Source organism: Chanos chanos, chromosome 9, assembly GCF_902362185.1.
Source record: "Chanos chanos chromosome 9, fChaCha1.1, whole genome shotgun sequence".
Taxonomy (NCBI): domain Eukaryota; kingdom Metazoa; phylum Chordata; class Actinopteri; order Gonorynchiformes; family Chanidae; genus Chanos; species Chanos chanos.
This window is the reverse complement of record NC_044503.1, coordinates 39,537,949-39,610,037: the sequence shown is the minus strand read 5'-3', so window position 1 is coordinate 39,610,037 and position 72,089 is coordinate 39,537,949. Positions and strand designations below refer to the sequence as shown.

General features: G+C 41.6%; 1 protein-coding gene across 1 annotated transcript; it reads right to left on the bottom strand.

The window, feature by feature from the left end:
• Positions 1-13,640: 13,640 nt before the first annotated feature.
• LOC115821781 (uncharacterized) lies at positions 13,641-57,543 on the bottom strand. The gene is made up of 8 exons (XM_030785572.1): positions 57,460-57,543; positions 56,181-56,799; positions 55,945-56,039; positions 21,639-21,899; positions 21,104-21,258; positions 15,255-15,718; positions 14,056-14,264; positions 13,641-13,868 (listed from the first exon to the last, which is right to left on the bottom strand). The coding sequence occupies exons 1-8, from the start codon at positions 57,541-57,543 to the stop codon at positions 13,641-13,643; spliced, it is 2,115 nt and encodes a 704-aa protein (XP_030641432.1).
• Positions 57,544-72,089: the final 14,546 nt, after the last annotated feature.

Sequence of the window (72,089 nt, the reverse complement as noted above, 5' to 3'; positions counted from 1 at the left end):
AATATTTGTGCACTTTGTATCTAAAAGTAATTACAGTTATTTTATGTTTTACACTTGTCACTTGCACCTGTATATATCCACCATAATTAACCTCCTTCCCTCACTTACTGATTTGTATTAATCTCAATGTTGAAATATGTTTTGTATTTAGCTTGAGATAAGAGTTTTAAAGTATTCGTTTTTTGGGGGGGGGGGGGGGGTTTGTTTTTTTCATTAAAGACAGTACTTTGACTCTGACCTTTCTGTTTTCCAGATTTCAAATAATCTGTGTAAGTGTCATTAGTGAAATTTCAGTTAGATCTTCTATGTTTAATCATGTTCTTTTCTTGGCACATTCAGTAGTTCACATCCTGTTTGTGTTTGGTTTATCACCAACAATTGAGCAGAGCATGTTGTATATTGTGTAAATATTCAGTAAAGCATAATCTTGCATTGCTCATTTTTTCACCAACTTAGTTTCCCTGCTTTCCCTTAAGCATTGCATTGCCCTTGCTAAAGTCCTGGAGATTTTAAAAGTGAAAAATTAAAAATTGAAAATGTATTTGCTGAAAGCTTTTCTTATAAAATAAGCCACAACCCATTCACATATTGTAGGTCAGAAACATTTGATTTACAAAGGATTCCACACATTATTCTTTTGAGTGTGCTCAATCTACTTAATAAATGTATTCATTTTGGCAATCATATGTGTTTACACATTTGAATTGTGTTTCTTCATATTCTGTAGGATTTGCACAATAGCTTATGCTACATTAAAGTAGATGTAAACATTATACTATTTTCAATATAATTAAAAGGCATAACCAACCGTTTGGCAGTTGATGTGAGGTGCTCTGCTGAGGAGAGTTGCTGCTACTCTGCTTTGATCTCTTTGAGATTCAGAGCGCTTAATATAGTTTCCCCAAAGCCTTTTCCCCTCCCAGAAAGGGATGGAACATTATGTTGGGAGGAGTTTAGTTCATAGGCAGTTGTATATGTTTCAGTCACAGTATTTCAAACTTGTTATTAGAGCAGTTCCTCTTTGCAGATATTATTGGTAGGATCAGATGTGGGGAGGAGAGAGTGAGTGAGAGGGAGGAGGACAGACCAAATAAGAAGATCCCTTCACTGAGGAACTAGTGAGGGACTGTAAAGTCTGGCGACAGCAGTAAGAACACACTATTAGTCTGAACACAGCACTCCATTAAATCCTCTGTGACTGTGAACAAGTTCACAGGTTTACAAGATCCTTCCCCGGTAGACATTTTTCTTCTTTTGTGGAAACAAATCATGATTAAATTATACTCCTCTCGGTAAGTCTTATGATTTCAACCTTTCATTACACTTCAACATACCTCACATTTATCGGCAGCATTAGAGCACAACTATATAATCTGTAGGTCTGTTATGCTGAGAACCACCCTCATATTTTTCTATTTGTGTTTGACATTGAAAGTCTGTCTGAGGGATCTTTTAGTGATATCTTGACAGTGCTTTCGCAAAACTGAACATCACTTGGACCAAATCTCTACCAAGCATGTTTGTTCTCAAACAGACCGTTTTTTAGACTTGAAGAAAGGTTAAAATCTCCATTACTGTTCAAGAGATAAGAGGATCATGGTCTTTCTTCTTTTCTCTTATTCTTCTCTTTCTAACCGACAGTCAGCAGGATGTGACCAGGGCCATTGTCCTGTCTCTGAGAGATGGAATGTCTTCTTTCAACAGCCTTTGTGATTCCCTCTTCCATGAGGATCTCACCTCTGGTTACGAACAGAACAGAGAGCTGATTGTCAAAGTGGAGCAGGACATGGAGAAGGCAGAGAAGGAGGCAGAGGGAGGGCTGATAAAACTGGATGAGGACACAGAGAATCTCACAGTACAACAATACAAGTTTGACAAAGGGTGAGAGGAAAAGAAACTCTCTTTAGACAACCTGAAACCTAAGCTAGATGCAGAGAGACAGTCCCTGAAAAATTCTGAGGATGCACTGGAACAGGCCAAAAAATGTCAACAAAACGATGAAGATACACTGAACAGTCAGCGAAGCAGACAAAGTACTGCACACACTGTGAGAGATGTTGGCATAGGACTGTCTTTCATACCCTTTATTGGATGGATGGTTGGTAATACATCTTTCTCATGGGGTTAATTCACTGTATGATTCCTGTTTACCTGTAAATAAGTAACAGGAGTCAGTGTCCACATGATTATGAAAATCTGATATTAAAGTGAATGCCCATATCGATTCTGTAATTCTGAAACTTAGGAACAAATCTCTCACTAATCAGCAAGGGTATGTAAGGTGTCAAAGGAAGCAAAAGTTCAAAAGCAAATGTTTAAAAGCAATTTATAACCATATACCAGTCAGATTGTCAGCTGGAATTATCCATTATTTAACTCGACGTCTTTCAACCTGACATTACCTGTGTTTGCTTTCTGCTCCTAATGGAGCAGATCAATGTTTTATTCCACTTGCCATGTAGTGTTTATCTCTTTTAGCCTGAGACCCCGTCCCTCGTGCCTATGCAAACTTGGGAAGTAAAACTCCGTCCCTTCTTCCCAGTCTGTAACCGATATCGAAGGGGTAGGTTGAAAAGTTTAATCACCTGTTAATTTATTCAATCTTATATTCAAAGATCATATCTAATTTATTTTATCTATTATTAATAATATTTTATGTACTCCCGCTTATCCGGGACCGGGTCGTGGTGGCAGCAGGCTGAGGAGGGAAGCCCAGGCATCCCTTTCCCCGGCTACGTCCCCCAGCTCCTCCTGGGGGATCCCAAGGCGTTCCCAGGCCAGCCGAGATATACATTTCTCCCAACGTGTCCTGGGTCTTCCCCGGGGTCTCCTCCCAGTTGGTCCAGAACACCTCCATAGGGAGACGCCCAGGAGGCATCCTGACTAGGTGCCCGAACCACCTCAACTGGCTCCTTTCAGCGGCTCTACTCCAAGCTCCTCCCGGGTGTCAGAGCTCCTCACCCTATCCCTAAGGGTGCGCCCAGCCACCCTGCGGAGGAAGCTCATTTCCGCCGCTTGTATCCGCGATCTCATTCTTTCGGTCTCTATCCAGAGCTCGTGACCATAGGTGAAGGTTGGAACAAAGATCGACTGGTAAATTGAGAGCCTTGCCTTCTGACTCAGCTCCTTCTTCACCACGACGGTCCGGTACAACGACCGCATGACTGCCGCTGCCGCCCCGATCCGCCTGTCGATCTCCCGCTCCATTTTACCCTCACTCGTGAACAAGACCCCGAGATACTTGAACTCCTCCACCTGAGGCAGGAACTCAGTCCCAACTCGGAGGGGGCAAGCCACCTTTTTCCGGCATAGGACCATGGCCTCGGACTTGGAGGTGCTGATCCTCATCCCGACCGCTTCACACTCGGCTGCAAACCACCCCAATGCGTGCTGGAGGTCACAGTTTGATGAGGCCAACAGAACCACATCATCTGCAAAAAGCAGAGACGCAATCCTGAGGCCACCGTACTGGACACCCTCCTCACCCCGACTGTGCCTTGAGATCCTGTCTATGAAAATTAAGAACAAGATCAGAGACAAGGTACAGCCCTGGCGGAGTCCAACACTCACTGGGAATGAGCTTGACTTTGTGCCAAGAATACGGACACAGCTCTCACTACGGTTATACAGGGACCGAATGGCTCGCAGCAGCGAACCTGGCACCCCATACTCCCGCAGTACCCCCCACAGGACACCCCGGGGGACACGATCGTAAGCCTTCTCCAGGTCCACAAAACGCATGTAGACTGGATTGGCAAATTCCCATGATCCCTCCAGTATCCATGCAAGGGTGAACAGCTGGTCCGCTGTTCCACGGCCAGGACGGAATCCACATTGTTCCTCCTGGATCCGAGGTTTGACAATCGGCCGCAGTCTCCTTTCCAGTACCCTGGAGTAGGCTTTCCCAGGGAGGCTGAGTAGTGTGATACCCCGATAATTGGACCACACTCTCCGGTTCCCTTTTTTTTAAAAATGGGGACCACCACCCCCGTCTGCCACTCCACAGGTACTGTCCCTGACTCCCACGCAACATTGAAGTGGCATGTCAGCCATGACAGCCCAACAACATCCAAAGCCTTCAGCATTAGAGGGCGGATCTCATCCACTCCTGGCGCCTTGCCACTGCGGAGTTTTCTAACTGCCTCAGTGACCTCTGCCAGAGAGATGGGTGACGACCCTCCTGAATCTTCTGGCCCTGCCTCCTCTATGGAGGGCGTGTCAGTTGGGTTTAGGAGCTCCTCAAAGTGTTCCTTCCACCGTCCAACCACATCCTCAGTTGAGGTCAGGACCTCCCCATCCCTGCTGAGAACAGCCTGGACAAGGCCCTGCCTGCCCTTCCTGAGTCGCCTGACGGTTTGCCAGAACCTCTTTGAGGCCAACTGAAAGTCCTTTTCCATGGCCTCCCCAAACTCCTCCCATACCCGAGTTTTTGCTTCCATGACAGCCGTCGCTGCAGCCCTTTTGGCATGCCGGTACCTCTCAGCCAATTCCGGAGTCCTCTGTGCTAGCCAAGCCCGGAAGGCCTCCTTCTTCAGCCTGACGGCTTCCCTCACCGGTGGCGTCCACCACCGGGTCCTTGGGTTGCCGCCACGACAGGCACCAACAACTGTCTGGCCACAGCTCAAAGCTGCCGCTTCAACAATGGAGGCTCTGAACAGGGTCCATTCAGACTCCATGTCCCAAGCCTCCCTCGGGATCAGGGAGAAGCTCCTCCGGAGGTGTAAGTTGAAGATCTTCCGTACAGGGTCCTCAGCCAGCCGTTCCCAGTTCACCCTCACTATGCGCTTGGGTTTACCAGGTCTGTCCGGCAGCCTCCCCCGCCATCTGATCCAACTCACCACCAGGTGGTGATCAGTTGACAGCTCTGCCCCTCTCTTTACCCGAGTGTCCAGCACATACGGCAGCAGGTCTAATGAGACCTACAAAGTCGATCATCGACCGTTGGCCTAAGGAGCTCTGGTACCAGGTACACTTATGAGCTGCCTTATGCTTGAACATAGTGTTCGTTATGGACAATCCATGACTCGCACAGAAGTCCAATAACAAAGCACCATTCGGGTTCAGATCGGGTAGGCCGTTCCTCAAAATCACTCCCCTCCATGTCTCTCCATCATTGCCAACGTGAGCATTGAAGTCTCCCAGTAGAACTACCGAGTCCCCAGATGGTGTCTTGACTAGGACACTTTCCAGTGTCTCTAGGAAGGCTGGGTACTCTGAGCTGCCGTTTGGTCAGAGATTTCCCCCCTGCAACCCGAAGGCACAGTGAGGCGACCCTTTCGCTCACCGGGACAAACTCCAACACAGCGACGCTCAGTCGGGGGCTAACAAGTAACCCCACACCTGCCCGTCGCCTCTCACCCCAGGCAACTCCAGAGAAGGACAGAGTCCAGCCCCCATCCAGGAGTTTGGTTCCAGAGCCAAGGCTGTGCGTAGAAGTGAGCCCAACTATATCTAGTTGGTATCGCTCCACCTCCCGCACAAGTTCCGGCTCCCTCCGCCCCAGAGAGGTGACATTCCATGTACCAAAAGCCAGTTTCTGTACCGTAAGTCCAGTCCCCTGGGGCCCTCGTCCCATCCTGCCACCCGTGTAGCATCGCACCTGGCCCCTATTTCTCCCCTTGCAGGTTTTGGGCCCAGGAGAGGGCGGCCCCACATGGCTCATTCGGGCTGAGCCTGGCCAGACCCCGTGGCAGGTCCAGCCACCAGGCGCTCGACTACGAGCTCCCCTCCCAGGCCTGGCTCCAGGAGGGGGCCCCTGTCTCCCTATTCCGGGCGAGGTGCCTGTTTCTATGTGGGAGCTGATCATAAGGGCTTTCAGAATTGCTTTTTGTCTGGCCCCTCACCTGAGACCTCTCTGCCTTGGGTGACCCTACCAGGAGCTAGATGCCCCAGGCAGCACAGCTCCCAGGATCACAGGGACTCACAAACCCCTCCACCACGATAAGGTTGCGATTCCAGAAGGAGTCAGGTGCAAACAATACAACAATAATGAACTAAACAGGGACCAAAACTAAGACTGAGGACCCCACGTGGACAAAAAAGAACTACATTCCCAAAAAACGTGACAGGGAGAAAGATTTCCTCGCGACAGCGACAAAGTTAAAAAAATTACAGAGAGGGTAGGCCTAAATGAATTCATCACACTGGATTACCAGCCCCTCGCTGTGACATCGAATACAGAGGTCCATTCAAATTTGCAAAATGAGGATAACATTCCAGGTGAACTGGTTTTCTTTAAACTTTTAAATTTGAATGTTATTAGGCCAGCATACAACATTAATCCTCTAGGCTACTAATAACAACCAAAGTATCATTTCAAAATTTAAGTACCTAACGCTTCAGCTGTATGTGATGTATGTGAATTAGCCTAAACTAATGACTAAAGAGCAATACAATCGCTTAGCTAACCCTAAGGACTGATAACGATAGCAGACAGCAAAGAGACTTTCAGAAAAAGTATCAGTGTAACTGACAATTAGACAAGTTAGCCATCTGAATTGGTGTAAGAGGATTAAATAAAATCTGGGACAACTCCCATTTGGACACACATCTCCCTTAGTCCAGCATGAGCTATGCGTGTTAAGGCAACTGCCATTCTCCATACACTGCATGCTATTCTGGAAATTATGCTCATGTAGATCCACACCAAGGAGCTCTATTAGGAGAGAAGAGGTGAAAACACACACACACATACATAACTACACACGCCCACACACACACATAATACGTTGTGTACATGATTCCGGCCACCGGCGGCGTTTCCAAAGTTTGGAGGGAAAAAATGAGTTCTATCATTTACCCAAGATTGGCTTTGGCTGAGCAGTGCTGTAAGTTATGTGCTGTGAAAGATATCTGTGCAGGGTTAAGTCATCACACTTCAAACAGAATAATCCTTCCATTGTTTCACAACAGGGTTATGAACTTCAGTGACAGAATGACTCGCTCTGCAGTCGCACAACCTCACTTCTCAGGTTACAGTAGAATAATTACAATGCAGATGATCCTGTATTTGCCCTCGTATCACCTCTAGATAATGAACAGTCATACTGGAATGACAGGTTCAGCAGGTTTACAGTTTTGGAGCACTTTGCTTGTCTCGTATCTTATTCTGTTGTGGACATCTTTCTGTTGTCTTTCAGTTAGGCTCACATTGTGTCCCTCATTCAGTGTCACCATCTGGTACTGGACCTGTGAATTCCTACAGGTACAGGGCTGGATTAACATGGTCAGGGGCCCCTAGGCTACAAGCTGCTGTGGGCCCCCAACCCCCCCCAACACCCCCGTTCCCGGTCCCCCGTCTGCCCGTCCCTCGTCCGCCCACCTTAGGGTACATCTATTTCATCTAGCTAGATAGATAGATAGATAGATAGCCCTAGATAGATAGATAGGCCTAGATAGATAGATAGATAGATAGATAGATAGATAGATAGATAGATAGATATTTTTTGTTTTGTTTTTTGTTGTTTTTGTGTGTTTTTTTGTTGTTTTTATTTTATTTTATTTTTTTTATATTATTATTTTTTTTTTTTCAAACTATTTTAAACTATTAAACTCTGGTCTTTTGGGCCAGTGAAACAGAACAGCTAAAACTCAAGGAATTGACAACTTATCACAACTAATGCAAAATCAGTGTCGTCGTCTCTGTTTGTGTGTGTGCTTGTGTTTGGGTAACTAGTTGCTGGGGCATCCAGGAATAGGACGGGGTGGTCAGAAAGGGATGGTCCCTCGCCCTCATCAGAGCTAGCCTCAGCTGCTAAAGATGAGCATGGCTCCAGTGCATCCACGCTAGCTAGCGTGGATGCACTGGAGCCATGCTCACTTGACGACTGGCATTCACTCGGTTTAAAAAATCCGGTCAGTTTCGGCATATTGCTCAAGAGAGCTTGGCCTCGTTGGGCTTTTTGCCGCTGCGCTTTGCGCTTTTGGGCACCGCTTTCGTATTTTCTTTCGCTCATAAGTACTGTCGCTGTTCAACTACAGACTGACACAGTACGTGACACCTAACGTTTATATATGAAAGGCGGATTCCCCATAACCAATCAGTGTCCGGTTATTTAAATATTCATTTTGCGTCAATGAATAATACGTTTTTGTTTCTTTTGACCAATTGGGGGCCCCCTGTGCGGCGGGGGCGTGATTTTGAGCTAATGAATATGATATATATTTTTTTCTTTTGACCAATCGGGGGCCCCCTCCGAGGCGCGGGGGCGTGGGGGCCCCTAGGCTTAAGCCATATGAAGCCTGTGCGGTGATCCGGGCGTGTACAGGTAGTGAGTTAGATTCTCTTCCACAGTGTTCTACTGAATGTTATTCACACCTTGATTAACAAATGTATTAAACTTTTGCTGTCCTCAGCTTCTTTCATTTACCATAGGCCAGTTATACATATTTATTCTCTGCATAAAGGAGCACAGTTTTAGCCTCTGAGAATGAAGTAAATGGAGTCTCTGTAAATCTAGAACCAAGAAGTTGAGGAAAACAATCAGGAAGTGATCAGACTTTAGAAGTCAGGCTGTACTTCTTGCTCTAGCATGCAGTGAAATGTTGAGTCTGAATCTCCATGTGTAATAACACACTATCATATATAAAACTATCCTAAAATTCTACATGACAAACAACAAAATTAAAGTCTGGATTTGTGAATGTAATAATAACATGATGTGAATATTTGACGATGTGATATATTGATAAGAACACAAAGATTACATATTTACAATTTATATATTTGCTGAATTTACAGATTTTGCCTGTCAATTCAACTCTTTTGTGTTTTTTTTTAACAGGCCACGACAGTGCAGGGAGTCAAATCAAGCACTGTGATGTCCCTGTTTATTTTTGTGTTCACAATATTTTTAGCATACCATTATTATTATTATTATTATTAATAATAATAATAATAATAATAATAATAATAATAATAATAAACAAGAACAAAAACAACAACAACAAAAAAACTTGAAAGAAAACAAACATTGCTTGAGCTTGCAAATGCTTGAATACTAGCATATGTTGGAAAAGTTCAATTAAAGTTATACATTTTATATTTACATGATTACATGCATGTGCTAGACTACATACCGTGAATATGTTACACTTTTGTTATGATGCATGATTTAATTTTGCCATGAAAATAGGTTTCACTAAACAAGACACATTTGAGGTGAAATTTAAAAGCAAATAAGACTCCGTGATCACACAAACTGACTGACTCAGTGCCCCACATATATTTGTTTTAGGTCAAAGTTAACACATCTGAATCAACTGATCAAAAGTGTGATAATGAACTTGGCAGCTGACCAAGGTGCGTCACTGCAGGGATGATAGAAAACAGGTACTACAGCTTCAAGTATGAACGACAGGGCTGACAGGAAGACATCATTCAGGGCCACTGGTCTAAGGCTGAGTTTCTACTTTTCGCAGGATTTACTAAGAAGTTTGTTTGTTCCTCTAACTTCTTTCTTCACACACCAAAATGCGCGTACAACACATACGCATCCCCGTAGGTACATACCAACATATTCATTCACATATACATTCCATTCATAGAACTCAACGGTGACTCACGCGCAAACTGACATAAACTGGAGGGTTGAACAGAGTGCACTTGCTCTAGTCTCAGATGTGAGTCTGAGGTGCTTGTTATCTATGGCTGACATGGTCAAAGGCCTTGTGTAGCATGGGTATATCTTTGTATGAGAAACTGTGTTCTTTAGGCAGTAATATCAAGACCCAGACACAGTGACATCTTGTGTGGAAGGAGCAGCTCTTCTCCTCTTCTCTTCTTCTTCGTTCATACCATCATTGAGCCTCAATAAATGAAGAGCACTACCAAAATCCCACCAAAACCACCAATATTGTACCTACAGGAGAATAAGAGTGAAGGGTCTGGTAAAATGTCTGCAGGAGAAAGGGCCTCAGAGAATGCTCGCTTCCGTATTTAGCAGAGCAGAGCACATTTGGACAAGACAAGAGAGATGTATGAGAAGTGTGTGGAGAACATGGAGAAGAATCAGAAGGAGCTGACTGACATTTTGACAACCATGAGAAACTGTGAAGTCAAGGAGATCGACTTCAACACCACCATACAAATGCTGGTCAAAGGTATGGATGCCATGGGTAAAGTGAAGGTGCAGTGGGAGAAGATGGTACGTTTCTTTCAGATGGTGTCCAACATTGTGAAGGTCAGCTTGAGCAAAACTCTCAAGAATTCAGTTACTGCAGGTGATAAGGCACAGACACTGTCTTACAATGCCAAACTCTTCTCAAAAGACCAGCTCTACAACCAGGCCTTCCAGGCATCCAACATAGCCAGTCTTGTTCATATGATCTCAGAGACCTACACTGACGTGTCCAACAAGTACCTGATGGACAGAGTCAGTAGTCTGGGCAAACTCATGGCCATGGATAAGAGTAAGCCAGAGTTTGAACAAGAGCATCTACAGCTACGGAATGGGTGTGATGAGGCTCAGAGAGGTATTCTACACCTGGTCATCAAGAACAAAGAGGCCTTTGAGAGAAGCACTAATGCAAGAATGGGGAAGATTGAAGAGGAATTGCTAGCCGTTCTACCAGCTGCAGCACCTGAAGAAACCAAGGCCATTAAAGAAGCGGCCCAAGCCGGATTTACTGAGGAAGAGGAGGATGCCTATATCTGAGGTAAAGGTAACATCCATACAAACCAGTGCACACCTGCCCTGTCTTTATACTGGAAATCACATGTGAATGCATATCAATCTCTACTGACCCAAATGTGGTTTTAAACATAAATCTGTTTTACACATTTTTCCTGCTTATGGTCCATGGGCAGTGAGCTCATGACTGCTCACTGATTAATTTTTCATATTAAATTTCTAATATTAAATCAATCAGTGACCATTATCTGTAGTTGCTGCATGAATGTTTTGGGGTTTTTTTAATCCTCTCTGTGTTGTCCGTTATTACATAGCCACTCATTGGAATCCTTAGAAGTCTGCAAGCTACAGAACCTCAGCAGACAAAAAGGAATCAACGAGCCTGTCCAATATAAATGAAGCTAAGAAGATATTTGCAGTGACCTTGAATTTTTGACAAAGTCAGCTGAAGTGCACATTTTCATTTTTAATTATAAAAAGAGCGATGTTTGTATTGAGAGTAAAATCTATAGTTGTTACAGTTGTCTTCCATACTGTTTCCTGTATGAGCAGGTTTATCTCTTAGGAATTACTTTTTACATTTATTTATTAGGAAATCAGTTTTAACTAAGCTTTACCTGCGTGTTCAGAATTGGTGGACTATTTGGTGGAGTTTTTTATTCATTTAAATGCAAGCTTCCTTTCATCTTTGTTTTCTCATAGATATGAATTTTTGAGCGACTTAGTTGGTCCATCTCAAGTAAACCCTTAGACTATTACCACATTTTTACAGGTTTTTTTTTTCTTTCTGTTCCATCACATGCATCCAAAGTGGAGAGGAATTAATTAATTGAAACTTTTGCTCATTTTCATGTTTTTTTTTCCATTTGCTGGTGTTTAAGTCTTTAAAATCTCCCCCTCTTTCTATGCAGTTTAAGACATGACGTTGTAACTGCTCAGTCTTTCAAAATAAATGTCAAATTGCAAATTAAATATAAATGGTAAAATACATTACATTACATTGCATTTATTTAGCAAATGCTTTTTTCCAAAGTGGGGAAACAATTCAAGCTACACCTACAGTTACCTGAAACTTCCACACCTTTCTATGTTTCTTAATGAGAAAAGATGAATTGGACCTCTCCCTTCTTGTTTGCTGTCGTCATGGTTATTGATGTTTGCTCACACACATCAAGATTCAGTTTCTCTTGGACAATGTCCAACATCACAAGCATCAGACTCAGAAAAACTCTCCACACTTTTGTCTTAATGTTGGAGAGGGCATGTAAACTGTCTCGTAATTTGACTCTCCAACCAAATCCTCCAAGCGTCTAATATAAGCAGTGTAGTTTAGATGATCTCAGGAGTTCTGCTCTGTTTGTCAGTGACTCATTTTACTTGCTATCACTTACACTTCCTCCTCAAGATGAATTTATCAGCAAGCAAAAATAGGGTGGACTTTAACTGAGAAGCTTTACTGATGATAGAGTGAATGTCAGTTGTGATTAAAGTGCCAGGATGTTGTTTTATGTCGCCATCTGCTCGCCACATGCTCTACCTGCAGTGCCACTCCATATGGATCATAATGGGTATCAAGGCTTACTCTTGGGACTGTTGTTAGGCCCTGGTTCATGTTTAAATTCTGCATGCATAATTCAGTCAGTGAAAAGAAAGAAAGAAAGAAAGAAAGAAAGAAAGAAGGAAAGAAAGAAAGAAAATAAGAAAATGAGAAAACAAACAAAACAAACAAAAAAGGGAGACAAAAAACAAAAATATTTTTGTATTGAGGATGTGAATGTTGGCTAGTAGAAGTCACTACAGAGCATAACAGGGGTTGAATCCCACTTGGGCGAAATCCAGTTAGCGCCACTGGTCACTTGTGTGGTGTATCCTTCATCCCAAAAATGATTCCATATTGAAATTCAACAGAGAGAACTACCCATCCACCAAAGACACAGGTGTGGTTATTCATGTGAATGTATGTGGCTACATTCCACTGGAAGTGTCATTTTATACTGTTAAACATGCACACACTGTAGGAAAACATCACCAGCTATCAGAGTCAAATCACCTTCTAGAACATCCCAAAAAGCTACAATAAAAAGGCTTGTAAGAAAATTGTGATATTAAGAAGAGAGTGTGCATTATAACCACTATTAACCACTAGAGGAAACCAAAGCACTACAAACTGCACTCATTGGCCAGTTTAAGAGGGATTCACATCATAGATCCAACTGCCTGACCAGTGAAGGTATGTAAGAGCAAAAATGAATTAACTGGATAATAACAAAAACACCAGCTTCATTTCCTATCTGTTTCAAAATCTCTCTCTCTCTCTCTCTCTCTCTCTCTCTCTCATTGACTGGGAGCCACCCTTTTTTTCTTATCATTTCTACAGCTGAACTGGGTTTGATAGATACATGATAGCGATTTTTTTCCCCCCAAGATCAACATGTGATTGCAGAACACAACCCATCATCAACTCAGATGAGGATTCAAAGTCAAAACACGTTTGATGTAGCAATATTTAACAGTTATTTAACAGTTATTTAACAGAGAGAGAAACGGGACGGCCTTCACTGTTGGTGTGGAGAAAGGTCAAAAGAAATGTCAAGTTCAAAAATAGTTTTAAATTTTTACATCTGTTGTATCTGTTGGAGAGTTATACCTTTTATTGCATTTTTAATTTTCTTTTAAAATAACAGGTCAACAATCCAAACGCCAAATAAGAGACACAAAACTTTTATTCACTTTTTCATTTGCCTCTGCTTTGCATTATCATCAGTTGGTGGAGAAGCTGTTGATCAATACATAACTGTTACTCAAACACTGATGGTTTTGTCACTGAAAAGCACAACTGATCAAAGCGATTAACTGATGAACTGATCAAAGCGATTAACTGATTAACTGATCAAAGCGATTAGCTGATCAAAACGATTAACTGATCAAAGCGATTAACTGATGAACTGATGAACTGATCAAAGCGATGAACTGATGAGCTGATTAAGTGATGAACTGGTCTAAAGAGGTTTACTGGGTGATGGCTGAAGCAGGAGGCTCCTCAGTGCCAGTCCCCTCAATGGCAGGTGGGGAGGGATGTATCAACTTCAGCTTCTCCTTCACAGCATCATACTGTTTCTCCCACTCCTCTTTAGGGAGAGAGGAAGGATTGATCTCCAGGAACCTGTAGGCATCTTTGGCCTGGACGCTGAATACGCCATTGGCTTTCGCACATGCGGCACCGAATTTTGTCCAAACCTGTAATTTAAAGGGATGCACAGCATAGTTTGTAAGCAGTTGACTGTGCAGGTGACAAGGATAGCCTATTTGAGTGCTGTTATTACTGACAATCACTGTGATATTACAGCATCCATTTAAATTTAAGCATTAATGTTTGTCATATCAGTCAGGATTGTTCAAACTCTGTCACACTTTGCAACTTTACCTTTGCGGCTGTGGTGATTGATTCCAAAAATACATCCTTTAAGATGTCTAGGTCGTCAATCATGTCTTCCCCAACAAAGGTCTTGTCCCTCAGGTAATCCAGCATTACACCAATTTTCACCCAGAATTTTTGTAGCTGGACCAGAATCTGCTGGATTCTGGAGAGGCAAATCTGAACCTCATTCAGGTGCTCTGGGGATGGAATTGAACCTGGGAAGATAGTGAAAATGATTAATTAAAAAAAAAAAAGCTTAAAAATGACAGATTTGAAAAGAATTGTTCAGTTTCCTCAAACGGGAAAATTCATTTGAATCTGACTGAATAAGGAATGAAGATTTTAGTCGTATTGTTTTCTGTTTGAATGTGATACATCAAGGTGAGTACATCACAGTAATTCTTAAATCTTATTTTTTCATCCCATTACTCAAATATATGGTTCGGCCCAAATACGGGTTAAACAGTCTTTTTTTTTTTTTTTCTTTAAGGTACTTAAGATCCATCTTAATACAAGTGAGCACACACACACACTGTGAGCTAGGAGCAGTTGGTACCGCAGGCGCTAGGGGACCAGCTCCAGGTCTTTCTGCCATTGCCTTGGTCAGTGTCACTGACAGGAGTACTAATCCTTGCATGTCTTTGTGGTTAGAGGAGACTGAAGCACCCAGAGGAAACCTGCGCGAACATGAGGAGAATGTGCAAACTCCACACAGAAAGGACCTGATACGACCGGGTTTTGGACCCAGGGCCTTCTTGCAATGAAGCAACACTACTAATCACTGAGCCACCACAAAGTCCAAAGGATAACCTGTTTTTGTCCAGAATGGGGTGGGATTTGAATCCTGGTCTCTGGATCCAAGGTGAAAGGCTCTACTGATTGAACTGAAATCTACTGCTTTAGTTCAAGTAACATTTGAATTGTGTGTTTGTCTGTGTGTCTGTGTGTGTGTGGTGTGCTGCCCACTGCCCCTGCTTTGTGTTTGTGTGTGTGTTTACTACCAGTGTGTAAGGACGGGTTAAATGCAGAGGTTAAATTCACTGCTTGCTGTTCACAGTGTGTGTGTGTGTGTGTGTGTGTGTGTGTACGCGTGATCATGGAGATTCTATTCTATTCTATTCTATTCTGTTCTATTCTATGTTTCACCAACTAGTTGATAAAATTTGACTCTGAGATGTTTGAGAACAGGCCAAACTGATTCTTACCCAACTCCATTTTGGCTTTTGCTTCTTTCATCTGCCAGCTGAACACCTCATTCTGTAAGGTGTACTCCCTCTGTTTCAGTGCAGTTTTCTCTGAAACGAGTAAATTGATCTTGTTCTGCAGAGCCTGGATTCTGGCTTTATCCCCTGGGTTTTTGGCTGCCTGGACGATGGAGGAGATTATGGCTCCAAGAAAAGGCACCATGGCACTCAGGATGCCAAGCCCAGTGCTCCTTTTAGAAATGGCTCTGACAAGCTCCTCAAGCTCACTGTTTTTGTCGTTAATTTCTTTCTCTTTATCTGCCAGCTCTGCAGTAACCTGTTGCAGGTCTTTCTTGTGCTTTTCCACAATGGTTTCAGCTTCATTAGCTTCCTGGTTTCGAGATTTAATCTTTCTGTCAGTTTCAGTCTTCTCTGTGATAACATCACTGGTGGTTGTGGCAACATCTTTGTTGAGTGAATCATATCTAAATAAGAAAAGATCAGAAGAAGAATCAGTTATTTATTTTCAACGTGTTATCTCCCTATTTTTCTGTTTTGGCCCTGTTCTCTGTATGTCTATTCTTTAAACCAAAATAATCACAGAATAGAGTGCAAAAGAGAGAGGGTTCAGGAGGTTCTATAACTGTAACCAATAGTCCAGCAGGTAAGAAAATACAACTATAATGTATCAATGTGCCTTAGCAGTAAGTTTTTGAATATCACAAAGATATAGGTTTCAAAAGCTGTTTGAAATCTCAGAGACAGATTTTGTACAGAGTCATTCTAATAATTTAAACAAACTTCTGAGACATCATAAAGAGAGCACATTGCTAATGTTAGCAGTTAAAGCCCGTGCTAACCACTGAGTCACTGGGCTACATGGTGCCTCAGTGGTTAGCACTGTTGCCTCATGGCAAAAAGGCCCTGGGTTCTGTAGGTACAATAGCAATCCTAATACAGGGGCACCAAAAGTTGTAGGTCTCATATAAATCAGTCTCATATAAATTAGTCTCATAAAGTTATTAACCATTAATTTTGGTGTCTAATACTTTATAATTAAACCACTGTAAAGGAGAGCGGCCCCTTTAACTGAGGGCGGCCCCTTCCCTGTCCATGTAAAAGCCATACGGACGATCAGCCAATCAGAGCGCAGTGTACAAGAGCAAGATGAAAGAAGAGAAAACAAGTTAGGACTGGACACAAATGGCGATAGTGAGAAGCCATTACGTTTTTCCTTGTAGTTAGCGAGTAGTTACAGCTTTCCCTGTGCGCGTTCATGACTGTAAAGTAAGTAAATTTGTTTACGAAGTTCTCTGGGCCGTGTGCTGTAAGCTTGTGTTGTTGTTACCCATGTTACTTCTCACTTACTACCGAGTACAGCGGGGATAGCCCCCCGAAGTTGTTTTCAGTTAGCGGTATTGTATAGATGTCGTTATCCTTAGAGTAATATTTTCAGACATCCACCATAATTAGTAATGTTGAGAAATCAATATTACGCGTAGAGACGATTAATACGCATAAACTCTACTCTGCGTGAATGTAAATATGTCCCAGTTTGTAGTTTGCAAGCTTACGCTGTGTTGCCGTACTGTGTCCCGTCTTGTATAGAAGTATGTCAGTTATGCTATGTCTGATTGCACGATTGTACATATCATAACCCTGACACTCATGAACAAGCAGATTAATGAAGGCAGCTGGAGTACTCTGATGGCAGAGGTCGTCACTCACTGAATATTGCAGCAAAAACAGACAAGACAACAGTATATTCCAAAGATACTACTTATTATTATCATGATCAACACTACTTGGCAAACTAATACTGAATCGGTACAATCAATAATCAGCATCAAGTACAATGATCAAGGCACAAATGGTAATTTGATGATAATGAGGCCCCCTCCTGGAATCGCAACCTCATCGTGGTGGAGGGGTTTGTGAGTCCCTGTGATCCTGGGAGCTGTTCTGCCTGGAGCATTAAGCTCCTGGTAGGGTCACCCAAGGCAGAGAGGTCCCAGGTGAGGGGCCAGACAAAAAGCGATTCAGAAGAGCCCTTATGAACAGCACATACGAAGAAACAGGCACCTCGCCCGGAATAGGGAGACCGGGGCCACCTCCTGGAGCCAGGCCTGGGAGGGGAGCTCGTCGGCGAGCGCCTGGTGGCTGGACCTGCCACGGGGTCCGGCCGGGCTCAGCCCGAACGAGCAACGTGGGGCTGCCCTCTCGTGGGCCCACCACCTGCGAGGGGAGAAATAGGGGCCGGGTGCGATGCCACACGGGTGGCAGGATGGGGCGAGGGCCCCAGCGGACTGGACTTACGGTGCAGAAACTGGCTTTTGGTACGTGGAATGTCACCTCTCTGGGGGGGAAGGAGCCGGAACTTGTGCGGGAGGTGGAGCGATACCAACTAGATATAGTTGGGCTCACTTCTACGCACAGTCTTGGCTCTGGAACCAAACTCCTGGATGGGGGCTGGACTCTGTCCTTCTCTGGAGTTGCCTGGGGCGAGAGGCGGCGGGCAGGTGTGGGGTTACTTGTTAGCCCCCGACTGAGCGCCGCCGTGGTGGAGTTTGTCCCGGTGAACGAAAGGGTTGCCTCACTGCGCCTTCGGGTTGCAGGGGGGAAATCTCTGACTGTCGTGACGGCGTACGCGCCGAACGGCAGCTCAGAGTACCCAGCCTTCCTAGATACACTGGAAAGTGTCCTAGTGAAGACACCATCTGGGGACTCTGTAGTTCTACTGGGAGACTTCAATGCTCACGTTGGCAATGATGGAGAGACTTGGAGGGGAGTGATTGGGAGGAACGGCCTACCTGATCTGAACCCGAGTGGTGCTTTGTTATTGGACTTCTGTGCGAGTCATGGATTGTCCATAACAAACACCATGTTCGAGCATAAGGTAGCTCATAAGTGTACCTGGTACCAGAGCTCCTTAGGCCAACGGTCGATGATCGACTTTGTAGTTGTCTCATCAGACCTGCGGCCGTATGTGCTGGACACTCGGGTGAAGAGAGGGGCAGAGCTGTCAACTGATCACCACCTGGTGGTGAGTTGGATCAGATGGCGGGGGAGGCTGCCAGACAGACCTGGTAAACCCAAGCGCATAGTGAGGGTGAACTGGGAACGGCTGGCTGAGGACCCTGTGCGGAAGATCTTCAACTCACACCTCCGGCGGAGCTTCTCCCTGATCCCGAGGGAGGCTGGGGACATGGAGTCTGAATGGACCCTGTTCAGAGCCTCCATTGTTGAAGCGGCAGCATTGAGCTGTGGCCAGACGGTCGTTGGTGCCTGTCGTGGCGGCAACCCAAGGACCCGGTGGTGGACGCCACCGGTGAGGGAAGCCGTCAGGCTGAAGAAGGAGGCCTTCCGGGCTTGGCTAGCACGGGGGACTCCGGAATTGGCTGAGGGGTACCGGCATGCCAAAAGGGCAGCAGCAACGGCTGTCATGGAAGCAAAAACTCGGGTATGGGAGGAGTTTGGGGAGGCCATGGAAAAGGACTTTCGGTTGGCCTCAAAGAGGTTCTGGCAAACCGTCAGGCGACTCAGGAAGGGCAGGCAGGGCCTCGTCCAGGCTGTTCTCAGCAGGGACGGGGAGGTCCTGACCTCAACTGAGGATGTGGTCGGACGGTGGAAGGAACACTTTGAGGAGCTCCTAAATCCGACTGACACGCCCTCCATAGAGGAGGCAGGGCCAGAAGAATCAGGAGGGTCGTCACCCATCTCTCTGGCAGAGGTCACTGAGGCAGTTAGAAAACTCCACAGTGGCAAGGCGCCAGGGGTGGATGATATCCGCCCTGAAATGCTGAAGGCTTTGGATGTTGTTGGGCTGTCATGGCTGACACGCCTCTTCAACGTCGCGTGGGAGTCAGGGACAGTGCCTGTGGAGTGGCAGACGGGGGTGGTGGTCCCCATTTTTAAAAAAGGGGACCGGAGAGTGTGCTCCAACTATCGGGGTATCACACTACTCAGCCTCCCTGGGAAAGCCTACTCTAGGGTATTGGAAAGGAGACTGCGGCCGATTGTCGAACCTCGGATACAGGAGGAACAATGTGGATTCCGTCCTGGCCGTGGAACAACGGACCAGCTGTTCACCCTCGCACGGATACTGGAGGGATCATGGGAATTTGCCAATCCAGTCTACATGTGTTTTGTGGACCTGGAGAAGGCTTACGATCGTGTCCCCCGGGGTGTCCTGTGGGGGGTACTGCGGGAGTATGGGGTGCCGGGTTCGCTGCTGCGAGCCATTCGGTCCCTGTACAGCCGCAGTGAGAGCTGTGTCCGTATTCTCGGCACAAAGTCAAGCTCATTCCCGGTGAGTGTTGGACTCCGCCAGGGCTGTACCTTGTCTCCGATCTTGTTCTTAATTTTCATGGACAGGATCTCAAGGCGCAGTCGGGGTGAGGAGGGTGTCCAGTACGGTGGCCTTAGGATTGCATCTCTGCTTTTTGCAGATGATGTGGTTCTGTTGGCCTCATCAAACTGTGACCTCCAGCACACATTGGGGCGGTTTGCAGCCGAGTGTGAAGCGGTCGGGATGAGGATCAGCACCTCCAAGTCCGAGGCCATGGTCCTATGCCGGAAAAAGGTGGCTTGCCCCCTCCGAGTTGGGACTGAGTTCCTGCCTCAGGTGGAGGAGTTCAAGTATCTTGGGGTCTTGTTCACGAGTGAGGGTAAAATTGAGCGGGAGATCGACAGACGGATCGGGGCGGCGGCGGCAGTCATGCGGTCGTTGTACCGGACCGTCGTGGTGAAGAAGGAGCTGAGTCAGAAAGCAAGGCTCTCAATTTACCAGTCGATCTTTGTTCCAACCCTCACCTATGGTCACGAACTCTGGGTAGTGACCGAAAGAATGAGATCGCGGATACAAGCGGCGGAAATGAGCTTCCTCCGCAGGGTGGCTGGGCGCACCCTTAGGGATAGGGTGAGGAGCTCGGACACCCGGGAGGAGCTTGGAGTAGAGCCGCTGCTCCTCCGCATTGAAAGGAGTCAGTTGAGGTGGTTCGGGCATCTCGTCAGGATGCCTCCTGGGCGCCTCCCTATGGAGGTGTTCCGGGCGCGACCAACTGGGAGGAGACCCCGGGGAAGACCCAGGACACGTTGGGAGAAATATATATCTCGGCTGGCCTGGGAACGCCTTGGGATCCCCCAGGAGGAGCTGGTGGATGTAGCCGGGGAAAGGGATGTCTGGGCGACCCTCCTCAGCCTGCTGCCACCGCGACCCGGTCCCGGATAAGCGGGAGAAAATGGATGGATGGATGGATGGATGATAATGAGGCTATGTACAAGTATTCAGTGTAAGACTGAATGAGTGTAAGGGCAAAAATGTGTGTGTGTGTGTGTGTGTGTGTGAGAGAGAGAGAGAGAGAGAGGGAGAGAGAGAGAGAGAGAGAGTGTTCGTGGGTGTGTGTGCAGCTGCGCACTGAAAAGAGAAGGAGGAGTGAAGGAAAGAGGCTGTGTGCAGGTGCACATACAAGAGGTATGTGTGGAATGTCTGTGTCTGTACAAGGCACCACAGAGAGTGGGGGTGAGCAACAAGAGGCATGTGCATGTGCGAGGGAGAGAAACAAAGGTTACCATAATTTCTTAAAATATTAAAGGTGAATTATTTGAGTTATGCCAGTGTAAAAATGACAGTTCACTGAAGTCAGTTTGTGTTTATCGTTCAGTATAAATTTTGTGTGGAGCTTGCATGTTCTCCTCCAAAGACATGCATGCTAGGATTAGTACTCCTGTCAGTGACCTTGACCAAGGAACTGGCAAAAGGACCTGGAGCTGGTCCCTGGCAATGGTGGCTACCCACTGCTCATAATGTGTGCGTGTGCATGGACATTTGCTGTGTCTGTATTCTATGTAAAGAGAAAAAAAAGTCTTACCTCTCCTTAATCTGTTCAACTTCAGTGATGATCTTGGTAATCCAAGCTTTTGCCTTCTCCAGGTACTTCACAGCGAGTGAGGGCTTGTTCTTTTCCACTGCTGCTTTCAGCATAGGGAACAGAGACTTCACCAAGTTCTCACTGGTACCAACACACTGTATGAATGCGGAAAAGACAAAAAGGACCTTAGCTTAAATATTGTGTCATCAGACTTAATGCAGAACATGGACAAACAACCAAAACGATTTCTTGGATTGCTTGTCAAAAGTTTTGTTTTCTTATATCTTTACCAGAAAGGAGAAATGCTATATGGATGCATATTACTGCTCTCTCTTGCAGGCAACATTAAAATAATTTTCTATTAGAAAAAAAAAATAACAAAAAAGACACACATCCATATTTACACTGTCACATATTTTCTAAGGATTACTGACTAAACACACACACACACACACACACACACACACACACACACACACAGAGTGATCTGTGTATAAAATTGTGTGGAGACCTGACAAGCCTGTGGGGTTGTTACCTTGAACAGGAGAGCCTCTGAGGAGCCAAAGAGGAGCTGAGTCTCCAGGGCCCTGCTCCGGAGCAGCCTCTCCAGGTTGGGAAAGCCGGCCAGACACAGATAGGACACATGGTAAAGTAGAGCCGTCCTCTCTGCTGCTGGCAACAGCTCCTGTATGAACTCTGGACTCCAGGCTGAGCCACTAAGTACCACTTCTGTTAAGAATGGGGTAAAGAAAAAAAAAAAGAAAAGCCCAAGAAAACTACATTTCTTTTCACAGAACTGGTGTGGAGGAATGTTTGGAAAATGTGAAGAAATGCAATTTTACCCTGGCTGTCAGCCATGATTTCAGTGCAGGGTAGTTTCCTGACAGATGCCACAGATGACAGTTTCTCCAGAGGAGACTAAAGCAATGAAGTATGTTACAGATTACATTAGTTCATTAGGCCACAGACAGTGATAAAAAAATGTGGAGAGAGAGAGAGAGAGAGAGAGAGATTGAATGACACTTAAGGCGCTTTCAGACCGAACAGTTCTAGGGTCTCATTTGATAGGAACTACCCCCTGGGGAACTTCCCCTAGAACTACATATGTTCTAGGGCTTTTTTTCTGTTTGCATTCGCACCGCCATTAGGAATGCTTAAGCCAGCCGACGGTATAGCAACATCACGCTAAGAGCTGTTGTTGACGGCTTACCAGGATAGCTGCACATTTACAAATGTAATGATTTTTAAGACCTTTTAAATACCTCCAAAAGGAAAAGAAATACCATTACTGTGGCAAAAGAAATCGACAAACTAGACTACAGTATACACAGTTAATGAGTTTTGTCGAATTTGAATGACAGAAATATTGAGTGCACATTAGATAAAATATGACTGCCTTCTCATTAACAAAAATAAAACTGTATGGCGATAGACCCAGTCCAATGGAAAAAAATGTCCCCCTGCATTTACCACCGCAGTAGCAGTGAACGCCTCGATGGGCATAGTACTTTTCGGGTGCTTGCTCGCAGCGTCGTGCCCCCCCCCCCCCCCCCCACCCCCCCCCCCCACCACAGCCCTCAAATCGTAAGCTGGATAAACACATTCTTATTTTAGGTTAAAATGCGGATCACAGCCACACAAGCGAACACACAAGCACCTACTGAAGCGGAGTGCATGCTACCTCTTCAACGCACATATATACATTGGACGTTGCAGAAATGGTCATTGTTGGGGGATATAAAATAACGGGGAAATAAAACATAAATGTCTCCCCTCCTACAATTCCAGACATTTTTAGACATGAATATAAAAAAAACTAAATGTAAGATGTTCTAAGACTTTATATTTTACACGGATCTTTAAAAATGGCGGTTGCAATCATCTATACCCGCGTCTGGACCAATGGCTGTAGACCTACGCCACAAGGTTCCTACTGCGCTGCGAAAGTACCTACCTTGAAGTAGGAGCTAAAAAAGCCTCTCAAAACGGTGTTCTAAGAACTATGATCGTTCTAAATTCCTGCAGTGCAAACATGCGAAAAAGGGGGTATTTTCTCCAACAGTTCTAATAACTAGGCAAAGTTCCTCCAGAGCGAAAAGTGCCTTTAGTAGTTGGTAAGATGAGACTGGGTCCTCTCAGGGGTGTTGTGAGTGCTGTGCTCCTTGAAGTATTAATACTATCACAAGTGCCACGCCTTAGACTTCTGAGAAAATCCATCTTTGCATTCCTTACAGTGATGTCATGAACAACATAAAAAAACAGGTTCTTAGTCAAGGCAGATGTACCATTATGCTGTAGCTACAATTGCAATCCTAACACAGGGACACCAAAAGATATAGGTGTGATAGGATTAATAAATCAGTCTCATAAAATCAGTCTCATATAATTTATTAACCATTAATTTGGATGTTCAATATTTTGTTAATTAAACAACTAAGATTAATGGGATACGCTAGCTGTAACACTGTGCTACAGTCTTAGAGAGTATTGCAGTACTAATATACTACAATTACACTACTAAACCCATAACACTCATGAACAACCAGGTTGATGAAGGTAATTGGGAGTGCTTTGATGGCAGAGGTTGGCATTCAGTGAATACTGTGGCAGAAACAGACAGGACAACAGTTTATTTCAAAGATACTATTTATTAACACAATCAACACTACTTGGCAAACTAATACTGATATGGTACAATCAATAATCAGCATCAGATAGAATGATCAAAGCATAAATGGTAATATAATGGCAGTGGTGGAGGAAGTACTCAAACACTGTACTTAAGTAAAAGTACAAATAAAAGACAAAAATATACTCTAGTAAAAGTACCACATTAACCTTTTTACTTGAGTAAAAGTAAGTAAGTAAGTAAGTACCTGCTTTTAAATATACTTAAAGTATTAAAAGTAAAAGTACTTGCTGAATGTATTCCCTAATGCAATGGTCTACAATATCATTAAGTGTGCCTACTGTATGTATATTTTGTTTAATACATCAGTAGTATGGGCTGTGCCATTTTAATTAACAATGCTGCAGATGATGCTACTGATAACACATTCCACCACTGTATAATGGTGATGAGGCTTTGTACAAGTATTCAGTGTAGGACTGAATGAGTGTTAGAGCAGAGATGCGTGCGCGTGCGTGTGACAGAGAGAGCGTGCGTGTATGTGGGCGTGTGCCCACAGAAAAGAGAAGGAGGAGCGAGGGAGAGAGGCTAGAGGTATGTGTGGCATGAGGATGTAGTGTGCGAGGCACCAACGAGAGTGGGGATGGGCAACAAGAAGCGCGTGTGTGTGAGAGAACAAAGAATCTCTAACTTCAGAGCTAGTCTCAAGCAAGTAGGCACTAAACTCAGCAACTCTACACAACCCTTAACTCACACTGTAATCCCGATGTTGGAGGTGTGCAATCAGAAAAAGGGAGTTAGAGAGAGAAAGAATGCCTGCCAGATCTATCCTTCATATCCTTCACTGCAGTGCGATTTCCAGGTCCAGGGGGAAATTCTTTTCCTTGACGCTTGAAGATCTTCATGGTTCGGTCGCTCGTCCGATGATCTTGAAGCGTTCTTCATTTAATTCGTCGACCTTTTAAGAAATAAAAAGGGATCCAGTCGCATTTTCTTTCGTTGAACACTGTGCGTTACAGTGTAATTAGCCGGTTGAAGTTAAAGTCACAGCTGCGTGAGAGAAAGTACATTAAAACTTTGGCCGTACAAATATCTTGCTTTGTTGCATCCCTGTTCTTTCCTTCGGCAGAGAAACAGTGTCTCTTTGTCCAGATAGGATCACTCACCCGAGAGATCCAATGCCAGGGCGTAACGGTGTATCTTTAGGCAAGCAGGAACACCCGCTACAGACACCTGCTGCTAGAGCGAACGCGTGAATTGGAGAGCTGGAGAGAGAAAGAAATTGGATTTTTACACGGTTTTACGGTGAAAATTGCGTCATCGCTGTATCCAGTATGTGGCTCCATTGCTGTATCCAATACCATTACACTGAAAGCTGAGAAGATGGGTACAGATTACCCATGGGGTCAAGCAGGGAATTATGGGTAGTATGGTCTACGGGCTTTGCAACCCCTACACAGGTAACAGACTTATAAATGAATTCTTTGGAAATTGTGAATCTTGCCATACTTAAAAAATCATGTCAGCACAAGAGTGTCCCATCAAAACAAGGAAATGTCACACGATTCTTTTTCTTATATTTGGTCGCTTCGCAAGAGGAAACTGGGCTCAGGGCCAAGTCTTAGTTCATGTGAATGCTGCACATTGGTTATCTGCCCAAATTCTTCGAAGCTTTCTGGCACGCAAAGGCCCAGCAGGAATATGATACTGTAACCGCCTTCTTCCCTGGCGCCAGAAGGTACTCACGAGTCACACTCCTATTGATATAATAAAACTGAATCCTGGGTATCTTACCGTTGATGGTGAATTGGCTGGATCTCCTGTTTACCACTAAAATTAGGACCTGTGGGTCTAGGATTAGAAAAGGTGAGGACTGCAGATACTAATGGGCGATAACAAAAGGAAAACCTAAGTAAGATGAGAATAAACTAAATAGCGTGGTGCCTCCACTTAAGAAATAAGTGGGGGGCGGGGCCCAACACCAGGCCAGAAGGGATTGCCAGCGCGCCACAGCTGAGTACCTGAGTCAGGAGAGTGTAGAATAGAGAGAGACGAAACACAGGGAGGGAAACAAGATGCACGCAACAAACGAACCCACAGTGCACCACACGTAACAATGACCAGCTTTTTTTCACTTTTTTTGTGTGTGTTGTCCTCTGCTACAGATCAGCTCAGTCAAAACCTGTGACAAGACTGACAATGAATTTCTCACCACCCTGTCAACATCACCATCTCAAGAGATCCATCACATGTAAGATACTTCTCAAACTGGACACTGTGAGGAAATCGACATTTGTACTAACTTCTAACATCTTCATGAATATCTAGTTTCTTGCATTGAGTTCCTGTCTAAAAAAAAAAAAATATATATATATATATATATATATATATATATATTGTTTGTTGTCTCTGAGAATTAGCTACTCTCAGAGGACTCCAAATTTACCTTACATTAATCACCATAGCTGGCTGATCAGTTTAACTGTCAAACTTTTCTTGTACATTATTGGATATCATTTGGATTTATTAACATGATGACATTAAGGTTAGAGGTTTATGTGTAGCTGCATGCAGAAGTTTATCAGGCTTTGATGAGTGAAGACATTTAGCGCTAATGAGAATCAAGACTGATATACTCTTTTAACAAGTGGAATGACATTAAAGCTTGGTTTATATTTAGACATTTAGATTTATTCTCAACTTTCAAATGCTGACTCGATTGTTTAGTTAAAGAGAGAGATTGTTGAGGAGTTGCTATGCTGATACATCAGTTTTGTTGAGTGAAGACCAGAGACCGTGATACCATTTACTCAGTGGCTTTTACCAACTAAATGCCACAGAGTCAAAGGCAGTTAACTCTCTGGAGTCTGAGACCTGTCAGCCACTTCTGAAGTAGTTTTACATGCCTTCACAGTTTTATAGATTTCACCTATCCAAAAAACATTGATCCCAAAGTGCCACATATGCTCATATTCAGCACAAATTCAGCATTAGTAATCTGAGAGCAGTAAGACTTTCATTAATCTATTTTTTGTTTAAGAAACAGCATTAGGAAACATACACTAATGGAACCTGTGTTAATGATGCAAACTCACCAATAGATGGCTGTGTTGCAAATCAAAACTGGATATTTTGTCTCAAAATGTTAATGGGGGGGGGGGGGGGGGGGGCTGGAAAAAATGTATGTGTTGACAGTGACTGTTGTATCTGACAAAAAATAAATAAACACATTACATATGAACTTGGTTCTCTATGATAATTTTTATAACATGCCAGACAAATGATTTACCATATCAGAACATCATCATGTTTGACCTTCATGTGTTTTTTTTTGTTCATTTTATTCAAATTTTTCTGTCACATATTAACCCACTTCTGTATACTCCACCCCTACCTACTGCCTGGATGGTTCAGATGTTCCAGTGTATTACTTATCTTTCTATGATGTTCATGTCATGGCCCTCCTTTATCAATACTATAAATCTATGCTGATGCTTATACTGTCCTGTGTGCGTTGACTTTGTATGATGTAGATCTCCTTCCCTCTATGATGGGTATGACTTAGCACATATTTTGTGCTACTTAATATCAGACTTACAAGACTCAGTGAATCATCCAAGACTCATTGAATCATCACCATGAGGGAAGAGAAAAAGTAAACAAAGCATGACTGCTCCTTGCCCCAGTGCTCATGAAGTGCTCACCTTGTGTTTTGTTAATTCTATATTACCGTTGGAGTTTTAACATAGCAGGACAGGTGAAGTCAAGTGCATGATGTAGATTTCCTTATGTCTTTGATGGGTACTACTTAGCACTTGACTGCGATACCTGTTGCTGGTGGTACTCAATCCTTTATATTATGGGGGCTTCTGACCCACTTCTCGTTCACTCTCTTATTTTCCTTCAGTATTCTTGCATTTGTACCTGGTCTAATACGGAACTTACTGGTAGTTCTTATGAAACAGACAACTCCTTAATGGCTGTATGTTTGGTTTGCTTTCTGCCTCTTTTAGAAATTGTTATGGATTAAAGCATCTGCTGAATGACTTAATGTAAATGTAAATCAGTTCCATGTTGGAGAGAGAAACACTTAAAACTGCTGAAAGATGAGAATGTATTTGTTTACACTGTTGGGTGTATGGGTGCACTCTTTGAGGCAGCTTTAAGGACAGCCAGGTAACCTACATGTTATGAGCGAATCAGACAAAGAGGGTTATGAAGAACTAGGATATTTTTCAAATACTGGTGAGCATTTAAAACTTTGAATGGGAGCTGCAGTCATTTACAATCAAGGCTTTGAACCGGTTCAAGGAACGAAAATGAGAGCCAGAAACAATCAATATTTCGCTAGGAACAAAAACGAAACCAGAAACATTATATTTTTTAATGTTCTGGAACAGAAACATTTATTTGCAACAATGGTCATCAGTTAAAAATGTTCTTTTGGTTCTATGCTTCTTTCACTTATTAAAACAAATGAAATATTTTTTTTATGCTTGCAGTAACTTTGGTGCAGAGTTTACCTCCTGTCTTCCTCTGAATGTTGCTCAGGTCTACGGACAGAAATTTAGCGGTGGCACGCCGTAATATAGTGTGAAAGTGAAATGTGGTGCAGTCTCCCCATTTGCATCCAGATGAGGGAAATATAATGTTATGCACCTTATGAAATGCTGGTCTTAGACATCAACTTATTCAGCATTTAATAGATAGGCTACCATGTAAAGAGAACTAATGTTGGAAATAGCTAGTCAGCTCCAGTGAGGCTAAGCATAATGTGCCCTTCATAGTCTATTAGCAAGCTTGTTAACTGTGGCGTTACAATGACAGTTTCTCAATTTTGCCATTTAAGCATTTGTGATTGAAAATCGCAAAACAATCAAATGACCGGGAGCCACAATGGATTTCGGCCTAAGGACAGATTGGACTACAGAGCTCCTTGTTAGTGATGCAGTGCGTTTTTGTGATGTTTTGTGACAGTAGCAGTAGAGACAATAGAGTAAAATATCTACCAATAGACATTTTTATCCGAAAGATACATATTGTCATGTCACACAGCACTACATGGAACGTTATTAACTGGTATTTCATTTGGCTCCAACCGGTTCGTGAACGATAATTTTAAGGTGGAACTCAAAACCGGGAACGTAATGATTCTGAACCGATTGAAAAAAAATTCTGGTTTGAAGCCCTGTTTACAATCAATGCAGATTTGATCAGGAAGCCAACAGAACCAGACAGATTTGGGCTATTGTGTTCAAATTTTCTAGTGATAACACTGTCTGCACTGTGACAACACATTTTAAGCTAGCCAAAACCTCTTTAGGCGACACTGAGGAATAGGTAATACAGTTGGACAAATCACTTGGCTTAAGAATTGGTTTCTTGCTCAGGGGTCTGATAACAACCACTTTCAGAGATGTAAGTATATGCCCACTGACTTCATATTATTTTTATTTTATTTTATCTATATTTTATTTCTATTTTATTTTATCTATTTGTGTGCTTCCTTGTTTGTTTGTTTGTTTGTTTGTTTTTTCAAATGTATCATATTACCAGTGATTTGCTGAAAACAGGGATCAGTTGTGAATTTATTGACTGTTCTTGTGGTGTTGTCTTTGGACTGAGATATCATGTACTTTTTCTTTTTTACATTTTATCATAATGTTATTAGTCATGCACATTGGTCACACTAGTCAGCGCTGATGCCTTTTGAGATTATTGTTCCACTAAGTGCAGAGGAAATGTTTATTCTACAACAAATAAAAACTGGCTTGAAATAATCAAATCCTCAACACTTTGGCTTCAAATATCTTAACAGTTGATCAAACTTCTTAACTCATCATGCTTGGCCCAATGAAAGTCAGTGAACGGTAATCAGTCTGAGTTCTTCAGCAGCACTCTATTCACTTCCCAACCTAGAGAGGAGTGTGTTTGTTCTTATGCATGTGCTGTATCCCCTTGACGGTTCCTATTTATAAATATGCACAGTGGTTTTAAACACTCTGGGTAAGTCTGACTCACAATGTTTTTACTACATCTGAAATTAATAAAAAAATTGCATTTGAAAATGTTTAATTAGATACACGAGGTTAATATGTGAGCCCAGTACCTCTCACTGCTCTGTTTGTAGTGTAACCCTCAAACGCTCTCACACACACACACACACACACACACACACACACATTTTGATTGTGAAATATCCTGAAAATTTTGGACAGATCTAGAGTCTCACTTTATACTCTTTGTACTCCTTTAATCTTAGAGATCTTATCTGTTACTATTATAATCCAGATGATGGTGCTCTTGAATATCTGATTCATTGCATTATCCTATATGCAAAGGGTTTTTTGTTTGTTTGTTTTTTTCTTTTATAGTTGTCTTTTAATAATTTTTAAATTACCTTTTATGTTCCTCATACACATTTGCATCATTTAAATTTGATTTATATGTGCTGCTATTGTTTAGCTGAATGTTTGCATATTATCCTTTGTTAATACTAAAAATTAATTTTAAAAAACCTCATATAAAAGTTATATTCTGTATTAAAATACTGCATAACAGATGTGCAATAAGTAAAAAGACAATATAATGTATTTGCATTTATTTATTTATCTTTACTGTTCTAGTTTCTGCTAATTCTGTTTTTAACTTGTTGCTAAAAATTTTGGAGTAAATGGTTCACTGAGAATTATCCCGCAAGTCATTCTCGACTGATTTTCGCTGTGTGCTCTGCCTCTCTGAATATTTTGTTCTTTTCAGTAGGATACACTGTTTTCTGAAAGAGTCAAAATGTCACATAATGTTACATCGACCATCCATATATAAAATGTTAGCATCATAACAAACCTCTGTCTTTATATATTATTCGCAACTATTCTTTATAGAAATATTTTTCAGTGAGCATAAAATATAAATAATGGAGAAAAAATATCTTGTGGCTCCCATGCCCTAAAATACCCAAAAAGAAGAAGTGTGAACGATGCGTGTTAAGGCAACTGCCATTCTCCAGACTCTGCATGCTATTCTGGAAATTATGCTCATGTAGATCCACACCAAGGACCTCTATTAGGAGAGAAGAGGTGAAAACACACACACACACACATATACATAAATACACAGGCACCCACACACACACACACACACAATATGTTGTGTACATGATTCTGGCCACCAGCAGCGTTTCCAAAGTTTGGGGGAAAAAAATGAGTTCTATCATTTACCCAAGATTGGCTTTGGCTGAGCAGTGCTGTAAGTTATATGCTGTGAAAGATATTTGTGCAGGGTTAAGTCATCACACATCAAACAGAATGATCCTTCCATTGTTTCACAACAGGGTTATGAACTTCAGTGACAGAATGACTCGCTCTTTCTGTTCTCTTTCAGTTAGGTTGACATTTTGTCCCTCATTCAGTGTCAATATCTGGTACTGGAACTGTGAATTCCTACAGGTAGTGAGTTAGATTCTCTTTCACGGTGTTTTACTGAATGTTACACACACCTTGATTAGCAAATGTATTAAACTTTTGCTGTGCTTAGCTTCTTTGATTGACTGCAACCAACCTATACATATTTATTCTCTGTAAAAAGGAGCACAGTTTTAGATTAGATTAGATTAGATTAGATTAGATTAGATTAGATTCAACTTTATTGTCATTGTGCAGAGTACAAGTACAAAGCCAATGACATGCAGTAGCATCTAACCAGAAGTGCAAAGCACAGTATTATTTACAGATAAGTGCAGATATAGTGAGTACTGCAGTAAGTGATGCTATATCTTACAGTATGTACAGCATTATAGACAGTGGTGAGCAATATATACAGATATGTATATGTATATATATTAATTATGTTATACACAGAGGTGAAGCTGACAGAGTAGACAGAGGAGTGTATATGTATGGGTTGAATATACATAATAGACAAAATATTTACAGTATGTTTATGTACAGTTTAAATAGGGTACTCTGAACAGCATGAGAGGTAAAGCCAGTGCAAAAGAGCAGAAAAACAGTGCATATAATTACAGAGACAGTGTATATAAGTACAGAGACAGTGCATATAAGTACAGAGACAGTGCAGTGGAGTGTGAATAAAAGCTTGGTGCTGTGGTGTGGAGTTCAGCAGGGTCACAGCCTCATGAAAGAAGCTCTTCCTGAGCTGGCTGGTGCGGGAGCGGAGGCTCTTGTAACGCCTGCCAGATGGGAGGAGGGTTAAGAGTCCGTGGTGAGGGTGGGATGTGTGTATGTGTGTGTGTGTGGTAAAGAACCGTGGTTAGGGTGGGATGCATCCTTGATGATGCTTTTCGTTGGCCCAGGCAGCGTTTAGTGTAAATGTTCTCAGTGGTGGGCAGTTGGGTGCTGGTGATCCGTTGGGCAGTGTTAAGGACTCACTGGAGGGCTTTACGGTCTGCTGCGGAGCCGTTGCCATACCACACTGAGATGGAGTTGGTGAGTATGCTCTCAATGGTGCAGCGGTAAAAGCCCACCAGTATCCTGGAACACAGATGAGCTTTCTTAAGGCTCCGCAGGAAGTAAAACCGCTGTTGTGCCTTTTTGATGAGGATGGAGGAGTTCAGGGACCAGGTGGGCCTCTCAGAATCAAGTAAATAGACTCTCTGTAAACCTAGAACCAAGAAGTCGAGGAGAACAATCAGGAAGTGATCAGACTTTAGAAGTCAGGCTGTACTTCTTGCTCTAGCATGCAGTGAAATGTTGAGTCTGAATCTCCATGTGTAATAACACACTATCATATATAAAACTATCCTAAATTTCTACACGACAAACAACAAAATTATGAAATCTGGATTTGTGAATGTAATAATAACATGATGTGAATATTTGACTATGTGATACATTGATAAGAACACAAAGATTACATATTTACAGATTATACATTTGCTGAATTTACAGATTTTGCCTGTAAATTCAACTCTTTTGTGTTTTTTAACAGGCAACGGCTGTGCAGGGATTGAAATCAAGCACTGTGATTTCCCTGTTTATTTTTGTGTTCATAATCTTTTTAGCTTATTATCTATCTATTTATTTATTTATTTATTTATTTAATCTCAGAGGTAGGGGAATGATATAATCTCTTTGAAGATTTTGTGTGACAAAAAAAAAAAAAAAAACCAAGAACAAAACCCACAAAACAAAACAAAACAAACATTGCTTGTGACTTGCAAATGCTTGAATACTAGCTTATGTTGGAAAAGTTCAATTAAAGTTATATATGTTTTATGTACATGATTATATGTGTATGCTATACCACATACCGTGAATACACTATTCTTTTGTGATGATGCAGGGTTTAATTTTGTCATGAAAATAGGTTTCACTAAACAAGATGCCACAGCGAGACATTTGAGGTGAAATTTAAAAGCAAATAAGACTCTGTGATCACACAAACTGACTGACTCAGTGCCCCAGGAGGTTGTTTGTTCCTCTAACTTCTCTCTTTACTTGATGGCATACCAAAATGCACGTACAACTCCTACACATCCCCCTAGGTACATATCAACGCATTCATTCCCATATACATTCCATTCACGGAACTAAACGGTGACTCACGCGCAAATTGACATTAACTGGAGGGTTGAACAGAGTGCACTTGCTCTAGTCTAGGGTGTGAGTCTGAGGTGCTTGTTATCTATGGCAGACATGGTCAAAGGCCTTGTGTAGCATGGGTATATATTTGAATGAGAAATTGAATTCTTTAGGCAGTAACATCAAGACCCAGACACAGTGATATCTTGTGTGGAAGGAGCAGCTCTTCTCCTCTTCTCTTCTTCTTTGTTTATACCATCACTGAGCCTCAATAAACGAAGAGCACTAGCAAAATCCATCCCTCTGCCTTTTTATTATTTTGACCAACAAATGGAAATGCCCAACACCTGTGACCCCCAGGCCTTCAAATACACAAAATGAAGTGTGAACTATACCTGTGTGAAATGTGAACTATACCTGTGTGAAGTGTGAACTATACCTGTGTGAAGTGTGAACTATACCTGTGTGAAGTGTGAACTATACCTGTGTTAAGGCAACCGCCACATTCTGATCTTAATTCCACAGAGAACATTCTACTCGACCCCCCACATCCTCACACTCTTAATGCCTGAGAGGCGTAATGATTAATACTGATTAAAGTTCATGCAAGCAAAACACTCATCAAACCTCTACACATATAATGTGTCATCAGGCTATTAGGCATCTACACCCTCAAAGTGAGGAGGTCGAACAGATTCTTTCTGCGTAGCATGCAAATGGGAGAGTAAGTGTCACATTCAGAAGGTATTGAAGGCCTTCTAGCATTCCTGTAGTTTGGCTGCCGTTGTAAAGTTTGGCTTCGCGGGTTCTGCACTCGCATGGTTCAAGTCCTATCTGTCTGACCGCTCCTACCAGGTCTCTTGGAGGGAATCGGTCTCCTCCACCCGCACTCTACACACAGGTGTCCCACAAGGGTCAGTACTTGGTCCACTCCTCTTCTCCCTCTACACCAGATCACTTGGCCAGGTTATCTCCACCCATGGCCTCTCTTACCACTGCTACGCTGATGACACACAGCTGTTCTTCTCCTTCCCCCCCTCTGACTCCCAGGTTCAACCTCGCATCGCAGCCTGCCTAGCTGACATTGCCTCCTGGATGTCTGCTAACCATCTCAAACTTAACCCGGAGAAAACAGAGCTCCTGTTTTTTCCTGCTAAGAACTCCCCAGCGATCGACAATACAATCACCATCGAGGGATCTGCAGTGTTTCCCACCTCAGCAGCCAAAAACTTTGGCGTCACCCTCGACAACCAGCTGACATACTCCGGGCACATCGCAGCAGTCACACGATCCTGCAGATTCGCCCTATACAACATCAGGAGAATCCGCCCTTTCCTCACGCAACAGGCAACCCAGCTCCTAGTCCAAGCGCTTGTCATCTCCCGCCTGGACTACTGCAACGTTCTACTGGCTGGCTTGCCGGCCTGCGCCATCAGGCCGCTCCAGCTCGTGCAGAACGCTGCTGCACGCCTGGTATTCAACCTCCCTAAGCACTCTCATGTCACTCCGCTGCTTACTGCACTCCACTGGCTTCCGGTAGCAGCCCGCATCCAGTTCAAGACACTGGTGCTGGCCTACCAGGCCACAAGAGGCTCTGCCCCATCATACCTTCAGTCTCTTATAACGCCTTACACCCCAACTAGGACCCTCCGCTCCACGTCCTCCGGACAACTGACGGTCCCCTCACTCCGGGAACCCGGCAGCCGCTCCTCCCGACCACGCCTCTTCTCTGCCATTGCCCCGAGGTGGTGGAACGACCTCCCCCATGCAGTCAAGACTGCGGAGTCTCTTACCATCTTCCGCAGGAAACTGAAAACCCACCTCTTTAGAACACACCTGTCCCCCAATGCCTAACCTCCCTTCCCCCAATGCCTAACCTCCCTTCCCTAGAGAAAAAAAAAAAAAAAAAACCTTTGTCTTGTATTTCTGTTTGTAAAAGTATTCCAGGGGCGCAATGCGAAAGGGCAATTTGACGCTCAGTCTTATTATGATCTCTGTTGAAGGTATTAGAAATCCGACTGATGCACCAATTGTAAGTCGCTTTGGAAAAAAGCGTCTGCCAAATAACTAAATTGTAAATTGTAAAGTAGTGACAGTCTTAATATCACAACACACAAATCTCCAAGTGAGATGAAGGAACAAGGAACAGCACTGCTCCCAAAATCAGCATCAGGACCTACCGACCACAGGCTGAACCACAGGCCACAGTGCCCCCAGCAAATTACTAGGCCAACCACTGTTATCTATCACAGGTTGGAGCTGAAAACCTATATCAGTGATATCATGCATGGTTTTTACTGGGGTACTGTACTTAAGTAGAATTTTCAGGTATACGCATTTTACTGAGTATTTATTTTTCTGACAATTTTTTGCTTTTACCCCCTACATTTTAATACAAATATCTGTACTTTATATTTTTGACGCCTCTGTTGGTCTCTCTGTTTCCTCTGACATTCTCTCGCCCAGTGACCTGTCTTCCCGCTTGCTTCGATGTGCAGCTAGTATCTGACAGACAGGGGTTTCATTTGTAAATCCTCTTTATTTTCAGGAGCTTGTCTCATGTCTTGATTCCTCTGTCCCTGGGATGTTGTAATTGTGAGGAAAACCTTTCAGTCCAATTCACTGGCAAGAGGACATACTACAGACGCCTGTTCCACTTTCATCTTTGACTTCTTGCAGGCAAATTCCTGCACACACTCAACCGTCACATTCTTGCATACAAGAGGAGGTATGACTTACCTGTTGTAACCACTCCCTTAACGTATATTCTGCCTAATCAAGTTTTAACCTGCAATTCAAAGTGTCATTTTAGGTTGAACGGTGGAAAATAACAAGAATGTGATGGTTGAGGGGTATTACTGACCTGTTGTCACTCACTCACTCCCACACACATGAGGGTAAAGTATTGTTCATGTGTGCGTGTGTGTGGGAGTGAGAGAGGTTGTGTGTGTGTGTGCATGTTCAATACGCAATTACAAACTCCTGAGCTTACAGACAGTCCAAACTTGATTAGAATTTAATAGAATTGATTGCTTAACATGCTCAAACATTATGTTTCACGGAGAGCAACTCAACGGAGTCAAAATTAGGTAAACTAAGGATGTTAGGAGAAAATGTAGTATTATAGATTAGAGCTACACCCCCTCCTTTCTTTGCTGCCCTAGCAACACAGGAAAAGGAATAGTTAGGGGGTAAAGCTTCATTTAAAGGAAGAAAAATGTCTGGCTTTAACCATGTTTCACACAAACCCATCATGTCAAGGCTAAGATCATTGATCAGGTTGCTAACAAGCAACGCCTTAGGTGAAAGTGATCTGATATTGATAAAACCTAACTTCGGCTTAACCGGGCTTATAGTAATCATATCCGGGGAGGGAGTCAGTTGAATTGGAACTAAATTGCTATGAAATATGGTCTATTTGACGCTAGACTGAAATGAGTGGACTAAGAACACAGAGGCCCTTTACAAGAAGGGCCAGAGTCGGCTCTACTTCCTGAGGAGACTACGATCCTTCAGTGTCTGCAATAGGATGCCTCAGATATTCTATCAGTCAGTGGTATCCAGTGCCATTTTCTATGCAATGGTGTGCTGGGGGTGTGGACTGAAAGCTGGGGATGCTAACAGACTAAGCAAGCTTGTTGGGAAAGCCAGCTCTGTCATAGGAGGTGGAGCTAAACTAGACTTACTGGGGGTGATGGCAGAGAGGAGGATGCTTAAGAGACTGGTGAGCATCCTGAACAACTACACACATCCCCTTCATGACGAGCTTGTTAAACTGAGAAGCACCTTCAGCGGCAGGCTGATCTTCCCCAGATGCTCCACTGAGAGATACAGAAGGTCGTTTCTGCCGACAGCCATCAAATCGTACAACTCCTCCCCTCTCTGCCGCAGCAAAGGGTTAGACTGACGCCTGATGCCCTATGCTGCTCCTTCTTCAGCGTAATGATTGCACTATGGACAACTGCATAATGGACAATAACTATTTCTATATATCTCACTCCTTTTCACAGGTATCTGGTTTAGAACAACAACATATTCTATTGAACATGTGACAACAATGCTCTCTATTGCACATTACACACCGCACAATAGTGATAATCTTACTACTACTGCTCTATATTGTGGCATATTCCTTATATTCATTATATACTATGTATATAACTCCTGCACTATGGCAATAATTTTCTATCTACCTCAGTATTCTCACCTTACGGCTACTTGTTATGTTACCAAGTACTGCACTATGTACAGAAACAACCTTTATTTTAGCTTTGTTTTAATTTTATTCTTATTGCCTATTTATCTCATTATATTCTACTATTTTATTCTATGTTGTGTTTGGTGTGCGCTGACTGTGTTGTTGCAACACTTACCGGTCCCCAGTAAGATAGCATAATCTGAAAAAGTGCCTGATGGGAACCAAAATGCTGGTCCTCACTAGGAGAACAACATTTTACTAAACTATATTGTTGTTACCGATGAAACAAAAAGTGTTGAAACATTTCTTTGGTTCAGGTTAAGGTTAGGGTTAGGGTTAGCGTTAGGGGTACGTTAGTATTCTTTAGTTACAGAATAATGGGAGTCAGTGGGAAGTCCCCACTATGATATGACTACAAACTTGTGTGCGTGTGAGTGTGTGCATGTGTGAAGTGAGGACCAATGAAAAGTGTTACTGTTAATGAGGACAAGGTGACGTATTGGACATTTCATCTCACAGCAGAAGAGAAGATCCCACACCACTGCACCCCAATTACACTCAAGACTCGCGCTAGGGTAGCACATATTCGCACATGTTCTGAACTTTTGTTTTCTTTAAAAAACAAATAAAAAGGAAAAAAGAAACAAACATGCGGACAAAAAAAAAAAAAATAGAAACTGAACTAAGACCATAATGCGTGGGCTGGCAGTGATGAGAGTCTAGAGACCAGGGGAAACATCAGCCCCCTCTGGGCAGGAGGTAAGTCCCATCTCCCTGAGGGGGGGGTCCAACAGTTGTCGGTTGGTCACTGCGTTTTGGAAAATATTGTTCCCTATGTACACACATACACGCATGCACGCACATTAAGTTATGGCCCTATCTCCTGTTCATAGAACACACACAACCACAAAGGAGAAAGTAAGCAGACCAGACGTCTCCAACCGACTCCTAACCACAGTCAGCAGATATCAGCAATGGTGTTTGATACATGAACTTTGTCCTGTTAGACATGGCCCTATCAGACTGACCCGTTCTACAGTAACAGATACCATTTAGAAGAATGTGAACGTGAAAGTACCATATATAGTGAGTAAACGGATGCTCCAAGACACTCTGGAGATCCCTTTTGTTATTTTTAACATTTCATATGGTCAATATGTAACCAAGCTAAGAATGTGCTATGATAAAATGATCATCAGCAGAAGGTGCAGACAGCACATTACTGATGGCAGGTATTTGACAATCAGTCAGATTACATATTTAGATATTTAGCACATATTTAGCGTCTAGCACATCATGGAGTCCAGCGTTTATTGGTGAGCTGTTGCCGGCAGCAAAGAAGACTTCTCTGTCCTATCTTTGTCTGGCCAAATTCCCTGAATCCCCTGAGACTTATCCAAAGCCGAACAGAAGAGACTCAACTCTTGATTGCCTCCTCAGAGATGGTCCTGCTGAAGGTGAAATATTACAGCTGTATTTCGTCTGTCCAGTGTTTGACAGAGCCAGCCTTGTCCCACACAAATATTTCTAAAAAATTGTATGAAGCATGTCACACTTTGGCTATTAAGAATGATCAGGCTGAAAACAACTAAGAGCTTTCTTTGCTCTGAGTACGAGGAAATGAGAAAGAACCAACAGGTCTGTGTCTGCTGCTGTGCTGGCGCTGTTCCAACTCACGCTGATCGCATCTCTCCACATCACACCAATGGCACCTCTTCAATCCACACTGATAGTGGTGTCGTTACGGAGTCAAAGTCAACACCTGCGATATCTTCTTTGTCATCTGACAGAACTGGTTGCTGACTCAAGGACATATGAGGATAGTGAAGGAAAGGAGGAGAGGGATGATTCAGATGGCCAGCCTGATCTTCGACCTGTGACCCTGCCATCTCAGATGTCCGTAAAAACTGGTGGAGAAGAAGCCATAGGTGAAAGCGAAACAGTCGTCTGTAGTATGTCCTCTTGCCAGTGAATTGGACTGAAAGGTTTTCCTCACAATTACAACATCCCAGGGACAGAGGAATCAAGACATGAGACAAGCTCCTGAAAATAAAGGGGATTTACAAATGAAACCCCTGTCTGTCAGATACTAGCTGCACATCGAAGCAAGCGGGAAGACAGGTCACTGGGCGAGAGAATGTCAGAGGAAACAGAGAGACCAACAGAGGCGTCAAAAATATAAAGTACAGATATTTGTATTAAAATGTAGGGGGTAAAAGCAAAAAATTGTCAGAAAAATAAATACTCAGTAAAATGCGTATACCTGAAAATTCTACTTAAGTACAGTACCCCGGTAAAAATCGTGCATGGCATCACTGATATAGGTTTTCAGCTTCAACCTGTGATAGATAACAGTGGTTGGCCTAGTAATCTACTGGGGGCACTGTGGCCTGTGGGTCAGCCTGTGGTCGGTAGGTCCTGATGCTGATTTTGGGAGCAGTGCTGTTCCTTGTTCCTTCATCTCACTTGGAGATTTGTGTGTTGTGATATTAAGACTGTCACTACTTTACAACGGCAGCCAAACTACAGGAATGCTAGAAGGCCTTCAATACCTTCTGAATGTGACACTTACTCTCCCATTTGCATGCTACGCAGAAAGAATCTGTTAGACCTCCTCACTTTGAGGGTGTAGATGCCTAAAAGTCTGATGACACATTATATGTATAGAGGTTTGATGAGTGTTTTGCTTGCTTATTAACTGTAATCAGTAGTAATCATTACAACTCTCAGGGATTAAGAGTGTGAGGATGTGGGGGGTCAAGTAGAATGTTCTCTGTGGAATTAAGATCAGAATGTGGCGGTTGCCTTCACACAGGTATAGTTCACACTTCACACAGGTATAGTTCACACTTCACACAGGTATAGTTCACACTTCACACAGGTATAGTTCACACTTCACACAGGTATAGTTCACACTTGTAGGTACAATTGCAATCCTAACACAGAGACACCAAAAGACATAGGTGTGATAGGATTTATAAATCAGTCTCATAAATCAGTCTCATATCATTTATTAACCATTAATTTGGGTGTTCAATATTTTGTTAATTAAACAACTAAGATTAATGGGATACGCTAGCTGTAACACTGTGCTACAGTCTTAGAGAGTATTGCAGTACTAATATATTACAATTACACTACTAAACCCATAACACTCATGAACAGCCAGGTTGGTGAAGGTAATTGGGAGTGCTTTGATGGCAGAGGTTGGCATTCAGTGGATACTGCGGCAGAAACAGACAGGACAACAGTTTATTTCAAAGATACTATTTATTAACACAATCAACACTACTTGGCAAACTAATACTGATATGGTACAATCAATAATCAGCAGCAAATAGAATGATCAAAGGATAAATGGTAATACAATGGTGATGACTCTATGTACAGGTATTCAGTGTAGGACTGAATGAGTGTTAGACCAGAGATGAGTGAGTGTGTGTGTGTGTGTGTGTGTGAGAGAGAGAGAGAGAGAGAGAGAGAGCGAGAGAGAGAGAGCGTGCGTGTATGTGGGTGTGTGCCCAGCTGCGCACTGAAGAGAGAGGGAGGAGTTCTTTGGAGAGAGGCTGTGCGCATGTGCACAGCAAGAGGTATGCGTGGTATGAGGATTTAGTGCGCAAGCGTGCGTGCTAGGCACCAACTAGAGTGGGGGTAGCGACGAGAAGCGCATGTGTGCGAGAGACCAAAGAATGTCTAACTTGAGAGCTAGTCTCAAGTAAGTAGGCCGTAAACTCAACAACTCTACCAAACCCTTAAGTCACACTGCAATCCCAGTGTTGGAGGTGTGCAATCAGAAAAGGGGAGTTAGAGAGAGAGAGAACGCATGCCAGATCTATCCTTCTTAAGAAAATAACAAATGGCTAAAAACCGCACTGTACATGAAATACAGTGTGTACATTTAAATCATAAAAGAATTCAAATAACAACACTTCCTTCACGTTAACTGCATATAGTCTTAATACTAAAGTGTGCCCAAATGCCAGCCTTACTTGGAATAGCTCATTGCGTGGCGACCGAAGGTGCATGGACTTCAGGAGAGGGAGAGGGACCTTCAAGGATATATCATCATGCCACAAACAGGTTTTTCCAGGTGGAGGTGTGAGCAGTTTTATCTTTCACCTCATTGCACAACAATACTCTGTTACATTTCCTGTCAAAAACACACCACCCCCTTTCATAACCAACCTTCATTAGTTGTGACCAAAACAAAATACCAAACGGCTGAAAATCGCATTGTACATGAAATACAGTGTGTGCATTAAAATCATAAAAGAATTCAATAACAACACTTCCTTCACGTTAACTGCATATAATCTTAATACTACAGTTTGCCCAGATGCCAGCCTTACTTTGAATAGCTCATTGCGTGGTGACCGAAGGTGCGTCTTTGGTGGCCTGGTAAGCAGTGTGATTCGCAGGTCCAGGGAGAAGTTCCTTTCCTTGTCACTTGAAGATCTTCGGGGCTCCGTTACTCGTCCGATGATCTTTAAGGGTTCTCGATTTAGTTCGTCGACGTTTAAAGAAGTAAAAAGGGATCCGGTTGCCTTTTCTTCCTTCGAATACTGTGTGCGTTACAGTGTAACTAGCCGGTAGAAGTTAAAGTTGCAACTGTGCGAGAGAAAGTACATTAAACTTTGGCTGTACAAATATCTCACTTTGTTGTTACTTTGTCCTTTTCTTCGGCAGAGAAAAGAAACACCCGCTGGTATATGGTATCTGGCTCCATTGCTGTATCCAATACCGTTACAGTGAAATCTGAGAAGATGGGTACAGATTCCCCATGCGGTCAAGCAGGGAATTATGGGTAATATGGTCTACGGGCCTGACCACCCCTACACACTTCATTTTGTGTATTTTAAGGCATGGGGGTCACAGGTGTTGGGCATTTCCATTTGTTGGTCAAAATGATAAAAAGGCAGAGGGATGGATTTTGGTTGTGCTCTTCATTTATTGAGGCTCAATGATGGTATAAATGAAGAAGAAGAGAAGAGGAGAAGAGCTGCTCCTTCCACACAACATGTCACTGTGTCTGGGTCTTGATGTTACTGACTAAAGAATTCAATTTGTCATGCAAATATATACCCATGCTACACAAGACCTTTGACCATGTCTGCCATAGATAACAAGCACCTCAGACTCACACCCTAGACTAGAGCAAGTGCACTCTGTTCAACCCTCCAGTTTCTGTCAATTTGCGCGTGAGTCACCATTGAGTTCCGTGAATGTAATGTATATGGGAATGAATGCGTTGGTATGTTCCTACGGGGATGCGTAGGAGTTGTACGTGCATATAGGTATGTGAAGAAAGAAGTTAGAGGAACAAACAACCTTCTTAGTAAATCATGTGAAAAGTAGGAACTCAGCCTTAGACCAGTGGCCCTGAGTGAAGTCTTATCATAAGCCCTGTCATGCATACTTGAAGCTGTAGTACCTGTTTTATGTCATGCCTGCAGTGATGCACCTTGGTCAGCTGCCAAGTTCATTATCACGCTTTTGATCAGTTGATTCAGATGTGTTAACTTTAACCTAAAACAATATGTGGGGCACTGAGTCAGTCAGTTTGTGCAATCACGGAGTCTTATTTGCTTTTAAATTTCATCTCAAATGTGTCTTGTTTAGTGAAACATATTTTCATGGCAAAATTAAACCCTGCATCATCAAAAAAGTATAACAAATTCATGGTATGTAGTCTAGGCACACACATATAATCATGTACATATAAAATGTATAACTTTAATTGAACTTTTCCATCATAAGCTAGAATTCAAGCATTTGCAAGTCACAAGCAATGTTTGTTTTGTTTTATGTTTTTTTTTGTTTTGTTGTTTTTGTTCTTGTTTTTGTTTTGTGTCACATAAAATCTTCAGGGGGATGATATAATCCCCTACCTCTGAAAATAAATAAATAAATCAATAAATACATAAATAAATGATAATAATAATAACAACAACAAAACAAGAACAACAACAACAATAATAATATTATTAATAATAATAATAATAATAATAATAATAATAATAAGCTAAAAAAATTATGAACACAAAAATAAACAGGGAAATCACAGTGCTTGAATTGACTCCCTGCACAGCCATTGCCTGTTAAAATACACAAAAGAGTTGAATTTACAGGCAAAATCTGTAAATTCAGCAAATATATAAACTGTAAATATGTAATCTTTGTGTTCTTATCAATGTATCACATAGTCAAATATTCACATCATGTTATTATTACATTCACAAATCCAGACTTCATAATTTTGTTGTTTGTCGTGTAGAAATTTAGGATAGTTTTATATATGATAGTGTGTTATTACACATGGAGATTCAGACTCAACATTTCACTGCATGCTAGAGCAAGAAGTACAGCCTGACTTCTAAAGTCTGATCACTTCCTGATTGTTTTCCTCCACTTCTTGGTTCTAGGTTTACAGAGACTCTATTTACTTGATTCTGAGAGGCCCACCTGGTCCCTGAACTCCTCCGTCCTCATCAAAAAGGCACAACAGTGGCTTTACTTCCTGCGGAGCCTTAAGAAAGCTCATCTGTGTTCCAGGATACTGGTGGGCTTTTATCGCTGTACCATTGAGAGTATACTCACCAACTCCATCTCAGTGTGGTATGGCAACGGCTGTCTCTGTACTTATATGCACTGTCTCTGTACTTATATGCACTGTTTTTCTGCTCTTTTGCACTGGCTTTACCTCTCATGCTGTTCAGAGTACCCTATTTAAACTGTACATAAACATACTGTAAATATTTTGTCTATTATGTATATTCAACCCATACATATACACTCCTCTGTCTACTCTGTCAGCTTCACCTCTGTGTATAACATAATTAATATATATACATATACATATCTGTATATATTGCTCACCACTGTCTATAATGCTTTACATACTGTAAGATATAGCATCACTTACTGCAGTACTCACTATATCTGCACTTATCTGTAAATAATACTATGCTTTGCACTTCTGGTTAGATGCTACTGCATTTCACTGGCTTTGTATCTGTACTCTGCACAATGCCAATAAAGTTGAATCTAATCTAATCTAATCTAATCTAAAACTGTGCTCCTTTTTACAGAGAATAAATATGTATAGGTGGGTTGCGGTCAATCAAAGAAGCTGAGCACAGCAAAAGTTTCATACATTTGCTAATCAAGGTGTGAGTAACATTCAGTAAAACACCGTGAAAGAGAATCTAACTCACTACCTGTAGGAATTCACAGTTCCAGTACCAGATGGTGACACTGAATGAGGGACAAAATGTCAACCTAACTGAAAGAGAACAGAAAGATGTCTACAACAGAATAAGATACGTGACAAGCAAAGTGCTCCAAAACTGTAAACCTGCTGAACCTGTCATTCCAGTATGACTGTTCGTTATCTAGAGGTGATATGAGGGCAAATACAGGATCATCTGCATTGTAATTATTCTACTGTAACCTGAGAAGTGAGGTTGTGTGACTGCAGAGCGAGTCATTCTGTCACTGAAGTTCATAACCCTGTTGTGAAACAATGGAAGGATAATTCTGTTTGATGTGTGATGACTTAACCCTGCACAGATATCTTTCACAGCATATAACTTACAGCACTGCTCAGCCAAAGCCAATCTTGGGTAAATGATAGAACTCATTTTTTTCCCCCAAACTTTGGAAATGCTGCCGGTGGCCGGAATCATGTACACAACATATTATGTGTGTGGGCGCGTGTGTATTTATGTATGTGTGTGTGTGTGTGTTTTCACCTCTTCTCTCCTAATAGAGCTCCTTGGTGTGGATCTACATGAGCATAATTTCCAGAATAGCTTGCAGTGTCTGGAGAATGGCAGTTGCCTTAACACGCATAGTTCACACTTCTTCTTTTTGGGTCTTTTAGGGCATGGGAGTCACAGGATATTTTTTATCCCCATTATTTATATTTTATGCCCACTGAAAAATATTTCTATAAAGAATAGTTGCGAATAATATATAAAGACAGAGGTTTGTTATGATGCTAACATTTTATATATGGATGGTCGATGTAACATTATGTGACATTTTGACTCTTTCAGAAAAGCGCATCTCCTACTGAAAAGAACAAAATATTCAGAGAGGCAGAGCACAGAGCGAAAATCAGTCAAGAGTGACTTGCAGGATAATTCTCAGTGAACCATTTACTCCAAAATTTTTAGCAGCAAGTTAAAAACAGAATTAGCAGAAACTAGAACAGCAAAGAATCCTATTTTATTTTTTACTGAATTAATATTTAGCAACTAAATGGTATTTAAGTTTTTAAATACCTGAGCACTGATACTACAAACAGTTGTGGTCTTGAGAGGCCTTGAAAAGTCTCCTAAGTCTGGACTTTAAAGCCAAGTGCTCTGGGACCATGTGGACAAAATGAAACATATAGGTAAATTGTTAAGAATTTGACTACACCACTGAATAAGTAGCATATTCAGATTCCACATTCCTTAGGCAAACTGTAATGCTGCATTCTCGTGTAGTTAATCTCTCTCTGCATATCCTTAGTTCTCCTACAATAGTCCTGTTGTAGCATGTTTCTCTGCTCCTGAAACCAGAGGAGAAATATCCCAGATTAATAATTGGCTCTTTCATGTCAAATCCTGGGGCTTGACATTTCCAAGATGCTATGAACACTGTCGTTGCGTAGTTTGTCCTCTAGATGGCATACTACAACTCCATTGTTGGCAACACACGTGCGAAAACAATAAATGATGACAATCAGCTGATCCAAGCAGAGTCGAGCGAGGGGGTGTTCAGAGTTAGTTAACTCAGAGCAAGCAGTAAACCTCCTAATAGAAGAGCACTGTTGGAGAAATGGAAGAAGGCCTCTGAATGTTGAAGACAACGGAAGAGGGCCTCGGTATACCACAAAAGGGAAAATGCAAGGTCAGCAAGACATGAAGGCAACATGAAAAGGGTAAAATCTAGGTTATAGTGGGGAACATAAGTAATGGCCAGGATGTAGTTGCTTCAGTGTCCACCTTGCATGGACTAGCCCAATGCTTGATAGATAACACCTGCATTAAGGGTAAAGTATCTGAGGTGAGATTGGGGACATGGTTGAGCATCCAAGGTAAGATGAGAACATGGTTTAATATTATTTTTTATTTAACCAAAAAAAGGAAAACTTAAGAAATAGTGGTGTATGGACCAACGAATTCTGGGAAAATCTGGGGAAAATTCTGGAAGCGAGTGGGTTGGACTGTGGGTGAAATTCTCAGCCTGGGCCAGATGAGACTGAGTTCCAACACCACACGGTACCTGTTCTGAGACAAAACAATAGGAGTCTGATATTGAGTCAGATGCAGTGTAAGTTTATTGTATAGTTCGAAAGGCATACAAAAAACTGAGTCAGATCCCGGGGAGTGACTGACGCCTTCTCACAAAGCACCAATTTTTGTACATATTCTCTCCAAAAAAAAGATACACATTACCTCATCTCTTTGTATGTGGGGCGCCTCTGCCGGCCCATCTTCACAGATTCCCTCTCAACTCTGATTTACATTACATCATTATTGCTTGTTTCCTTTACATCTAGCATACGTTGTCACCAGTATTTACTGCCCTGCTCATTAGTGGAATAAGACGTACCATGAAACCTTGAACCTTTCACCCTCTACATGAATTGTTACTGACCACAACACTATGGCAGAGGCGCCTTTCTTATCTCACATGCAGGCCCCTAAAGGAATACAGAGAACTTGATATTTCTTGTAATACAAAAGATCGTATCATTACAACTGTTAATATAAATGATTACATCTCTATAATAATGAATACATTATTGTTACGTTGTTTATCGTGGTTGTTACAATGGTTATCTTAAGGGCGCGTTATATTCAGGACCATGCAAAAACGGATGATGTAAGGGCTGTTACAACCGTGTTATGCACCTATTGGATATACAGGTTTAGCATGCAGGTAAAATTTTAGATATAAGTGCATGATTTTCTGTATTATATTCAATCACTCCCAGGGACCTGACTCAGTTTGTTGTATTTTGTTCACTACTGAATGCAATAAACTTACACTGCATCGGACTCCTGAAGACTTCAACTGCTTTTTGAAACTTAGAATTCATTTTAAACTCAGCATATGAAGTACGGCATTTAGTGTGGAGTAGGGACTCGGTCGTATCTGGCCCTGACCTGGGAGTCTCTTCCACATCACTATGGCTTCATTTTGCTAGGAGAATGAAACCATAGGGCTCCTCTATTAGGGGGTTTACTACTTTCTCCAAGTTAACTGACTGAGTTTTCACTAAACTCGCTTTCTGGAATACCCGCCAGAGTAACCCACGACGGACATCTAAGCTGATAATTGAAACTGAAATACATTGCTCAGATTATAATAAACACTCCCCATCACTTCTCCTCCTAGCCCAGAAAAGCTTGACAACATTCATGTCATTCATGCCTGGTTTTGCTGCAGCAATGTGAAAGCCCGCACTGTCAGTCAAACATCAATATTACGTTAAATGTTAGGGTATTTGAGTGGTGTAGGCTAAGCTGTCGACAAACTTGATTGTAGGTTAATTTATTAAACAGAGCAGCAGTTCTAGTGAGTAAACAAACAATGGTCTTATCATTTCTCCCTCGTTCGTTCTAAAAATTTTCTGGAAACATCTGGCAGCAGCTGGTTATAAGGCTATACATTGCTAAATGAGGTTAACCACAAAGCTAGCTAATGCTATGCTTATGAGTGGAAGACCGCTAACGTTAATGCACCGTTAAACTGTAGCATTTATCTCATTCTGCCTAACTGAAGCAATGGTAAATATATCTGCGACTCGGATGACTGTCGGTGCATTGGAAATTATTAAACCAGAGGTGACACATAAAAAAACGTGAGCTGAACAAGTGTCTAACATGGCTTGGTTGCCAAACAAATTCTCTTTCAAATGAGTAGCGTGAAATCCCAAAATCGCAAGTCCTCGTTGAAGACAGTCTTGTAATAGTAGATGCATTCAACAGCGGCATTTACTCTACGTCACAATCAGTTTACTGCATAGTCTAAGATGGCATATCTTAGATGGCGCCAAATGGTGGTTGAAAAATGGTTTCTTGTAGCTTGCATTGGACAGAATGAAAAGTATATATGTATATACGCCATGGATAACTCCTCTTGATCCACAGCCTCCTTGACACCTTCTATGATGTTTCTGGTGGCTAGTCTTTCCTGCAGCCCTCTAATGCTGAGGAGACTGAGTGAACAGTGTAGAGACCGCCTTTAGCTGGCACTGGTCATTACTGGCTTCTCTTTCAACAGCGTATGTAAATTCTTCTTTAGAAAAAGAAGCATTTCAGCTTTGTCACAAGCTAGTCGGTTTCTTTTCTCGTCCACCACATGAGAAGCTGAGCTGAGCAAACGTTCGCTGTCTACACTCGCGTGGGGTACAGACAGGTAAGCTTGCACCACTTCAGCAAACGCACGAAAGCAGCTCTTATTTGTGCTCCAGTAGGCCAAGTGTCGGATCACTTTTGTCATTCCTTTGCAGACATTAAAGAATGCGGTCTTAATGTTCTGCTCACAGTCTTTGGGAAATTTTTGGGAAATGATTCCAATGCAGCACATGGAGCGTACACTTCTGGAACACAGATCGGCCAAAATAAACAAACAAACAGTACTGATTGATGGCCAGTTGACAGTGCATCTCTAGTGGAAAGCAACATTTCTTAATCTAGCATTTTACCATTACATTTCTTTTTTTTACATAACAGTGAAGGCACTAGTTTTGAGCTATTATTTTTACTTTAGCTTTTTTGATCAGTTAACACAAAGTTTTGCTTGTATAAAAACAGGCCTGGCCGCTAAAGAGGATGCACTGTGCACGGACAGTCCTTCCTTAATGTGACAGATAGTAGCCTTTACTTTCACTTTCCAGTTCTTGTAAATGAAGCCTTTGCCCTGTTGACTCTGGGTAGATACCAAAGAGATAATGACGATTTGTTAATATTATAACAACATATAAAGATTAGATAGAGAAGAAAAATCAATGTGAAAAGAAGATAATAACATATAAAATTATTTCATCAAATCAATAATTCAGTGATACTGTCGGTATTGTATTACTTAGTTATTTGTATTATTTGTTAGTGTCACAGTCTGGCCCAGTGCTTCATCTTCCTAGTCCATGTTTTGTCTTGTGTTTTTCCTGTGTCTGTCTTGCATGTCTTGTCTAGTGTCTGTTCCAGTCCATGTTTCACCCTGACCCTGACTCCTGGCTGATTGATTCCTGTACAAATGCTGACACTCACCTCATCTGCCACAGCATTCAAGGCCTGTCAGAATCTACACGTCTTGCCAGATTATCTTGCCACGTTTCCTGTTCATTGTATGTTGTTTGACTTGTTGTTTTGTTCCTTGACCTAAGGCTACTTTGAATTTTTGTCTGTTTGCCCAGAGTTTTGGAACTTTTGCCTGATCTCTTTGTATTTTTGCTCATTGCCTCTGGATTTGTGATTTTTTGCCTAGTGTTTTGGAACTTCTGCCTGGATTCCCTTTTTGTCTTTTTGTTGCTGACCCAAGCCTGTTTTTGCTTGTGAACACAAATGATGACACAAATCATGAACAACAGCAATGACAAAAGCAACAATAAAACACTATAGTAGTTTTTTAATGAACAAAATACTAAGGGAAATGTTCATTTAGTATAAGAAAAAAAGTAAACAAAAAAAGGCTTAATTTGAAGAGATATTTTTGTTGTAACTTTTGTAATGTCAGCTCAGGTGATTGTTATTCAATTTTGAAACAGATCAGAAACAAAACTTTAGTATTATTATTATTATTATTATTATTATTATTATTATTATTATTATTATCCAGTTAATTCATTTTTGCCCTTACATACCTTCACTGGTCAGGCAGTTGGATCTATGATGTGAATCACACTTAAACTGGCCAGTGAGTGCACTTTGCAGTACTTTGGTTTCCTCTAGTGGTTATAATGCAAACTCTCATCTTAATATCACAATTTTCTTACAGTCCTATGGATCATATCTATATTCATTTATGTTATTTTTATTGAAGCTTTTTGGGATGTTCTGGAATTTGATTCGACTCTGATAGATGGTGATATTTTTCCACTGTGTGTGCATGTTTAACTGTAAAAATGACGTTTTCAGTGGAATTTCTGTGGTTTATATCAAGAAAACAGATACATTCATATGAATAACTGCACCTGTGTCATCTGTATATTAATAGGTCCTGTTGGATTTCCATACGGAATCACCTTTGGTATGAAGAATACAACATACAACCAGTGATGCTAATGGGATCTAACCCAAGTGGGATTCAACCCAGTTAAGCTCTGTGGTGACTTCTATTCTCCAGTTTTCACATCCTCAGTGTAAAAGTTTTTTTTGTTTTATGCTTCTTTCTTTCTTTCTTTCTTTCAACTGAGTGAATGAAGCTTGCTGAGTTTAAACATGAACCAGGGCCTAACGACAGTCACAAGAGTAAGCCTTGGTAACCATTATGACCTATATGAAGTGGCACTGCAAGTAGAGCATGTGGCCAGCAGATGGCGACATAAAACAACATCCTGACTCTCTCATTCACTCTATCATCAGTAAACCTTCTCAGTTAAAGTCCACCCTATTTTGCTTGCTGAAAAATTCATCTCGAGGACAAGTGTAAGTGATAGCTAGTAAAATGAGTCACTGACAAACAGAGCAGAATTCCTGAGATCATCTAAACTACACTGCTTATATTAGAAGCTTGGAGGATATGATTGGAGAGTCAAATTACGAGACAGTTTACATGCCCTCTCCAACATTAAGACAAAAGCGTGGAGAGTTTTTCTGAGTCTGATGCTTGTGATGTTGGACATTGCCCAAGAGGCACTGAATCTTTATGTGTGAGCAAACATCAATAACCATGATGACAGAATACAAGAAGCGACAGAATACAAGAACCTCTACATAAATTCAATGCGTTTGAAGTTCTTTATACAAACATAACATATGTAGCCACAAAAAATACCCAGTCTATCACACTAATTATTATCTATAGACCGCCTGGGCCGTACTCTGAATTCCTCTGTGAATTTGCAGATTTTATCTCAAACCTTGTTATTTCTTTAGACAAAGCTCTAATTGTCGGAGACTTTAACATTCATTTTTATAACCCACAGGACCCTCTGAGAACAGCGTTCGTGTCCATTCTAGATTCAGTAGGGATTAATCAGACGGTCATAGGGCCCACTCATAATGGTGGCCACACCCTCGATCTTATACTAACACTCGGATTAAATGTAGGAAGTATGGTCACATTTCCACAATCTGAAGCTATCTCAGATCATTATCTTATCTCATTCAAAATGTTTCTTAGTAATAATATATGCAGCTCGCCACGCTATCATAATAAACGTACGTTTACGCCAGCTACTACGCAGAACTTTATCAATAATCTCCCAGAGTTATCAACTTTGACTGGAACAATGTCACACCCCACAGAACTTGATCAGGCAACTGAATCTTTAGAGTTAACATTCCGCAACACCTTAGATAATGTGGCCCCACTTAAAAGGAAAATAATCAGAGAGAAAAAACTAGCTCCCTGGTATAATGAGCACACACGCGCCTTAAAACTTACCACTCGAAAATTAGAACGTAAATGGCGCCAAACTAAATTGGTAGTATTCCAGTTAGCATGGAAGGAGAGCCTCCTGAGCTATAGAAAAGCTCTTAGTGCCGCTAGATCAATGTATCTCTCCACCCTAATAGAAGACAACAAAAATAATCCTAGATTTTTATTTAATATCGTATCAAAACTAACTGGGAATAAGAGCACCTCGGAAACAGGCACACCATCAGTGTTCAGTGGCGACGCATTTATGAACTTTTTCAACAGCAAAATTGAAAATATCAGGCAAACAATCCAGGCTATAAATTTTAAACCAGATAATTTGATCACTAACACTGTAGATAACAATATAACTATATCAGATCAGCGATTAGAATGTTTTACTCCCCTTCAGGCGACCGAATTGACCTCACTAATTTCTTCATCAAAATCACCAACTTGCGTACTAGATCCCTTACCTACACGTTTCCTTAAGCAGATACTGCCAGTAGTCATCGAACCGCTTCTAAAAATAATCAATTCCTCCCTTAGTACTGGCTATGTACCTAAATGTTTTAAACTAGCAGTTATCAAACCCCTAATTAAAAAAACCTGACCTTGACCCCTGTTCATTGTCCAACTACAGGCCAATATCTAACCTCCCCTTTATCTCCAAGATCCTAGAAAGGGCTGTAGCACAGCAGTTATGCTCATACTTACATAAGAATAACATCCATGAACTGTATCAGCCAGGATTTAGGCCTCATCACAGCACAGAGACAGCACTGGTTAAAGTTGCAAATGACCTCTTACTGGCCTCTGATCAGGGTTGTGTCTCCTTGCTTATACTGCTTGACCTCAGTGCAGCCTTTGACACCATTGACCATACCATTCTCCTTGATAGACTTGAAAATGTTGTTAGAGTTAAGGGAACGGCCCTCTTATGGCTTAGGTCCTACCTGACTGATCGTTATCAGTTTGTTGATGTAAATGGTGAGTCCTCTGCACATACTGAGGTAAAGTTTGGAGTCCCACAAGGTTCTGTTTTAGGCCCACTGCTTTTCTCTTTATATATGCTACCTCTAGGTAATGTTATTCGTAAACACGGTATTAGCTTCCACTGCTATGCTGATGACACACAGCTGTATGTCTCAGCGAAGCCAGACGAGAGACACCAACTTAACAAAATTGAGGAATGTCTAAAGGATATTAGGCGCTGGATGCTTACGAACTTTCTCTCACTCAACTCTGAAAAAACAGAAGTACTTGTACTAGGATCACATGCAGCTAGGAGTAAGCTTTCCGATCACATAGTTACTCTGAATGGCCTTTCTCTTTCGTCAGGTGCGGCAGTAAAAGATCTTGGTGTAATTATTGACCCCAGTCTTTCATTTGAATCTCATGTAGATAATATTACCAGGATAGCCTTCTTTCATCTTAGAAATATTAACAAGATAAGAAATGCATTGTCATTTCAAGATGCTGAAAAATTGGTTCATGCTTTCATTACCTCTAGGTTAGACTACTGTAATGCCTTACTGTCTAGATGTTCTAATGTATAAATAAGCTACAGTTAGTTCAGAATGCAGCAGCCAGAGTTCTCACTAGAACCAAAAAATATGATCACATCACCCCTATCTTATCCACACTGCACTGGCTCCCAGTCAAATCTCGTATTGATTATAAAATCTTACTATTAACATATAGAGCATTAAATGGTCTTGCGCCACAGTACCTGCGCGAACTCCTGGTCTCTTATGATCCACCACGCCAACTTAGATCAAAAGGTGCAGGCTATTTGTTGGTACCTCGAGTTATGATGGCTACAGCAGGGGGCAGAGCCTTCTCTTACAGAGCCCCACAGTTATGGAATAGCCTCCCAATTAATGTTCGAGACTCAGACACAGTCTCTATGTTTAAGTGAAGGCTGAAAACTTATCTGTTTAGCCAAGCCTTTTGCTAATAGCTCTTCACTAGGCAAAGGAGCAGATCTGGAGGGTCCTCGGGCATAGATTGTTTGGTGAACTGGGATGTTTGGATGCTGTCGCCCCCCCACTCTAACATGTTCACTCAGGTTTGTTGACTGTGGAGTGGGTGGCCGCCTTGTGTCCCAGAGTGCCGTCATGTCCATATTACCTTCTAGCTCTCCCTTTTAACTATGCTGCACTAGTTAGTCTTGCTGGAGTCCCTGCCTGCACTCAGCACACGATGTATATTTACCTTTACCATTATGTGGAAATGAACATCTGACAATGTGTCTCGCTCTCGCTCTCTCTCTCTCTCTCTCTCTCTCTCCCTCTCCCTCTCTCTCTCTCTCTCTCTCTGTCTCTCTCTCTCTCTCTTTCTCTCTTTCTCTCTCTGTCGAGCCGCACATGCTACTCCTGAGACACCAGTGATCCTGACTCCTCCCGCCCTGTGGACTGATCCATCCTGGTGTTATCATCTTCCATCCCCCGTCAGCCTCCTGTCTACATCGCCATCCCCTTTGTTCATGCCCCAATTTACTTTCAATTGTAACTGCCCACATGGTCGGCACCTATTGCACGCCTGTCTGGCCAAGGAGGGGTCTCCTCTCTCTGTGGTCCTCCTCAAGATTTCTCCCATTTTCCCATTTCCCTCTTGGGTTTTTGGGGAGTTTTTTCTTGCCCGCCATGAGGATTAAGTCAGGGGGTGCCGTCATATTTTGATTTGACTGTTGTGGCCTGTAAAGCCCTTTGAGACTGTAAACAGTGATATTGGGCTCTAAATAAACTTGAACTTGAGAGGTCCAATTCATATTTTCTCATTAACATAGAAAGGTATGGAAGCCTCAGGTAACTGTAGGTGTAGCTTGAATTGTTTCCCCACTAAGTCGTTTTGGATAAAAGCATCTACTGAATAAATGTAATGTAATGTTATTTATGTCATAAAAATGTAATGGAAGTATAAAAATATAAATATAAGCGATATTTAATGTCATAGAAAGAGGGGGAGATCTTAAAGACTTTGACAAAAGTTAAATATCGGTAAGAAAAACAAACATGAAAATGAGCCAATGAGCAGTCTTAAACGGCAAGCAGGCGTGAATGAACAAACAAACAGCAAACACATTTTTTAGATAGGGAAATGTTTTATTAGACTTTTGGAAGAATATTTAACTGTTTACCTGCTCTACTTATGTGAAACTAACAGCACAACAGTCTGAATATACCAGAATCCTTCGGACTGAGCGATTGAGGCCTTTTGCAATATTGCAAGTGATAAATGTATGTGATTAGGGAAAAGGGGGGGGGGGGTGTATATTAGCCCCAACAGTAGTAATAGATTACATATTTAATTGATTTTGGAATTGCTGTACCGAAAAGGGCATAAAACTTTTTAGATAAAGAACAACTTTCTCCGTAGTTTGCCGTTTGTAAAAACCAGAATCACTCTTATTAATACAAACATGTACATTCTCTGACATGTCACATACTGAGACATGTTTTCAGATAATTTTACCACCTCACATTTCACATTAACTGCAAAAAACAGGAGCACCAGCACAGATCTAATATCACGCTGGCTTCAGACAGGGACTTCATGAGAACACAGATTGCTGAGGCTGGGATCAAGGACTGTGCTAAAAAGAGTTAAAAAAAAGGGTTACGGTCAGCCTCAATCCATAGGAAATCCTTGTCCATCACCTTCAGCACATCGTCGAGTAAAGGCGTCTGATGTATGTCACACCTGCAGCTCCACCTCAGAGAGCAGTTCTAATCTTCTGAAGAAAACTTATTAAGGCCTCTCTCTGTCTCTTCATCTCTTGGATTCTCCCTCTTATCTGATTAAGCTCCTCGGCTGTCTGTCTGATTTCAAGCTCCATCCGTGAGATCTTTGACTCACATTCGGAGACTCTGTCATTGTAGTTGCTCACGTGAGACTGGAACCTTTCAACCTCTTGTCTTGCATCTTTAATAGCCTTCTCAGCCTCACATATTTCCACTGCACCAGCTACCATCATAGCTGGTCCTGGAAGAGAAAACAAAAGGAAGATTACAAACTGCATTGAGTTTACTCTTTTCCAATTCTGCAGATGCACTTTAAAGTCATGCTTTAAAATGAAATAACGGAATGAGTTTTCTCTTAGGTAATCTGTTGGAAATTATTCACCTGCAATCCATCCAACAAATGGAATCAGTGTTACACCAGCCCCAATATAAGTCACAGTCTTTGCAGTATCCTCTCTATCCTGTTGTCTGCGAAGTGTGGCTTGAGTAGACTGCAACCTTGCATTTGCTAGGGCCAGAGAATCCTTATAACTGTCCAGTGATTGTTTGTTTGAGGCTTGTTGGGTTTGCAGGTTGTCAAGCTCAAGTTCCTTGTCCATTAGTTGTTTGTCCAGTGTCTTCTGTTGGTCTGCGAGTTTCTTAATATCCCCATTTAAATGGCTCAGTATTTCTCTTACTGTCTGCTCTGAATTCTCCATTTTCTGCTTGGCTTGGTTCATATGTTCTCTGATACTTGAACAAACAGGATAGTCATGAAAGAGATGGTCTGAGTTTATGGAGAGAAGGGTGTCATGGAGGCTGTTGGAAGAAAAGACACTGTCTCTAAAATGTGGGATGATGGTCTTAATCAGAATCTCTGCCCTCACACTGTTATACTGCTTCTCCCACTCCTGTTCAGACAGAGAGGACGGCTTCATTCTCAGAAACTTGTAAGCATCTTTGGCCTGGTCTCTAAATACCCTTTGGATGGTCATACAGGAGTCACCAAACTTAGTCCAAACCTACAAGTGAAAAGCCGAATTGAAAATTAATCACAATAATGTAAAGAAACAAAGAAAACCAGACTGACTGTGTAGCAGGGCGGAACTTGATTACCCTACATTACAAAAACAGTTGCAAAAGCATGTTTTCATTCAAAGTATTATATTCTATGTTATATTCTTACGTGCAAAAAGTTCTTGACAAACAGAGAATGTAAATGTTACACTGCTGTGAGGAAATGGAAAATATTAGTAAATTAGTTGGTGAAGTGATATTTTAAAAAGGTAAAGAAAACTGGTAAATACACTGGTGAATTAAACAGCCAGGGGAACTGAACCCAAGGTTTTAGTTCATTAGTATTTCAGAACCCTTTGATAAAACTGTGTAATATGTAGATCAGTCAGCTGGGCTGCATCCTTTAATCCTTAATGCCATCATTTAAAATAGAGTGACAAAATTATGTTAATTTTTAGTGATGTGTGGTTATTTTGACCACCACAGTAAGAGGAGGGTTGGGGAAAATATGAAAATCTTCTTTAAATGATATTTCACTATTTTCTGTATCATTCACCTTCTTGCTTTTGGAGTGTCTTTTTCAAAGATATGCTACATTAATACAGGTATTTTCTTTTTTAGAATAGAATCTTATATATACACGAATAACATCAATAATTCTTTACCTCTTCTGCTCCAGTGATTGACTCCAGAAATATACATTTGAAGCTTTTCAGGTGTTCAGTCAGGTCCTCCCCTACAAACGTCATATTTTGCAGGTATTCCTGCATTGAATGAAAGTGCTCCCAAAATTTTTGGAGCTCAATAAGATCCTTCTGGACTCTAGACAGACATATGCAGACCTCATCAAGGTGGTCTGTTGTAGCACTTGAGCCTAGAATTGAAAGGTGAAAACAAATAACTACATCATTTCTTTAACTTGAGCCAGTGTACTGAAATTCATTTTAAATGGGGGAATTAAGATTTGGCGGTTCCACTTAAATGTGCACTAAATCAGTTGTTGGTTTAAAAGGCTATGCCACTGATTTTTCAAGTATCCATGATTATTCACATAACATCTGTGTCTAATGCAGTAGATCAATCAGAACAAGCAATCAGTTGCAAGAAAAAAGAACCCTCTGACATCAAAAGATGTTTTATGCTCAAATGAACTAATCCTTGGAGTAGAATCTCAGCACAGATATAAACTTGTCAGGGGACTGGAATATGATCACATACAGAGCTTTCAGTATGGCAGTGAGCCCTGGAAAACTCAAACTCAACTAAATGTGATCAACTACGTACACAGTGACTATTTACCTGTAAAACTATGCAACCAGGACTTTAGAATCAGTGATGCTGAGAGCTGAATGGTGGAACCAAAAGGGGGAGGAGACAAGGTCGTTACAAGTTTTGAATGTGCTAGGCACATTTTCTCACAGTACATTGTTTCTTTGATTATATCTGTGGAGTATAAATAATGCACCTCTCTACTCAAAAGATGTCTGTGTTTGATTTATTTAAACTTGATGCAGGATCACTATTCAATTGTAAACTGTGAGACCAAAACTTCATTGTAAGTTTCTGGTTTAAAACTTGAGAGGGCAGTTCAACAGCACAGATACTAGACTGCTCAGTCTCTCCAGCTAAAATTCAGACATGGTTTTTCTGACTCACAATTTCTGGAATGCAGGTTCTTCTTTTTCAGTTCAGACCTTTCAGTACAAACTTTTGAAGTGGTGGCTGCTACATTTTTGTTGTGTGAATCAAACCTATAAAATCAAAGTGCAAGAGAAGATCAATCACTTGATGTGTATGGTTCAGCACTTTTTAAGGTGGTGTCAAGGATGTAGGTATTTAGAATTATATTCATAATATTATACTATATTAGAATTATATTATATTTAGAATTTTATTCATCGTAAGCACTGTTAACAAGTGAAGGTTATAACTAGTAAAGATAAGAAACCTGTGGACATCTGCTGAAAGTAAATGGAAGATAATCGTATTCCTAGCTGACCGTTAAAAACCATTGCTTCTGGACAGAAATGGCCGATGACTGATGATGTTTTATATAAGTATGCAGGTTACTTCAGTCATAAGTGCATATCTAAATTTGTGAACCTGAGAGAAAAGTCTCCTGTATGCCACACCACTGATGATGCATGCTTTTCATAATTTACTGTGATGAGACATAAAACCTTTGAGATTTCTTCTGGTTTAAAATTTTCACACTGATTCATCATTGAAGTAAAATATAACCTACCCAATGTCATATGAAAACAGTTTGCAATTTTCTGCTAACGGCAGTCTTTTGTAATACTGAAGAAGATTACTTATTTAACAGTAAACAGATTTCTGGATGTTTTATACATATTTTGTGGTACCTGTTCAAAAGTTCCTTGAGCTTGTTACTGAGCTCAGGAATCAACGCCTTAGCCCTCCTGAGATATTGCGAGAGTTGCATGGACTTGTTATTTTCCACTGCAGCTCTCAGCAGAGGGAAAAGTGACCTCATGGTATCCGTGGTGTGGACACACTGCAGTACAAATGATACAATTAAGGAGTATTTCCCCCTTTTGATACTAGCCATTTCAACACACTAATGTGCTGTTGTATCTTTCACACTTTGAGTTAAAGTCATCGAGCGGTTCTGAAGGGAAGTGTTATGCATTCACAACTAGACACCTGAATGATATAAACTGCCTCCTTCTGACACAGAGATAAAACTTTCTGACCTATCCGAGGAAAATATAGCAAACTGGGTTCACTTTGACCATAGATAAAAGATACCACATGGATTACTAAACATGTTTAGGAATTTAAGAATCCACATCCTTCACTTTGAACGTTTAAGATTTACCCAGCGGATCTGGGGTCAGAGTACAAAGATTCACAAAGGTAAAACATATAAAAGGTCTAAGCAGATTTGACATGGTGTGCTATATGTTACCTCATGCAGGAGATCCTTTGAGGAAGAAAACAGCTCTTTGGTTTCCAAGGCCCTGTTATGGACTTGTGTCTCCAGGTTGGGAAAGTTGGCCAGACATACATAAGACAGCTGATAGAGCAGGGCAATCCTCTCAGCCACTGGTAATATCTCCTGACTAATAACTGGACCTGAGCTGCTGCTGAGTGCAACTTCTATGAAACAAGAGAAGGTCAAACTGTAGACAATGTGCTTTAAGACCAGAAGATTCTACAAGAAACCTTTTTAGGTTGCTGTGACTAAAATATTAATATTGGTTGATGCTGGTTCCCACATAGTCAGGGAAGCACATACCATTTTGGGTTTGGTTCTCAAAGGAGCACCTGAAGATGCTTGGTGTGCACTCTTCTCACGCTTTTCCAAAGCATGACTGATTTTTTTTGTCCATATATAAAAGGCGCTGCTTTTTTTCTGCGCGATTGGGATTTTCACGGCATATTTTGCACTACATCTCTGTGCGGTCGTCATCTGTTTGGAGCCATGCGACCTCCTGCAGCCACAGTGCCGCCAATACTCTTTTTTTTTTTTTTTTTAAGATCAAGTTCAGTCCGGCGTTTCTTTGGGATGGTGGAATGCCAAAGTAATTACTTCATGTAGCTAACGTCATGGACGAGTCGATGAATAGATGAAAGTCTTAAAACCAGAGAAGAAATGTAAGCTGCTTACAAAGTAAGCTAACTACCGGCTGGAGCTTGCTTTGGTAAATTGAAAAAAAACTAAACAAAACCAAAAAAAAACATGGTAACACTTTATTTTACAGTCTACTAATTAACAAGAATTAACTAGGAATGATATAGTCAGAAAAATATAGTTATTAGGAAAGTGCCAAAGAATACTAGTACCAAATAATTTCCTGGCAAGTACATAGAAACATACTAGGAAACTAGATGGTGACAAAATATAGTTATTTGGAAAGCACCCATCAGAAATATACTAAGTTATTATCTAGGATGTACATGGAAACCTACTAGGAAACTATATGGTCAGGGTTACATTTATGTTTTAGGCTTAGGGCTGTTGTATGAGACAAGGATTAGCCTGTTATTTTCTCATAGTTTTCTTATATCGTTCCATGAAGATGTACAGTTTGAATTATACCCTTTAGATTCTAGAATATTAAAGGTTAATAAATTATAATGGATAAATCTGTTAAGATATTGAACTTAGTTAACAAAGTTTAACAAAGTTTTTCTCGAATTTGCTAAAGAAAGGTGCTTCAATGCTTCCTTTCATGTCTCCTTCAGCATAGGGTATACTGGACCATGCTATCCCACAACTCCTTTGAAACTTAAGAATGATGATGTAGTGGTTTTAACATGTTATGCTTGTCTTGCATAAATTAAACAATTATTTCCATACAATCATACTAATTGGGATTCATGTAGATAAATATGAGTGGACAGAAGGGTGAGCTGAGCTGAGATTGAGGCGGTTGTTATCTATAATAGCCAATGTCAAAGGCCCTTGTGTGTCTACGGATGTGTATCTACGAGAATGAAATTGTTTTCATTAGTTTTCATTGTTTTCATTAGTCAACAGTATCTAAGATTCACTTTCAGTACTCCATCTTCGGAATATTGTGGTTTCACGAGAGCAGACTCGCGTCAATAAAATCCACCATCCCATAATTACATAGCCTAAAGTAAGTGCGGTCGGATTCTCTTAGCACCGCGGTTATCTTTTTCTAAGTCCTTATGAATTCTCCTTCCCATCTTTCCTTGACTTCATGACATTTTCCATCGAGTGGTTAGGAAAGGACATAGGACATTATTGATTATTTTGATGATTCAATCTCAGCCAATGAGATATCATGGTGCCAACAGTGCCACATTTTTTTTTTCAAAGTTCCACAATTGCAGGTGAAGTCAGGTGTAGAATGTTTCACTTGTGGCATCATGTCAGCGCTCTACAAGTTTCGGATTTTGGAATGTTTCATATTTCAGATTAGGGATGCTCAACCCTTTTTTCTCTTCTCTCCCCCTGCTTCCTGTTGCCTTTTGGGGGCCATTCTTTCTGATGTTTTACCGTCAGGCTTGAGTTTGCCAGGCACAATGAAAGTAACCACAGGGAGATGGGGGATTTCAGGCAATAATTTATATCTTGGTCTTATATATGGTCTATTGGTGTCTACTGTAGTTGTACTTAAATTTAAACAGTTTCATCATTATGATTACTATGATGATCACACAGTGCGTGATGCACATGTACATAGCAGTCTACATCTACAACATCGGGAAGCAGTAATAGAGAAAAAGAGGAACAAGAGAACACAAAGCTACAATTACTAATGTAACCTGTTAAATAGAAAAAAAAAATCAAAAGTGCTTCAGCAGCTCCCCCTCACAAATGTAATATTGTCATTGTTATTAAGTACAATAAGCATCATTTGTTATATCCATTCTAAGAAGCGAAGTAAGAAGCCAAAACAGGTCATTCCGAAGAGGACAAACGAGAGAGAGAGAGAGAGAGAGAGAGAGAGAGAGAGAGAGAGAGAGAGAGAGAGGGAGAGACAGAGAGAGCGCAAGAGAGTGAGAGAGAGAGAGTGAGATCCAACACATTTTAGTAGATTATTAATGCAAGACAGTCTGATGGTGAATCTAATGGCTCTGTAACTGTGGTGCACCCCCCAAAATAGGCGAGCACTTATGTGTTCTTCAAATAAATAAATACATATTTCTTATAGGCTTTTCTTTAGGCTTTAGTTTCGCTGGAGAGAAAGGAGCGGAACCAATTAACCCAGCAGGTGTTGCGCCCAGGTTTCCTAAGGCGGGGGTTTCCGCCCTCTCCTCAGAGATAATTGGGAAGAGAAACGGTGGTTCGCGTCTTAACTCTCTCAGTCGAATACATTTGTTTTTCAGGTCAGTATGCCATGAAAACCCCCAAAAACCTACTTCTCAAGGGTGAAAGTTATGAAGCATGAGTGTGATGAGTTTAGTTAGTGAGAGTGAGTGTTGATTTTCGAGTGTATGAAAGTGTGAGAGTGTAGAGCGTTATTACAAAATGGCGATCATCACCTGGTAAACTGAATGCCTTGCAGGGTCAACTGTGCATTTTGAACGGCAACATTTTCAGTGTTTGAGCTCCGGACATCTGACCGTAATTTTGATTAGGGTTATCTGTTGTTTTGACGGACTGTTGTATAATTGATTAACGAGTTCGCTGCACAAATATGTAGCTAGTTAAAGTTAAGGCGGGAGTTTCGATTTTATGAGGTAGAACCAGACAAGCATTGAGCTAACTGACATTCTCTGTGGAACGTATCCAACGTTATGTGGCGAGAAGCGTCTTGAACCACTAAAATTGGCTAGTTTACGTTGCTGTAATGAAACTGACTGACTGAATCTGTGCGAGATGAATGAATAAATGAAAGAATGAATGAATGAATGAACAAAAGAAAGAATGAATGTGTGAGGTGAGTGAATGAAGCAGTACATGAGTGGGTGAGTTAAGTGAAAGAATGAATATGTGTAAAGTGTAATTTAATTGAGTACAGTGGAAAGTAACATCAATGTGTCTTGTTTAAATGTATCAGTGGGCAATGTAACAATGACAACATAGCCTACATTAGGGAGAGTCTTAAATGCTTACTACATGTATTCTGGTTTCTACAATAAAGAGATAATTGGGAAGAGAAACGGTGGTTCGCGTCTTAACTCTCTCAGTCGAATACATTTGTTTTTCAGACACACAAATCATTTGCTACGGTGATCCCCGTCCTGGGACCCGTAACATAACCATATGACTGTTTAATTTCACTGTGACCTTACACATCTGTAACTATTTGGGGATTGCCTGCTGAGCCTATATTCTCCATAGTTTCCTATAATCCTCGTAATATGAATGAACAGTGCATTTGTACAACTATATCTACCTAATGTCTCTATGCTTTAAATGCATTCAGTGTAGCTGTGTTGTTGACCCTCAGCTACACTAGTCAGAGGCTGCACAAAACAGATGTCATGTAATTTAACGAGTGGGTCAATAATTGCTGTTGATGAATTCGTGGTTTATGTTACCATGACGACATAGAACTACAAGACAACAAAACCAGGCCGCATTACATGAGTAAAAATAAATGTATTTTGAGGTTTTTCAATGAACAAATTACTTTGTTAAGGCAATCTTTTTACATGCATTGTTGCTTCTGATTGTGAAGCAACTTTTTATATGAGAGCATAATAAAGCCTTTAAACGACTTCACTCTGTTTCTTTAAGTACAGAGATTCTTTGTGAGATCACATAACTTTATTTACCATAACTTAATCTTGAATTTGGTCACAAGCCCAAAACTTGAACTTGTGAATTAGCAGATCTTGCACACAGTCACTGCAAAACCGTTCATGAGCTTGTAGGAATTTATAACTTTTAAACTCTTTTTAACTTTGAAAAGCGTATGCCCTCAGTCCAAAAATGAGATAATCTACAATGTCCGGGTATGTACAATTTACAATTTAGTTATTTGGCAGACGCTTTTTACCAAAGCGACTTACAATCAGTGCATCAGTCGGATTTCTAATACCTTGTGAGCAGAGATCACAATAGGACTGAGCGTCAAATTGCCCCTTTGTATTGCGCCCCCGGAATACTTTGACAAACACAGATACAAGACAGGTTTTTTTTTTTTTTTTTCCTAGGAAAGGGAGGTTAGGCATTGGTATGTGAGTGGAGGTAGTGCATCATGGTCTGTAGTCTTGGGCTGTCAAGTCATATGTCACGGCCTGTGGCCTGGGATACGGAATATGGACCCAGAAGCAGACCCTTGTTAGATTCTTTTCAAAAAGGTGATTTTAATGATCAAAAATTTCAGCAGTACAGAAAACAGTAGGCAGTGTTCGCAGTCAATTCACAAACACACAAAATGGGGATCAGGCAAAAATGTGGTTTGAGTCCAGGCAGAGTCTTAAAAAACTAGAGGTCAGTCCAATACAAAAAGCAGTGGTACAGAGGAGGGCAAAGCAGTAATCAAAAGTCAGCAGGCACAGGTCACAGACGAGGAGGGCAAAAACAGTCCAGGCAATTACATAAAACCAAAAGGGCAAGACAACAGCAAAAACCCAAAAAACAGGCAGAAGTCCAAACATTAGCAAAAGAAATCAGAAAACATACATCAAACCACGAGAAAACCTTCAAAAAACTGGCGAGGATAATCGGGCAAGGGGTGAATGGTGAGACAAGGCTTTAAAACAGACTAATGAGAAGATGGTGAACAGGCGAGTTGAGGGAAGGCTGGTGATCGGTGTGAATGCAAAATGAGGAGTGAAACAGGACACAAATGGGAGAAAAGGAAAACGTGGCTTCGGCAGTGGAAGGAACGGGCTGGATTGTGACATCATATGGATGTTACTTATCGTTAATAGTTTGTCTGAGTACCGCTGCTTGGCACTGTGATTTAATTTCTCCTGGTAGAGTGCCTTTTCTTTCTCTTTCCCCTTCTCCATCTCTTCTCTTCTCCATCAGATTTGAATGATTTAAACAACTTTTTATCCAATCAAAACGGAAGACATGCAAGTAACCACGGTAGCGGGCACAGGTAAACAGAGCGCATTCCTCACAACATGGCGCCCCCGCCCCAACATACAACATGGCGTCACCCAGCTTCGCTTTCTCTATTAGCCTACCTCATGATCAAGAAAAAAAATCATAATCGGCTCTGTTTCATCCGTTAACAGAGGGTGTACATTGGCAACGTTTTTTCTCCATGAGCGCACTCTACAAAGGCTACTGGTACACGTGGGGCATGTTGAAATATTGTAACCTTTCCAGTTTTAACGAGAAGAATTTAATGAATAACAAAAAAAAAGTCATTTTTCATATTCCTGTTCAGCCATGGCATATACAACATTTAAAAAGAACTTGATTTTCGTTTTCCTCATTGTAAAACAGAAAATAAAATTGTAAAAAAACAAAAACAGAAAATATCAGGGTTTTTTTTTCTTCATTTTCTGAAACCGGAAGCTGTGGTCAGCCCACGTACACGAGTTTCAATGTTCCTACAATTCAAACAACTGGGGGGTATTCCAGAAAGTGGGTTTAGGGAAAACTCGGAGTTAGTTAACTCAGAGTTAGTGGTAAACCTCCTAATAGAAGAGCCCTTATAGTTGTTTCTGATTTTATCAGATCCAAAGTATGTACTTTACCCTCATATTTTAACGAACAAGTTCGGCTTATGTGCCTTTGTACATAAGCCGCAGGGACGCTACACTGCTGTGATTGGTTAGGGTTAGGGTCAGGGGTGGGGGTAGGTTCAGGTTATAACCAATCACAGTTTAGAGTGTCCCTCCCTCCCACCCACCCAAATGAAATAAACGGGCTATTTTCTGTTTTTGTTCCCATGTGATTTAAACTTTGTATATGTTGTTTCTGGGCAGGAAAATGTAATACGACTTGTATTTCCGTTATTCAATTTTGGATGTTAAACGAATGGTTTTTTGATTTTTATTTTTTCATTTCTGTTTCTGAAAGGAAAATAGAATGACTAACATATAGGTACACGGAGGTGGCAGCTGGTGGTCTTTGAAATGGAAGAAGCACAGTTCGGACCTTAGTCACAAAATTAGTCAGTTATTACATTTGTTGTTATTTAAATGTGAATTCTGCTGGGCGTTGATCTGCCCTGCCGTTTAATTCGAGTCTCTCCTCTTAAGAAAGACTATCAAAGAACTTCGCCAAAATCAGATCGAAAACATCAGCAACATCTACCTTATTGCACCTGCTAGCTAGCTAGCTAGATCCTCTATGACAGGGGTGTCAAACTCCGGTCCTGGAGGGCCGGGGTCCTGCTGATTTTTGTTTTCACGTCTTAGTTACCTGTTGATTTTCACCTTGAAAACAGGTGTGGACACTCTTCAGCCAATCAGAGATTCTATTTAGTTGGTCTACAAGAAAAACAGCAGGACTCCCTCCAGGACCGGAGTTTGACACCCCTGTTCTGTGACCTAGCTTAAAATCAACCTTTACCAAAGTGAAATGATAGCGAGTGACAAACTCAAGAACTCTATATTTACAATTTTATTAACAGTATGTACAAATAGAAACGGTATAGCAAATAACAGAAAAAAGGGGCAGAAGCTTATGTCTCACGACCTCGCCTGCCAACACTCCGTACAGAGCGAGCTTGAATATCCCGCCGATGCCGGCGTACAATTTTAAAACGCTGTCAGTCATGTTCTTTTCCATGACGTTTAAAAGAGTTCCTCCAATCCTCACATACAGCAGCCCGGCGTCAAAATCAAGCCAACTGTCCAATAAACGAGCAGATTTTTTTTTTTAATGCAAAAATCGCTGTCGCCGGTCCCATTGACTCCCATGGAAGCCGTGCGTCCGGAAATGTTTTAAAAGCATATCGGTAAATAAATGTCTAGCTTTGTTGCACTGAAAACAAAGCGGATTCTGAAGTGCCATTGAACCCCAGAGACGCACAGCGTCAATGGGTTAAAATGGGTCGTGCTTTCACGGGTTTCTATGAGAAAAAAAAATCACCTTAGCTCATGACTACCTGAATTAATGCTGAACAAACCGTGAAGCTGAACACTTTCTAGCCCAAAATATTAATTTGTAATAAGAGAGTTAAGTAATGCAAATACAATATTACATATTTAATTGACGGACTTTCGTGACGTTTTAGAGGAACCTCGGCTTCCTGTGTAGTCTTAGAGCAGTCGCCTCTGGTACACGGACCGTACACGGACCCAAAAAGTTCCTTATATTAACTAACTGCTAAATCGGAGTAGGTGGCTTCGGACGAATGTTTCGCGGCCAGCGAATCCTCTCTCTCTCTCTTTCTCTCTCTCTCTCTCTCTCTCTGACACTTCAGTAGCTCCTCAGTTGAAACTGATATTTTAGATATGAGAGTATTTGCCAATGTAGGCTAACGAAGCACAAGAATGTAGGTTACAGGACATGCTATCATTTATATGTATTTATATTTTATATGGATCTTATATTTTAATTTTTATGCTCCAATTGGCTGGAGATTTTGTTGTTGTTGTTGCTGCTTTTTTAATTTCAAGAAGTAGTTGTGCTGTGAATGTAAATGTCAAAGCAAGGTGTTGGACTGAGGAACTTTAGAGGGAATAAAACAAATGTAAACTTACCCTTTAGATCAGCCATGACAGATCAGCGACTCGCTGTATGATGTACGTGTCCGATGTTTGCAGCAGTCGCAAGAGCTCTTCCGCTAAACTGCGACAGACCGGTATTTAAAGCAAGTTTTTTTTCTCCGCCCCTAATGACGTTGAAGTAATAGAATACTGAGCACTGCATGTCAGTGTCATATCCATAAATTATGAAAACAAATGCAAGTACATTGTACTGTCTGTTTACTTATTGCACAACTTTTATGCATTATTTCAATATAGAATATAACTTATCCGTTGCTTGTAACGTCACTCTCTGTATTATCAGAGTTTGCCGTGAGGATTGATGGAAGGTATCAAATATACAAGCCCCAATTTTATTCTTTATTATCCTGCGGTGATGCTGAACGTTGCTATGCATGATATTTGTGTTCATGTATGAAGAGAATATGTCTGCTCATGCATGAATATGGTCTGTGTATTAAATAAACGAGCCCGTCTAGAGTACTAATACTGTGTCTGTATGGTATGCTTGTTATAGTCACTCATCACATCGGTAAAGAGTGCATCGCTGAATAAAAACATGTCAGAATCGGAATCCATCTACATACATCTATTTTAAGCTTTCTGAATGGAAGATGCAACTAGGTGTTTAACACTAATTTCTCATTGCTATGATCTCAGTTTATGTACAGTTTAGGTGGATGATTTTTGAATAATTTCATTAGTTTCTTTTGCAATGAATTATGTTGTACAGATTTTGAGGTTATCTAGTGGCTTTGGAATCTCAGTTTTCATTAGAATGTACTTGATGGCACTATCAGGTCTCTGCCACCTCTCCAAATTTACCTGGCAACGGAAGAGAGGGAAAGGAGGTCCAGGACCATGCGGTTTCTCAATGTCGCACACACTCGCTCCGAATACAATTTTAAAGTTTTAACGCAGTTACGGCCCCTCCAAGGCTCCACAGCAGACGTTTGATTTCACCTTCGCGATCTCAGTCGATCTCTGTTCTGGCGGATCCTTTAAACATCTGGGTCGACTAGACACAGAACATGTGGAGTTAAGCTGAGTGCTGGTTTCAAAAGTTTAATTTTCCTCCCTGTTCATACTGGCCTGACTGATTCTGATTCTGGTTTTGGTTTTCTGTCTTATCATCCTTTTGTTGCACGCTGCACTCATGACAAAGGGCAAAAGGGCAAAAGGGCTGTTTCTTACAACACTGCTAAGAAAAAGCATGGGGCTATGACAAAGCACCCAAAAGGACGACACAAATTCTACATTAAATGTATATATATATATATATGTGTGTGTGTGTGTGTGTGTGTGTGTAATCATTTAGACATCAGTGTATATGATGTCTTGTCTCTCTGTGCTCTTTGTGAACTGTCTCACTCTATCGAGGTGCTGAACCATGTTATTCCAGTTTAGTAATGTTACATTTCTAGGGTTTTGTTTGTTTGTTTGTTTGACTCTGGTCTGTTTGCTAGTTTGTGATTCCTTGTTTAATCTATGGACCTGGTAGCTGTGTGCTGAACCTGGCCTGTTACTAGATAGATAGATAGATAGATAGATAGATAGTTGTCTTTATTAATCACTGGAGGGAAATTAAATTACCATTGCAGTCAGGCACACTGCAACAGCGCCTGTATTCTGCTTCTCTGAATCATTCTAACATGACCTTATATACTTAAATAAAACTACATTAATCATCTATCTAGAAGCAATGGTTTGTAACAGTCTGTCTGAAAAATGGTGCAAACGTGATCTGTCTGTGCATGCTGCAAAGGTGAACTGTGACCTGTTTATTTGTGTATGCCTGAAATGTCCACAGAATCAAAAGGAGTAAAAAATATTGATCATCTTCTCTTGACCTTTGATTTTATAGTTTTTTTTTAGAGCCTACAGTGGCATAGTAATTGACATAGTAATTCTAATTATGAAGATGATGGAAGATGTAGAGAAGGTCATTTCACCACTCAGCTGTACTACAGCTTCCATCACCTTTCTATGAGTGTGTGTGTGTGTGTGTGTGTGTGTGTCTGATTCAATGATTCAATGTGTAGACATCCTCATAGAAAGGGGTGTGTGTGTGGATGTGATTAGGATGCAGTGGTGTTGGATCTTGAAAGTGATTGGGGTGCAGTGGTGTGGGATCTTGAGTGTGACTGGGGTGAAGTGGTGTGGGATCTTGAGTGTGATTGAGGTGCAGTGGTGTGGGGTCTTGAGTGTGATTGAGGTGCAGTGGTGTGGGGTCTTGAGTGTGATTGAGGTGCAGTGGTGTGAGATCTTGGGTGTGATTGAGGTGCAGTGGTGTAGGATCTTGAGTGTGATTTGGATGCAGTGGTGTGAGATCTTGAGTGTGATTAGGATGCAGTGGTTTGGGGTCTTGGGTGTGATCGGGGTGCAGTGGTGTGAGATCTTGGGTGTGATTGAGGTGCAGTGGTGTGGGGTCTTGAGTGTGATTGAGGTGCAGTGGTGTGGGGTCTTGAGTGTGATTGAGGTGCAGTGGTGTGGGGTCTTGAGTGTGATTGAGGTGCAGTGGTGTGGGGTCTTGAGTGTGATTGAGGTGCAGTGGTGTGGGGTCTTGAGTGTGATTGAGGTGCAGTGGTGTGAGATCTTGAGTGTGATTGAGGTGCAGTGGTGTGAGATCTTGGGTGTGATTGAGGTGCAGTGGTGTGGGGTCTTGAGTGTATTTGGGGTGCAGTGGTGTGGGGTCTTGAGTGTGATTGGGGTGCAGTGGTGTGGGACCTTGAGTGTGATTGGGGTGCAGTGGTGTGGGATCTTGGGTGTGATTGAGGTGCAGTGGTGTGGGGTCTTGAGTGTGATTGAGGTGCAGTGGTGTGGGGTCTTGAGTGTGATTGGGGTGCAGTGGTGTGAGATCTTGGGTGTGATTGGGGTGCAGTGGTGTGAGATCTTGGGTGTGATTGGGGTGCAGTGGTGTGGAATCTTGGCTGTGTGTGCGTTTGTGTGTCATGAGTGTCATGGGTGCTGTAAAAAGAAAATGAGACATAAAGACACACACACAGACACACACACAAACGCACACACAAACACACACACAGACACACGCACACACACACACACACACACACAGACACACACATACACACACGCACACACACACACACACGCACGCACACACACACAGACACATACACACACACACACGCAGATGCACTCACACACACAAACACAGGGTGTAAATTATAGACATCTTCAGTTCTTGTTTAGATTACACACTTTTTAGCCTGTCATGTGACATGCTGACTGAAAGAGGCTCTCAGCTGCTAGAGGGAGACTTAATTTACTCCTTCATCTTCTTTTTACTGCTCTTTCCAATTAGTGGTTACATTACTGACATCTACTGGTCGATTTTGGTATTAGGCTTAAAGTCAAGTTGATATTTAGATGCATATCTGTTGCTTTTCCTTTCAAGATGTTAAACTGTGAGAATTAGACACAGTACTTTCGATCGTTCAGAACCTTTGAGGAATATGTTTTTGGTGAATATGAATACTTATTGATTCGACAACAAAGTTATTAACTGTACAAAGAAGCCTGTGGTAAGAAAGTTAAGCTGCATGTTGTACAGAGAAATTAGCATTAATGTTGCTGGTTTATCCGAGCTAGTTTATCTGTTCAGCTCAGTTACTGTTACCAGAGCTGGCCCTGACCAATTTGGCTCTCTAAGCAAGATTTTAGCTGGTGCCTTTTGCATTGCCGGGCAATTCCACCACCGATCGCTCAGTTCATACACTCACACAGAAACCGCTTAGCCCCATTATAGCTATAGCCTATGACATTCTAAATACAAACAGCAAGAGTAATGACGCCTAGCATTCATGCACAGAACATGTATTCAATGAGCACTTCTCTCACATGATGCATGCTCTTTGCTATATGTAAGACTAATCAATAATGAAAATGCAAAGGCTAAACTATTCATTACAACAGGGAATTCTTAGATATTGGGTGACTATTTAACTAAATACAAAAGGAGACAGAGACTTAAACTGCAGGCAACTTCTCCATTTTTACTGAAACTCAACTCAAACAGTTACACAAGCAGAACAGTGAAACGAGCCGCCCTGTGCGGTAGCCCAACAGGGCCAAACTTAAGACTAAGGTGACACAATACATGGGGAAAGCATTTTAACTGACTATTACAGGCACCTAACGATGGTTACATATCAATCAAAACGTGTACCTCGTTTCTTGAGGCAGAGAGGATGGTGCAGCACACTCAAGA

Bases quoted from the DNA above. Each gene is read 5' to 3' on its own strand.
- LOC115821781 (XM_030785572.1), bottom strand. From the start codon at position 57,543: ATGACGTTTGTAGGGGAGGACCTGACTGAACACCTGAAAAGCTTCAAA. The intron at 21,259-21,638 runs GTAACAACCCCA...GCATTCATACAG, and splicing joins CAGAGGCTCTCCTGTTCAAG to TGTGTTGGTACCAGTGAGAA. The intron at 15,719-21,103 runs GTAAGACTTTTT...TTTCTTATTTAG, and splicing joins GTTGAACAGATTAAGGAGAG to ATATGATTCACTCAACAAAG.